A 67,500-nucleotide genomic window follows, 5' to 3' on the forward strand; every position below is an offset into this window, starting at 1 on the left:
TTTTAAGTAAGGAGCTTTCCATGTTTGCTCTGAGATTCATTCATGGTTCGTTTCGTATTAAAATAGTAGCGATAAGGTAGTGTCATTATTTTAAGGCGCTTCACTAACCTGCCTTATCTGCCATAACTATGGATGCATTCATTTTCTAATATCCCTGTTTTGCAATGTAACGATTCTAACATTTTCTTGTAATTTATTATCTATATATTTATACCGTAGTGCCTTTAACGGGCGTACGTACGTGTCACGGTTTCTAGATTATAAATTATCCGATCAGAAGATTCTATTTATTAGAAAGGAAGATAGAAAGTGATAACTGGGGCTGTGACAACAGCATATTCTTTTCATTCTTTTGACCCTCGAGTATATATCCGACACAGTAAGACACAGTCAATTAACCGATAACCACATAAGTCTATATAAAAACATATAGGATATTAACAGATATATGCCTAAGAGTCAAAACAAGGAAAAGAATATGCTGTTGTCCTAGCCCTAGCCCTAACATATTACAAACATTAGATTAGCATATAAATATGCTAATTTAATGTTCGTAGTATGTTATCACCGGGCTATGACAACAGCATATTCTTTTCCTTGTTTTGACTCTTATGTATATATCCCTTGATATCTTATGTTTTATATAGAGTGATGTGGTTCTCGGTTGATTAACTGTGTCTAACTGTGTCGGATATATATTTGAGAGCAAAAACAATGAAAAGAATATTCTTGGAGGTGTCTAAGTTTCTTATGACACCGTGGACATGTGGATTAGGTGATATTCAGATTATCAATTGTGGCTTCTATCCGCATAGGGGAATTTGGGAGGGAGTGGTTTGTTGGCTCTAGGGTGGAGTTGGAGGAGAATCACCGAGAAAGCAGTTCCACCTTTTCAGTTGCCGTGCATGCAACCTTCTGGTTGTGTGATATTGGGGGAATTACTGATTATACTTTATTCACTACACTATCATAAATTTCCCAGAAATCGCGAGTTCCTATCCTGCGATTATTTGCCTTCCCTGGTTATTTCAATATGCCTTCTTTTGGCTGTGGTTATTACTCTCTTACAATGATTTCTAGCATCTATAAATTTTTGCCTATTTGCACTTCACTTATGATGTATGAGCCGGCGGAGTGCATATAATTTATTATACCATACTTGTTCACACTGAAACACTTATCACAATATTCTGTGGATCTATATTAAAAAAAACCTTGTTAAACTTTGTGACATATTTCCATTCTATGGAGGTCAGGCGCGAACGGATACCCCCATAATTTTATTATACCATATTTTTTCAAACTGAAATATAATTATCAAAGTATACTTACGCAGATAGATATGAAAAGTCTTTATTAAAGTTTGTGCCTATTCCCATTCTATGGAGGCCAGGCGTGAACGCAGACCCCACAATTTTATCATACCATTCCTATTTAAGTTAAAACATACTTATCAAAGTATTCTTATGTACATCTATATCAAAAACATTTGTAAACGTTTTTTTTTAAATTTTTAAAATTTTTATTTCCATACTTTGTGAACCAGGTGCGAACGCAAACCCCACAATTTTAATGAACCACTGTTCTGCCAGATTAAACATACCCATTCCTGTGTCTCGATACATCTACTATCATTATATGTGATAAGTTTTCTATAATAGTCAACCATATAGGAGCCTATTCGTGACCAGGTATTTATTTGCTCCCCCACTGAGCAAATTAGGCACAAGGCCGATTCTTAATGTGAGAAGTGAAGGGGAAATGGGGACCAACTCCCTGGGGAGTAGGGGAGCTGGATAGTGACAATTGGTATGAAGGGTTGCCCCTATATTGACCAAGGTCTTATATGTAGGGTTTCCCCCCACATATGGTCTTTGCTTGCAGTATCTGCCAGAACAGATACTACACTTTGATCTTGTTTATATATTTTATTGAGAAAGAAAAAATTGAACATAAAAAACGAACAAAAAATTCAATTCAACAAAATTAGGCACAAGGCCCTACAAGAAATTGGGAGGGGGAGGGTACAGGGTCTTTTTGACTATGTAACAGATGAGACTTTGAAGTCTTACTCTTGACTGGCAACATTTACCAAAATACCTCAATCACTCTGTGGATCCTAATCTAACTAATAACCCCAGCGTTCAATGTAAAATTTAACTATTTACAATTTGTATATTCATTTCTGTATGTTGTGTGTGCATTTTTTTTTTTTTTTTTTTTTTTTTGTGTGTGTGTGTATGTGTGAGAAAATAAAGTTCGATTTCATTAGAAAGAGTTCTTGAATTAATTGGCGTAAAATGTTCGTGGAGTGGGAAAAAACTAATGAAAGTGTTCATTTCAAAAATAAAGAAAAAACTACTAATGTGTTGTTAGTAAGACCCCCCTGTACTATTCTATGTGGCTAGATCCCCCACTGTTTTCCGGGGAACCGAAAACAAGCAGAGCATCCCTAATGGGGTTTGGGGAAGTCGCCTTAATGGAGGTGGGAGAAAATAAAGCAACGGATGGAGGGGGTAGGAAGGTGACCTCTGAGTAGGGGGATGACCGGGGGCATCAGAAAATAAAGATGAGGAGCAGGGGGGTTGGGCAGACTCAGAGGTTCTCTAATACCAAAAAATAAAATCAGGAACAGGATCTCATTTGTACCACCAGTCAAGAGTTACTTTACTGAACTTATAATGCTAACCTAGGCGGGATGGGTTCCGTAGGACCCAGCACCGCCCATGCCATGCCTAAGGAGGGAACACGTATTGAAACTTGGCTCCTCGACGGATGCACAAACTAGTGCTGTGCACCCACCTCTTGTCAAATTCCACTCTAGGCAACCTCTTCCAATCGCATCTGATCTTTACTTTAAGCAAATGTTTAAAGTAAACGATCAGATCCCGATCAGGAACAGATGTCCCTTCGTGGACCAACTTGAGGCGCGCGATCCAAATGGTCATACGCGCTACTGCTAGGATCGCCAGGAAAACCAAACTTTCCTCCCTGGGGAACGGCGGCTCCATGTTGTACACAAAAGTTCCTACGTCGAGATCGAGCAGACACTCGGCATCGATGCGAGCTGTTACCCCCTCGACGTACCTTAATAGGGGCTGTATCCGGCTGCAACTAAAAAACGCGTGCTCGATTGTTTCGGGCTCGCGTTCGTCACAGCACAGACAGAAGCGGCTGGTATGTTCTTTATACCGGAAAAGTACGTCGAAGAGGGGCAGCGCATTTCGGACCAGTCGCCAAGTCAGGGAGAATTCCGAGTTATTCAGAATCTCCCGTCCCGGCGCCCAACGCCATTGAGAACGGACAACCTCCATCGACCATCCCATCCGCCTACAAAGTGGATCCTTCGCGGTCCCCTCCACTAAATCCCGATACAGTTTCTTCCTTGGCTGATCGAGGACATTGGTCCCCGGCAAAGCTCTAAGAGCGGTTCGGCATTCGGAGAAGAACTTGGACTCCCCCTTCGGTCTACGACGACCTTCTACCGAAGGGTTGGGTTTGAGATTGGGAAACGAGTTCTCAACCACAGGGACCCAAGGAGCGTCTCCTTCAAGCGAACGACCCAGGAAAGCCAATCTCTCGGCGTTTCTATGACACAAGAGACTGGGCTGACCCAGGCCTCCCTCGCTCGGATTTTGAACACAGACCTCTCTGCAGACATAATGCTTACCCTCGTTCCACAAAAGTGAATCGAGGCGCCCTTGTAAGCGGGTTAGTCGTTCTGCAGGGAGAGGAAGTACAGACAAACGGTAAAGGATGAGCGGAAAGACGTATGTAGCACACGCCTCCGCCCGACCCTTCAAGGACAATTTCCTTCCAATCCAAGTCTTTACTGACGATTTGACCTTAGACTGTACTTCCGACCAATTCTTTTCCAGCTGAAGTCCCGGTCTAAACCAGACACCGAGAATGCGGACCGGTCCATCGGTCCAGCTGAAAATACCTGGAAGCGAGTTTACCCCGGTCCAGGCCCCCAACCGCAGGCCAACAGACTTGCTACGGTTGAAGATGGCCCCTGTTACTTCTTCGTATCGAGCGAGCGCCTCGACCACCGCTTGAACGTCCGTGAGGCAAGACACGAACACGGTGACGTCATCGGCGAACGCGGAAACCCTGGCTCGTGTGCCTCCAGGGAGAGCTATTCCGCGCAGGACTGGTGTAGCCGCCTCGTCCCTTAACTTGCGAAGGAGGGGTTCCAACGCCAGGACATACAACAGAGGCGACAGCGGACAACCCTGTCGCACCGACCGAGAGACAGCGAATGACTCCGACAGCTTACCGTTGATCTGCACCGCTACCGTCGGCCTGTCATACAGAACAAAGATCCACTTGCGGAAGTCCGGATTAAATCCGGCGGCCTCTAGCACAGATCCTAGGAACCGATGGTCGACCCTATCGAATGCCTTGGACTGATCCAAACTGATCAGCGCGGCTTCGGCGTCGTCTTCTGTCCCCTCTATGATCGAGCGTATCAAGTGCAAATTGTCTTGAATCGATCTCCCCTTCACAGCATAAGTCTGGTCCGGTTCGATCAAGTCAGTGATGACAACCTGCAAGCGATTCGCAAGAATCTTTGCCAAAATCTTTAACTCTGTGTTTAGCAAAGTCAAGGGCCTAAAATCATCAAAGTTTTCCCTCCCACCATGCCGTTGACCTTTCCTCAGCAATGTGATCACGCCTTTGGTCACCTGTCCAGGGATGGAACCCTGGGCAAACCAATGGTTGAACATATCCTTCAGAATAGGGACCAACATGGGCGACAGCCTCAAGTAAAACTCGTAGGGTAGACCATCAAGCCCCGGGGATTTGTTATAGCCGACCTGCTTCAACGCAGTAATGACCTCATGTTCAGTTATAAGACCATCACAGCTAGCCGCCCGAGCCGCCGTGAGGCGGGGCGAGTCAGCCAAATAGCTGCCAAACTCATCAACCCTGAGTCCGGGTAGTTGGGTGAAGCGCACCGATAGATGCTCCCGAAACCCCTCGCAGATCTCCCGAGTCGATACTAAGGGGTGTCCTTCCAGGTTATGTACTTTACGAATGTACCCATCCGAACCGCGCCTTAAAGCAGCCTTACGCTCAACAGCGTCAACATTCACAGCCTCGTTAGAAACTTTGTTTAACCTAGCCCTAACTACTTGACCTTCATACCGCTCGCTAGCCAAGCGGTTGAGATCTTGTTTAGCTAGTGCTAACTCTAGGGGGTCTCCCCCCTCCACCGCCCGGGTCAGCTTATCCTCTAAACGCTTCTTTGCCTTAGCCTTATCTATCGCGAGGCGTTGGCTATACTGGACAGAGAAGCGCCTAATTTTGGCCTTGAGACTAACCCACCACTTACTCCCTGTAACCGCCCCCACTAAAGCCCGCTGAATTAGCTCAGTGACCTTCAACCGGTAGTCCTCCAGCTCCAACAAGGTGCTGTTGAACTTCCAGTATCCGGCCAGTTTAGGCCTAGCGCTTAAGCTCAAACGGGCCATAACAAGTTTATGGTCCGAGTGTCCTAGCAAGTGGAACGTGGGGCAAGATAGGAAGTCTACATCGCCTCTTCTAACTAACATCCGATCCAAGTAAGTGCTTGGATGGGAAGGCACTACAGGATGCCACGTCCACATCTCCCGCCCCGGATGATCCAGACGAAATCTGTCGACGAGATCGCACGAGGCCATCAGGTCAGACAGACTGCTGTCACACCACGCCGACCCGCTAGTCCCCCCGACCTTATCTATTTTGGGATCAAGGATTGCATTCCAATCCCCCATTAAAACTAACCGTTCCGGATCCACTAAGAAGCCCTCCAACCGTCGAAAAAAGGTTGCCCTCTCTACAGCAGCATTGGGAGCATAAACAGCAACAATCCGAAAAACACTACAATTAACAGCAACATCAACAACAAGCGCCCGCCCGTCCTCGCCTGCGTGAACAACATTCACCGACGCTGACAGGGTGCGACTCACTAGCAAGGAGATTCCACGACTATAGGTATTGCCATATGCTGAGTAGACATCGTAATCGTTTACCAGCACCTGACAATCCGCGTCACAAACAAAGTGGGTCTCCTGGATAGCGGCAATATCTACCTTGAGGGACACCAAGTCTCTCACAACGCGCGAGGCCTTGCTTCGACACCTGATGCCCCTCACATTCAATGTAGCCAAGTTCAAAGACATGATCACTTACCTCAAGCACTGTCACAGACGGGTCTGAAATCCTGGGCAGTGAGGACATGGCAGGCCTGGCCAAGGCTGCCGGTAAGTAAATCCGATGAAGGTGATCCATCCTTGGCCACGCCCCCCACGTCCAGGGGGAAGGTTAGTTTGAGTGCCCTGTATAGCGATGGGTGTACATACATGGGGATTCTACCCTCACATTTAAAGAAAATGTTGGTCAGCGAAGGATGGTCCCTATCCACCAGCTGCTGGCCTGGGATCGCATTCTTCGCTGCCTTAATCATTGCCCACATTCCTCCAGTCCTACCGTCCTTGTTGACCCTAACGAAAGTGGTCAACAAGGGAGCGTCCTTGAATTTAGTGGGGTCTGTTACTAGGTCTCCACCGACTTTTTCAAAGTTTTTGAGTTTATTGTACCGGACCTTCTGTTGTCCTTTAAGGTCCGGAGCCGGTTGGAGAGGGTCTGTTTCACAAATCCTGCTTCCTGGCAGAAAGGGGAGCTTTTTGGTCCGTTCAGTGCGGACTTTGGGAGTGGGGGAGGGGACCTCTTTTGGTTGATGGGGAGGCTGAGCGCTTGGGGAGGGGGTAGCCTGCTCGTTTTCTTCTTTTTGGCTCCTGTCACGGGATGAGGGGCGGGAAGAGTTTCTTGGGGCCTTTATAGGAGAGGGGGAAGGTTGTTCGGGTTGCTGGGGTGTTGGGATCACAGGGGGCTCATCCTGTGTTGTTGTTGCGAGGGAGTCCTTCTCAGTCTCAGTGGGGGTAGGAGGGTTTGCGCGTGTCTTGCGGCTTTTCCTCCTCCTGGCCCTCCTGATCTCTGTTGCGCTCAGGGCCATAGAGACTGTTGTTGTCTCTTCCTCTGCCTCTGACGCGGCCTCCTCCTCAGATTCTGGTAGTTTCCTCTTGTTTGAGGAGGAGGGTGTCTGTGTGTCCATTTTCTCCGTCTCGCTCTTCGGTTGTTCTTGGTCTTGGGTGACTGTCTGCAAGGATGGCTGTTTGTTGATCTTGCCTTTCTTTACGACCGTCACCCAGCCTGTCGGTGCCTCTGGAGGATTTGCGGCCGGCGCGGGAGCAGCGGCTTGATTTGTTGTCACGCTTGTTCCCGCCGCTTTTGTGGGCTTCTTCCCTCCATTCCTCTTTGGACAGTCCTTCGCCATATGCCCTTGTTGTGTGCACAGCCAGCAATGAGGCCTCCTCCCTTCCACTATAAGGGAGAGTGTCCACTCTCCGAACTTGAGTGTGGCTGGGATGGCGTAGAATCCAGCCTTGTCCAGGACCATCTGTACTTTGTAGTCCCCGGTCATGATGTTTCTTAATCCGCGGACCGGGGTGACTTCCTCTACGTCTCCATACTGGCTTAGGATAGCCCCCAGTTGTTTGGCCTCCATATAGCAGGGGACGTTTAGAGCAGAAACATTTGCTCTCCTCTTGTTCATATAGATGGGTTGGAGCTTTATGTTCCTGCTCTGATGGCAGGTCCTGGACAGCCTGACTGCGTCTTCGGAGGTGGGGAGCAGAACATCCCACTGTGCGTAACTCCTTCTACAGATGTAGTTGGCGGGAATGTTCTGCTCCAGCAACACGTTCATCATGGTGTCCTTGTTGACGCCCGTCAGACCCCTTGTCTTGGTGTCTGAAGTTATCAGCGAGAGCACTCTTTTCTCCAGAACTTCCACTTGACCCGGGAGGGGTTGGATGTTGTTCCCCTGGGTATACTCCTTGTAAGTGGAGTCGAAGAGTGCTCTGTAGTCTTCGGGCGTCAACTTCCCTTGCTGCTCTTTGGGGCCCCATGCCGGTCCTCCATCCTGGTGGGTGTCAGCTGGACTCGGGTTGGGGGGCGTAGCTGGTGTTGTGGGGCTCTCTCCTGTTATGGGCATTTTTGGCTTCGGAACTGGGCCGTTACCAGGCAAAGTAGGCCATTGTGTCCTTGGCGTTGTTTCGTCCTGGCTTGGTTTGCTCTCCGGGCCGCTGTCCTTTCTTATTTTCTTTCTTTGCTGGGTGGCTGTCCCCTTGGGGGATGGAGGTGTCTCCCCTTCTGGTGCCGTGTTCCCAGCTGGAGCCTTGGTGGGTACTGTCAAGGGTGTCTCTCCTTCCAGCTTGCTTTTGTTACCACTGGCCGGAGAGTCACCCCTTTTCCGTATTTGGTCCTCTTGGGGAGTGTTGGGGGGCCAATCACTGTCTTCCCCGCCGAATAGTGAGCTGATGGAGGCTATTACGTCTTCATCCAGCGCCTCGGTTTGGTCCGCGGTGCTGATTTCCTCCTTTTCTGTTGGGGAGTCGCCCTTTGGGGGAGCGGGGGATGGGTTCCCCGGTCTTCCTCCCTTGGTTCTGCCGTCCTGGGGTGCAGCTGGTTGGCTGGGTTCTGCACTTTCCCCAGCTAGTGACTTAACGGCAGCTTTTTCCGCTGGGTTGCCCTCGTGGGGAGCGGTTGCAGGTGCTTTTTGGGGGGTCGCCGCGGGCTGCGGCCCTACCCTCCCGCTTTCTTCCAAGGTCGCCGCGCGCCGGGGCCCTACCTTGTTTCCTGGCGCCGTCTCGCCGGGAGATGCATCAGCTCCCTCACATAGGGAGTCGTTCGCAGTTGAGATGCTGCGCATTTGGGGTGACGTACCCCTCCTGCCTGGCATCGTGGCGGTTGCACTGGCCGCTGGCGCGGACCAAAGTGTAGTGGGGGAAAAGAAAACCCAGGGGAATGGAGGGGGAGGAGCGGACTTTGAAGAAATTAGAGTTTTTGACTTCCCCTCACGGGGATGTCGGGTTAGCAGCTCAGATCCCCCCGTGAGGGGGGAGAGCAGAGAAGAAAGACGCAGTGGGTGCTAGCGGGTCAGAGTGCCGCGTCGCAATTAAGAGAGAGAGGGGATAGGCATCCCTGCCCACAGAGGGAGCAGAAACGAAGCACCCGCCCTACCCCACGTCACCCTACCCACTAACTTACCCCAACGGAAGCGAGAAAGAGAACCCTGTCTGCTCGATCCACTGGGAGAGCAGCGAAGATAGACAAAGTTTGGGCCTGGCAGGTCAGAGTGCTGCTCAGGCAATTAAGTGTGGAGAAATTAGACCATCCCCTGTCTCTAGAGGGAAGAGACCGGAACGAAGAAAAAATGCATGCAAAAAAAACAACAAAAGCAGGTCTCAACTACCAGCTAGTGGTGCTGGTCCCGAGATTCCAGTCTCCCAAAAGAGGGGATCGGTTTCCGGGTCCAAGCTCCCACAAATGTGGAGTCGGTCCTTTAGGTCCTGACTCCCCAAAGGAGGGGGTCGGTCCTTGCTAACGAAAGTTAGTATGAAAACACCTTAACCTAGCCCGAAAGCCCGGTGGCGGAAAGTTTAGTAACTGAGAGAACAGATACTACACTTTGATCTTGGCCCAAAGGCCACGTAGGTGGTATTTATTTGCTCTCCCACCGAGCAAATTAGGCACAAGGCCGATTTTTAATGTAAGGAGTGAAGGGGAAATGGGGACCAACTCCCCGGGGAGTAGGGGAGCTGGATAGTGACAATTGGTATAAAGGGTTGCCCCTACATTGACCAAGGTCTTATATGTGGGGTCGCCCCCACATAGGGTCTTTGCTTACAGTATCTGTTCCGACAGATACTACGCTTTGATCTTGGCCCTGGTAGCAAAGTTTTTTGTTTTGTTTTTTTTACACGGTGGTCACCACTTATCAAGGCCCGGAAGCCACTCAGGGATAAGGGTTATTGCAAGTACAGTATGTTAGTGTGAAGATTTGATGAAGTGTTTACTTAAGGGGGCGGTTCATTAGGAATTTGTTAATGTTGGACTTGAAGACATCCAAGTTGTAGTCAGGTGGGAAGCAGGCAGACGGAACAGAGTTCCACAGGCGTGCAGTTCTAAGAAAGAAGCTTTGTTCATGGAATCCACGTTCACTCCGACATCTGCAAAAGCAGTCTCTGACAATCCATTACTTCTGTACTTTCTGTAAAAGCGAACTCTTGTTAATTCTACCTCCTCGTTGTCTTGTTTTAATGCAACAACAGATACAAACCAACCATCCAACTAGAGAATTCTTTATAAGGAAGTCCGAGAGTCCAACATTCAAACTCCTTAGGTGTACATGCACAGCTAAAATGAATTTGAAGAAATACATAGAAGATACTGCCAAGGCTGCTGCAAGGAAAGTGGGACCCCTCTATTGAACTTGAAAACTTTACTTCATTGTTACCTTATTTCTTCTTTGCCCTTTAATCTACAACAGAAACCGAAATGCATTCTAGTGGATTTTATTTAATAAGTAAATTATTTATTGTACAGTTCTTCTAAATAGGATTTTTATTTAACGAAGTTAAAATGGCTGGTTGGTTTGCTAAGAAACTGAAATGCATTCTGATATAATATATTTATTTTTTGCAAATAAATTATTTTTTTCTTAATAGGACTTTAAAAAAATTCGATTTATTCCAATAAATAATATGTAAATTATGTAAGTGTTCTGTTTGATTAAGAAGAAGATAAATAAAATAATAAAAATTATCAACTTCAGATGGATTCAAACCAACAGGCAATTAACAATTAAACTTAATGCCCATTGTACTATGAACAAAATAGAAAAATCTCAATGAAAATAATTTTCTAACTGTTGTGGCCGTGTTTAGGGGGTCACAATATTAAGGTGAAAGAGTTCTGGTGTTCACTGCGAGCAGTTAAACTATGCATGTACTCTCTGTTGGCAGAAATGTCTGGCTTACATAGTGTCAGACGAGCCCATACTATACTGAAGATTTATTTCCCCGAAATATAGTTTTTCTTTCTCGGGTTGACCTCCAAGTTGTCCGTCAGTTTCATTTTCCTGTCAGAACGATGTATTTTGATACGTTTGAGGGGGTTCCAGGTCAAATACGTCATACAGTAGGTCCAACGTCTCTTCTTCTAGCAGAGTTTCACTTAACTCGTTTGAAGTGTGTTTGCGTATCTGGTTCAAGTATTCCTTATACATGGAATGTGTAGTCCTTCCACCATGTAGGTCGATCCTGTTTTTGATTGCTCCCTGCTCCCAGAAAGTATTATTATAATATTTTTATGTAATTCTTCTTGGAAACAGTTGTCTTTGCAGGTTTTACCTGTTCTGGCAATAATTTGTCAAAGACTGGCCGTATTTTTCTCGCGATCATCACTTCCGCCAAAGACGTCTGGGATTGTCTATTCTTGTTAGGCATTATATGGTGCACCTGAAGAAATTGTTGCAATGCTTTTTCGGATAGAGTGTCCTTTGCCTTCTTCAAAGGTCTCCTCAAATCTTTCGGCTTGTCCGTTTGATCTTGGCTAAGTCAGAGTTGTGATATGGTCCACTTGGAAGTCCTCCCTGAACTCTGTAAAGTCCCTGGATGTAAATTGAGTGCCGTTATCTGACACTAAACAGTCGACCACTCTGAACCGTGCAAATAACTCATGAAGTCAGTAGTTGGGCTTTTGCACCTAAAGACTTCAAGCCACTTAGAGAAACTGTCTACTACTATGAGGTAGTATTGCCCATCAAGTGGTCCTTCGTAGTCCACCTTCGTAGGCTCCAACCGAGATTGAATTCACTACACGAGTTTGTAGTGCAATTTCAATCTTGTCCGTAGCTGAATACTTGATGCTTAGCCGGGACTATCAACGGTATTTTTATCATGACTCTATTACTAGATAGGTTGCCTACCACGGCTTAAGAGAGCCCCATCTACCCTCGAGAGAAAGATAGACTGTGCCAGTTTCACAATATGGCATTTTACCTCACGGTATATACAGCACCTTGCCTTCCAAATGGTCACCCAACTGGCGCTGGCCAGGTTTGACGTTGCTTAACTTCAGTGATCTGATAAGAACTGGTGTGTCAACGTGATTGTGTCAGATCATGGATTGTGATGGTCACGGATACACATAGTCCATGTGTATCCGTAACCATGGGTAGTCAGCTTCGGGTCATGGGCTAAATTGAATTGGTGGCGCTTTAACAGCTAGTGCATGCTTTCACCTTTTCTTCAATATCCTCATGTTTTTCCAGTACACATTTGAACGCATTAAACTTTTCATTCTGGTGGCGCCAGTGTGTCCTGTATGAAAATCTTTTAAGATTTTCTTTTGGAGTGTCGCTGGAACAATTACTCTCCCCCGATATAATAATACCTGGTCGCATGTTGAGAAAACTTCTGCTACTTGTTTATCAGTTTGCAGTTTTTTCTTTGTTTCTCTTATAAAATCGTCACTTTCAGCTTCTTCTTTTTTATATCATCCAGAGTAATGGGAAGTTCTTTCACAGTGTTGTATAGGATCGAACTATAATCTCTCTCTGATCGTAGTGATGCAATCACCAAGTCTTCAAGTGGTTCATAATTCCTCGGTATTAACTGAGATAGCCCGTCTGCATGTCTTTGATGGAAGGAACTTCATATCAAACTTGTAATTTAGTAGGATCGTTCCCCATCTTTGGAGCATATTTGCCGTATGTTTAAGCAATCCTTTCTTTGGGCCAAAGATAGAGATCAGCGGCCTCTGCTGTTTGAAATGTCGTTCATGGATAAATCTGTGAAATCTTGTGACCGTGAAAATGATGCTTAAGAATTCTTTCTCTATCTGGGAATAATTATTTTCCACAGATAGTAGCGTTCTTGACGTGTGTGCTATCGGTTTCACAGAACCGTCAAGCATTTTATGCAGGATACATGCGCCGATTCCATATGTGCTCGCATCACTTGCGACAATAATGTCGAAATCTGGGGTGTAAGCACTTCTTTTAGCTTTTCGAACGCCATCTTGTATTCAAACCTTGTCCTTCCTCAGTAGTTCATTTAAAGGTGCGCGCAATTGGGAATGAAGGCTTGACAGTATTTCGCCTAAAAAACTTTGCAGTGTTGTTATGTCATGTGGCTCAGGCATATCTTTTATTGCTATGGACCTTTTTGGATCAGGCCGTATACCATTCCTATCTATTATCTACCCTAAGTATTTTATTTGGTCGAAAAAAAATTCACATTTGGTGTCTTTAAGTGTTTATCTTTTCGAATACCTGAAAAACGTGATTTCTATGTTGCTCTATAGATTCGCATTTCATTAGAATATCGTCTAGGTATCCGATGGAAAAATTAAGACCGCTCAACATTGTGTCCCTTATATGTTGAAAGATAGCTGGTGCGACTTTGATCTCGAAAGCTAATCTATTGAACTTAGTCCCTTGTAAGTGGAAATGCACAAAATTTTTAGCTTTTTTCAACAGGAATCTGGAGGCATACTTCGCTCAGATCTATTTTTGAGAATATTTTCCCTCCATTTAGGTTAGTAAAACTTCCTCAGGACTGGATAGCAGGTAATGATGATCCTTAAGTGCTGCATTCAACCCAGTCAGGAAGTCTACGCAGATTCTGATATCCTTTGATTTTTTCTTTACATACACGGTGGGGACAGCTCACTCGCTGTAGTCGACTGGGGTCAAAATTCCTGCTTTGACGAGTCTTTCCAGTTCTGCATCAATCTTTTGTATAGAGGCAGACGGTACGCTGCGTTTCTTTTTAAAGGCTGGTGTGTCATTGTCTTGTAACTTGAACTTCACCTCCGTTTTTGTACAGTGGCCTACTTTGTCCGAAAAAATATTGGGGAACGCCTCATTCAGGTTTTTCTTTAGTTTTTCAGCTTCGGCTGTAAAGTTGCACACTTTTTGACAAAAATCGCTAATGAGCGAGTCCCAGAGTCCAAATTCTTGAATCCAGTCTGTCCCAAAAAGGTTATTTGTGTTTTTTGATACAAACATCTTGAGATTCAGTATTTTTCCCTTCAACGTTACGTTAGTTGTAACCTCACCTTCAAATCTTATTCTTTCTCCAGTTATTGAACGAGCAACTTTCTTGGATCTCATACTTATCGACAATGTTGTGGTCCTGTTTAGGGGGTTATAATATTAATGTGAAAGAGTCCTGGTGTTAACTGCGAGCGGTTAAACTATGTATGTGCTCTCTGTTCGATGGAAGAAATGTCTGACTTACATAATGCCAAACAAATCCATACTATCATGATATAGGGGTGTTAACTACTCCAGAACACTGAGTTATTCATTTACAATAACAAGATTAAAATAGGAAATAATAATAACAGTGCTATGAAAGCATGCATCTTGCAAAATGTCTTCTTTGATGTACATGGGTGACAGTAGTAGTAGATCTGAGTAAAAGAGTGAAAATTACTCTGACATATTTTATCTATGATTATTAAAAGATATTGAGCAGAACTAAAAAATAAACTCAAAGAAATTGTGAAGGAGTAAAATTTTATTTTCTAACAACTAGTGTTGGAATAATTATTCGGAATCAGGAATCGGAAAAATCAGAACTTTTGGGAATATCAGAATCAGTGTAGAAAATGAGGAAAAGTGTGCCTATATTCCAATGCCAAAAACGTTTTTATTGCTTTTTTTTGTCTAAAATTTGATTTTTCATTGCTGATAAAATGAAGAGTATTCTTTTGTAACTACAAATAAAAATGCAATGCATAGAGCACCTTAACACCGAAAAATGTATTTTTATTAGTGATGGGACGATTCCAATATTTTTCCCGATCCTGATACAATTACTGATTCCGTACTAATTTCCCAATTTCGATACAATTACCGATTCTGATTCCGATTCTTTATAAATCTCTAAGCATTTAACTATAAAATAGTTATTTTGTCCCGATTACCATAAAAAACTTTTAATGGGCATATATTTTCTCAGACATAAAAACACAATTGTAAGGAAGCGATCTATGAATTTTGAACCAAAATCAAATAAAAAAAAGATAATTAAAGGAATCGTTTTTGGTATCTGAAAATAGGCACAAATTTTTCCAATTCCGATATGGATTCTGATACTCCAAAAAGTACCGACTTTGCCAATTCCTGATTTCAATTCTGATTAATCATCTCAAGACTAATTTTTATATTTGCAGAAATATTTACATATATCACATGAGGTTTTACACTGAAAATTTAAAAAATAGTAAACAACAACTCAATAGCTAGATATTTAAAGGTTTTTAAAGAATCGGAACCGGAATTGGTAATTGTATCAGAATCGGGAATTTAGAACAGAATCTATAATTGCATCGGAATCAGAAACAATATTGGCATCATCGCATCACTACTAACAACATGGACCAATATGTGCCCCAAATCATAAACTGTATCAACCTTTTGTTAGGAAAGCTATTGGTCACCCGGGAGGGAACTCGACTTTACTTTATATGCAAGATATATCAACAGTTAATGAAAATATGCACTTAGTATAAACGATCATTCCCCCATCCATCCCCAAGAACAATAATAATTTAGTGATTGTGGCGGACCTCATACATCGAGCATCAATCATCATGACATTATATATATATATATATATATATATATATATATATATATATATATATATAGTGTTGCCAAAATGAAAGTCTGCACTTGTCATTTTTTTTCAAAAACTGCAAATTTAAGCTAAATTGAGATTATAACTGTTTAAACAACCTATACCTCATTTAATTCACCTTCCATAATTTTACCTGTTCATATCTGACTTTTAATTGAAGTATTTTGATCTTCATGTCAATTTAAAAAATTAGCTTCAAATCGAGAAGGCAAAAAGAAACCCCGCAGCAACAAATAAGCTTAAAATCAGCTTAAAATATCTTTTAGCATCTCTAATCTAATAGTATCCACGTCTTAGCATCTCTAATCGTAATTGTTGTTGTTTCTTGGTTATACTATGCAACATTTAATCCATATACTTCGAGTCTCTCTTAGTGATCGTCAGGAGTTCATTAATCTCCACCTTTTTGGTTTGACTAATCGCAAAATTGGTTGCAGATTGAACTGAGATGGGAAAACGGTACAAATGACTGTGCAAAAGCACTAAGACATTAGCAGTGTCCGTGATGCACCTAAATCTGGTCGTCCTAGAGTTACTTCTTACAGGGAAGTCAATGCTTTCAAGATCCGCAGCCTCTTAAACAGATTTGAAACGGCTCCCCAAATCCAACAACAGTGTAATCTTGTTAAAAATGCTCTCTTTCTACAGTTAAGAACAGATTGAAGGAATTTAATTTGCAAAGCTGTGTTCCAAGATGCAAGTCAATGATTTCTGTAAAGAACAGAAAGCGCCATCTGGGCTTCGTCAGAGTGCAATGAAGGTTATAACTCTTCATATTAGTCGAAAAGTAACATTTATAGATGATCAATAAATAAAGAAATAACGTTCACTAACTTGAGTAACTTACAAATCGTGTGAATTTATTATGGGAAACATACTTATAAGAAAGTCAGGAAGAGTGTGTTCTTAACATGTCCATTCAGAACTGCACCCCAGGTGTGAGAGAGCGAGAGAAAGAAGAAAAAGGAAGTTGCTATCGCCACCTATGGGTTGAAACATGCAACTGCTAGAAATAAAGAGCGATAACCTATATGTCTCAAACTGAAAGTGTCGTGTATTGTGCCTGTGTGTGTGCTCAAAATAAGGCTGTATAGTAGTTTTACAGCATGTTTTTATAAATCTACAAACACCCAAAAAGAATAAAAAATAAACCAAACAAAATGCTAATGCGGCAAGTTAGTTAGGTCCTCCCATCGCTTTGCTAAGTGTCTGACCGTTTCTAAATGAGAGTGGAAGCTAAGTGGAGACATAAAAATAAACAAAAGAAATGGCATAATAGGATGGATGGTGTGCTCCAAGATAGAAACAACATTTGGAGGTGGCCAATGGCAAAATAAATATGGAGAATGGGCACGTTTGGAGGCTTTCTAATACAAAAATATCAAATTTGACTCGGACTCATTTATCTCACTAGCCAATAGTCTTTTATTCTAGCGGGTGGGTTCATGACTGCTTAGAGACAGAACATGTACTTGTACCTGGTTCCTCGACACATACAGAAGCTCCTACTTCCTATCGAACTTCATGCGAAACTAAAAAGGCCAAGTCAGTGCATGAGGAGAAACAAGGCGAAGAGAGTTTTAGTCTTATAGGGATTGCAAATTAGTTAACATGTGTAAGAAAAAAAAAATGCGAAACAAGACCTTTAATATGCAGACATATTAATTCCTTTGTAATATACGATGGCCTTTTTAATGTATTCGTTAGCATGAATTTGCTTGTCACATCGAATTAATTCAACAACGCCTGCAAAAGAAAAAAAGGAGAAAGCTTCCCACGCCATTATTTCAACGTTTTCACGTTTAACCCTTGTTTCTGGCTATAATATGTTTTTAAATCTTATCTTCTTAGACAATGTTCATCATGAATATTATAGTACCTATTTACTTGCCTCCCCACGAGGGTAAATAACTTAGGCATGAAGCCGTTTTTATAACATAGGGGAAATCCAGCTCTCGACAATAGGGCATTCTGGTTTGGAACATATAACATATATATATATATATATATATATATATATATATATATATATAATATAAAGCTGTGTGTGTGTGTGTGTCTGGTCACGAATAGGCTCTTATATGGTTGACTATTTTAAAAAACTGATTACATATAATCATAGAAGATGTATCGAGACACAGGAATGGGTATGTTTGATCTGGCAGAACAGTGGTTCATTAAAATTGTGGGGTCTGCATTCGCGCCTGGTCCACAAAGTATGGAAATAAAAAATTTTAAAATTAAAAAAAAAAACGTTTACAAGTGTTTTTGATATAGATGTACATAAGAATATTTTGATAAGTATGTTTCAACTTAAATAGGGATGGTATGATAAAATTGTGGGGTCTGCGTTCGCGCCTGGCCTCCATAGAATGGGAATAGGCACAAACTTTGATAAAGACTTTTCATATCTATCTGTGTAAGTATACTTTGATAATTATGTTTCAGTTTGAAGAAATATGGTATAATAAAATTATGGGGTGTTCGTTCGCACCTGACCTCCATAGAATGGAAATATGTCACAAAGTTTAACAAGGTTTGTTTAATATAGATCCACAGAATATTGTGATAAGTGTTTCAGTGTGAACAGGTATGGTATAATAAATTATGGAGTTTATCTATTTTATTTTTACTTTCATCATATTTTGCGTTGGTTTTGATACCCCCAAATTCAACCCAAATTTACAACCCTTCTTTTTCATAACCTATCATACTTTCATAAATCAGAGGCCATTTTCTGTATGCTGTTTTTGAACCCAGTCAACGACGAGTACTTTTGCTAGTATATATATATATATATATAAATGTAATTCTTGGTTCGTTCAAAATCGATAAAACCATATTTATACATTACCAATTTATTTGAAATTTTCAGACAATAAAGTCGAGGGATGTTGCTATGTTATTAAAATAAATTAATATCGCCAATTATAAAAATATTAAATAATAGAAAATATTTTTCGTAAGCCGATACTGAGGACCTGTTTTTTTGGTAGAACTGAATTTCCGTTTCAATTCATTTCATACACTAGAAGATTTCATTTTCTGTTTATTCGATAAGTAAAAAAAAAACATAATTCATTTGTTTATCTTCCAAATTTTTTAATTTAAAATTTTTTTCTTTATTATCTCGGGGGAAAAAAAAAGTTGCTCGCCTGAGTTGAAGCATAAAAGTCGAAGTCGTTTTTTGTTTTTGTTGTTTTTGTTGTTTTTGTTGTTTTTGTTTTATTTTTTTTATTTTTTAAACAGTTGTTTCGATATAAGAAAATATGAACTTTTTTATTATTAAAACTATAAATTGTTAGGTGAAAGTACAGGTCTTTTTTCGAAGAAAATTTACGGATTGGTAACGTGCTTAAATAATATTTGATGCAAATCCACGCTATTTTTTTAAATCGTATTTCCATGTTTAATTGAAGTTTTATTATATGATTTTTTTTTTCAGTTGTAAGGTAAAAGTACAGGTAAAGTACAAAACACCCTCCCCTCCCCATGTTAAGAATGGCTTTTTAAATAATAACGTTATTATTTCAGCATGGATCATTCTCTGCATGAGTACCGATTAACGTTTTGTTTTTTGCTTTTTTTACCGTAGTTTTTTTTTTTAAGAAAATCTTTTTTAACAAAATTTAAAGTACACTTTTTTCTTCTTTTTTTTACAGAAGTTATTTTTATATAAGAAAATATGAATGCTTTTTCTTTATTAAAGAAATTGGGTACTCATGCACTTATTGATCCGTGCTGAAATAATAACGTTATTATTTAAAAAGCCATTCTTAACATGGTGAGGGGAGGGTGTTTTGCACCTATTCTGTACTTTAACCTTACAATTGAATAAAAAAACGGTAAATTTTTAGATTAGGTTCATCTCCACAATTTTCTTTTAAATAACGACTTTTCTAGGGTTTCGACTATGCTGAATACGGAAATCGCATTGAAATTTTGCAGAAATAAGTATTTATCGAGATATAAAAAGTTGTATAATGCATTGTAATCACTGGCGGCCATCTTTTTTACGCGCGTCCGCGCGTCATAAACAAATCTACGCGCATAACAAAGATGGTCGCCAAAGAATACAATGCATAAAACAACTATTTATATCTCGATAACTACTTATTTCTGCAAAATATCTTTTTATTTCTTTATAATTTCACGATATCTTTTTTTAACAATAAATTGTTAGTTGAAAGCACAGAATAGTTACAAAACACCATTCCCTCTCTATGGTAAGAATGGCTGAAAAAAATAAAAATAAAAATATCAGGTACTCATGCAGAGAGTGATCCGTGCTGAAGTAATAACGTAATTATTTAAAAAGCCATTCTTAACATGGGGAGGGGAGGGTGTTTTGTACCTATTCTGTACTTTAATCTTACAACTGAATAAAAAAAAACATATCATAAAACTTTAATTAGACTTGGAAATACGATTTAAAAAATAGCACGGATCAGTAAGTGCATTTGCACCAGAAATTGTTAGGTGAAATACAGAAAAGTTTCTACCAAGAAGACCGTTATTTTTACAGCCATTCTTACCAAGGGGAGGGAATGGTGTTTTGTCACTATTCTGTGCTTTCAACTAACAATTTATTAAAAAAACAAAAGGTAAATTTTCACATTAGGTCCACCTCCACAATTTTTAACATGGGTAGGTTGGGGGTGTTTATTCCGAAAGCCGTTCTTAACATGGGGAAAATGGTGGTATTTATTCCAAAAGCCGTTTTTAACAGACGAAAGACAGGTTAAAGGTTAAAACATGTGGTTAGGCCTGGGTGTTGTTTATTCCGAAAGCCGTTCTTAATATGGGGAGGTTGGGAGTGTTTATTCGTGACCGCCAGTGAATTATAGTGCATAGTACAGGTCTTTATATCTCGAAAAATTACTTGCCTCTGCAAATTTTAAATGAGATTTTGTTATTCAGTATAGTCGAAAATTGTGGAGGTGGACCTAATGTAAAAAAAAATACCCCTCCCAAAAAAAAAGATATTGTGAAATTTAAATTTAAGCGCGGTACCAAAAATAAAATTAGACAGAAAAATACCCCCTTTTGGTTTGTACTTGCACAAAGACTTGAAAAATTTGTGAACAAAAACAAATATATAACAAGTAAATATTTTCAAAGGCAACATAAGTTACTTTTCTACCTAATTTGATAATTTTTAGTGTTTTTATTGGGTTTGTACTACTGTGCATATAGATTCGAAAAAGTTGTCAAATTATAGATGCATAACAAATATTATCAAAGGCAAGATATGTTACTTTATTACCAAAATGGATAATGTTTTAGTTTTTTTAATGTAAAATGTTTATTCGGCTCGAAAAACACAGCGTTTACTGCAGTATTTGAAAATTACAAATGGCGGCAGACTCTGTGTTAAACACATTAAGCTTGGGAAAATGAGTTAAAATTAAAAAGCTATACAAAATACTGTTAAAAACCACCGAATACATGTTTGCCTATGTCACGGTAACATATATTGAGTGAGTTCCTGACAGTATTTTGTATAATTTTTTAGTTTTAACTCATTTTCCCAAACTTAACGTGTTCAACACAGTCTGCTGCCATTTGTATTTTTCAAATATACCGATAAACACTACATGCTTTCGAATCGATTAAACATTTTACACTAAATAAAAACACTAAAATCTTATCCAATTAGGTAGAAAAGTAACTTATCTTGCCTTTGATAACATTTATTTGTTAATTTATTTTTCGACAACTTTTTCGTTTCTGTGTTTAGTAATACAACCCCGTTTTATTTACTGTAACGTTTAATCGGAAAAACATTGTTTATCAGCGTATTTGAAAAATACAAATGGTGGCAGACACTGTTGATGATGTTAAGTTTGGGAAAATGATTTAAAACTAAAAAACTATACAAATTACTGTCAGAAACTCACCGAATACGTCAGCCTATGTCACGATAACATATAATCAGTGGGTGTCTGACACTGTTTTGTACAGTTTTTTAGTTTTAACTGATTTTCCCAAACTTAACGTATTCAACAGAGTCCGTGACCATTCATCTTTTTCAAATACATCGATAAAAACTGAGTTTTTCGAGCCGATTAAACATTTTACATTAAATAAAAACACTAAAAAATTATCCAGTTAGGTAGAAACCTAATTTACCTTACCTTTGCTTTCATTTATTCGTTTTTGGACAACTTTTTCGAATCTGTGTATAGTAACCCCCCTCACCCAAATATTGATTAAAAACTCACATTTTTGAATACCATAAACAAAAAAACTCTATTTAGCGTTTCAATGGTTTAGCAACGTTCGGCTTAATCCACTGAATGTTGGTCGAGCCCAAGCCATGATTGACGGTAACTCCCGAGGATCCGGATCGAATTCTGCAAAAGTACAATTTTTTTTTTCATTTTCGCCTTTTTTTTTTTTTTTTTTTTTTACTTTTTTGAGTGGATTGCTGTACTAAGAATATAAGAAACATTCATTTTCTCCTTTTATTAGAATTTTCCATTACACCAAATTGAGCCACGGCAACGCGTGGCAGAGTATATATATATATATATATATATATATATATATAATTTTTTATTGAGCATTCTTTATTACCTCGTTAAATTCACGAGTTTTCTCTTTTGAATACGTTTAACTCGGTATGTACACACACACACACACACACACACACACACACACACACACACACACACATATATATATATACATATAAGAGAGAGAGAGAGAGAGAGAGAGAGAGAGAGAGAGAGAGAGAGAGAGAGAGAGAGGTCTACGCCTTTCGTCTAAAACGAGGGAAAAGTATCTTTTGCTAGTGTGACTAATAATATTCTTATAAAATAACAATCGAAAAAGAAAGGAGAAATAAAAAAAATCTTATTAATGGAAGAAGAAAGAAAAAAGAAAGGAGAAACTTATCAATGGAAGAAGAAAGAAAAAAGAAAGGAAACGTTTCAAAATGGACAGATTAAAAAAAAAAAGAAAGAAAAAACTTTTCAATCAAAGAAGAAAGAAAAAAATCTTAATCGAAGAAGAAAGAAGAAGGAAAAAGAAAGAAAACGTTTCAAACTGGAAAGATTAAAAAAGAAAGAAAAAAACTTTTCAATCGAAGAAGAAAGCAAGAAAGAAATAAAAAATCTTATTAATCGAAGAAGAAAAAAGAAAGAAAGAAAACGCAAAAAAACTTTCTTTTTTTTTTCATTTTATTCCAGTGTAAAATGCTCAGAACTAAAGGGACTCTTTCCAAGGACTAACACGCGATCTCTGCACAAGATATCAGAGAGTTCAACTAGAGTTCTCCACTTCCTCTCAAACGTTATTAGCAAAGAAATGAGAAACATTAATTTTCCTCGCCCCAATTAACAAGAGAACTATCTTATAGTATATCGTTCTTGGCTTGGTGGAGCGTCCAGCTAAGTGCTGTTACTAGAGGCCACATTAATTGGAGAAGGTACACTATTCTCCGTAGAAGCCAATGTAACACGGTCATAAGGAAGGGGGACTTATTTGAGCTTTGAATACTTTGTTATTTTAAATATTTCGTTAGGATTTATTTCTAGGGTGAAGTACCCTCGTGTCAGGTTGTCCTGACAAACCCATGTACAGAGAGACCAAAGATACTCGAGGAATGTATCCAGCAAGTAATTCTGAAATAGATTGCTTTCTCAATTTCCCAAATATTTAAAATGGATTCGTCTGGCAGTTTTTTTTATTCTCTAACTTTTTTCTGTGACTAGACAGAAAACCTTCATCGTCTCGTGGAAGCCGCCCACGCACATTGCTACAGCTGTAGGTCAAAATAAACAGGGTTCATCAACCAAATGGACAAGTTTATAAAAGACAGAGAAATCGCATGTACACAGATATACAAAAATCTAAGCCAATAGCAGAATCCTTAGAAAACGACCTCCAGGCTGTAGTAGAGTGGAGACCGTCGGGTTTTAATGTTACTATAACTGAGCTGCTCTCCTTTAACAATTACAAGAAACCTTTCCAACCGTCACTAGCCATGACAAATAACACCCTACCGGAGAGTTCTTTTTTTAAACTCTTCAGCTTAACATTCACAGGCAATATGAGCTGGAACAAGTACATTGAGGATATTGCTAAGGCTGCAGCAAAGAAGGTAGGGTTCCCTCCATCGTGTTAGAAGATTACTCACCCCTAAGAGTGTCCTGTACCTTTACAAAGCCACCATTCGCCCATGCACCTGGGCTGGTGCATCTACTGCTAGTCTCTCCCTCTTGGACGGAGTATAAAGAAGAGGCTCTAATCTAATAGGTCCAACACTGTCAACTAAGCTCCAAGCCCTATCCCATCACCGCAATGTTGCATCCATGTGCCTGTTTTACAAGTACTTTAATGGAATGTGCTCTGATGAACTCATTGTACTTGTGCTCCTTCGACCTACGTACACACAACAAACCCGTTTAGACACAAAATCACACGTCTTTACTGTAGAGATCCCCAAATGCCGGAAAGCTATCTACTCTAATAGTTTCTTCTTTTGGACAGCTAGACTTTGGAATTCCCTGCCCGCTACTTGTTTCCCTGACTGTACTAACATGCAGAAGTTTAAATGTAATGTAAACCAATATTTTACTTGTCTGCCCTAAACATAGCCCCTTTCGTCCAAGTAGCGATGTGCTTTGATTGGAGTGAACGTGATTAAAAAAAAACAAACAAAAAAAACAAAAAAACAGAAAACAAAAAAACATGACGCGACTTCTAATATATGGAGATAAAAAATAAAGTTTTTTCATAAAGGGAGACAACCATATTTTAATAACACAAGTTGACAATCATTCTTAGGGTTTTAATGCATCTGATTGCTACAAAGCACGTGTGAAAACTATCAGCCCCAAACATATTCTCACTGAATGCGAGCCTGCCCTGAGACTCTACACGGAAAGATACAATGATGTATTAAAGATTGTTACGGGAGTGGGGGATTCTCGTTTCTCTTATTTAATCGTTTTAGTCCTCACATTTCATGAGCGATGTTTCTGACACAGTGGGAAGAATTGCTTTTTTCTGGATATGAACTATGCCTATAATACTTATTGTTAGCAAGTCTTTTTACTTTGGTATTTTCATTTTTTTTTTAGCTCCTTATGACAAGTGGCATCATGCTGTGCGGGGTTTGAACCTACGGACCACATTATGCAAAAAAAGAAGAAAAAGACAAAAAACATGTAAATTTTCAAGTCTTATAAAATTCTTTGAAAAAAAATTAAGAAATTTATGTGCGGAGTTTGAACCTACAGACCACGTCATGCAAAAAAAACAAAACAAAAAACAAAACAAAAAAAACACGCCATCAGCTTACATACAGTAGAATTTTCACGGCCCGTTGTTCCAGCATTGTTGCTAAGTGACGACATCGAAAAAAATGGCTTTACTGATAATAGATAAATTAAAATAACGTTTTCGATTATTGATTATCGGTAATTATCGGGGGTATTCTGAGACAAAACTTAACTAAGATCATTCCCAGATTTATACATTAAAGTTCTGTAAATTTTAAGGTAAAATCTGTTCAGCCGTTTCGGAGTCTATAAGGAACGAACTCACACACAGACAAAGTTGCATTTAAATAATTGTAGAGATAATTTTATAAAAGAAACAGTAGGTTCTCTATAGTGCAATGAAGAATAACATATTTTGGACTAAGTTATTGCATGGAGGCATGTGAAGCTTCCTCCCGGGCGATTTCACGGATTTCGATAACTGAATGAAAATATAGGAGTGTGAAATATTCGTTCATCATCATTTAATCCTGGGCAACGTCAGGTTTCCCTGCTAGTATATATTATATTATACGTATCATATATATTACTGGCAAAAGTACCCGTCGTTGACTGGGTTCAAAAACAGCCTACAGACTGATTTATGAAAGTATGATAGGTTATGAAAAGGAAGGGTTGTAATGAGATAGCTCCGAATCTGGGGGTATCAAAACCAAAGCAAAATATGATGAAAGTAAAAATAAAATAGATAAACCCCTTAATTTATTATACCATACCTGTTCACACTGAAACACTTATCACAACATTCTGTGGATCTATATTTAAAAAACCTTGTTAAACTTTGTGACATATTTCCATTCTATGGAGGTCAGGCGCGAACGAACACCCCATAATTTTATTATACCATATTTCTTCAAACTGAAACATAATTATCAAAGTATACTTACGCAAATAGATATGAAAAGTCTTTATTAAAGTTTGTGCCTATTTCCATTCCATGGAGCGCCGCCCCCCCACACACACAATTTTATTATACCATCCCTATTTAAGTTAAAGTATTATTATGTACATCTATATTAAAAACACTTGTAAACGTTTTTTTTTAAATTTTTTATTTCCATACTTTGTGGATCAGGCGCGGACGCGTACCTCACAACTTTAATGAATCATCATTATGCCAGATCAAACATACCCATTCCTGTGTCTCGATACATCTTCTATCATTATATGTAATCAGTTTTCTATAATAGTCAACCATATAGGAGCCTATTCGTGACCAGACACACACACAGACGTTCAGCTTTATATTATAGATATTCTCTATATGGTATATATGTATAAGATATTTATTATATAAATTGTATATTATTTTATTCAATTTAGGTAAAAAAAAAAAAATTACCATAAGTCGCTACAATAAATCTATTGTTTCAGTCTTAAACGACATCATTAGGCGACAATACTTATAATGCTATAGATGTTGTCGCCTACCGATGTCTTTTAAGACTGAAACAATAGATATATTGTAGCGACTGATGGTAATTTTGTTTATAAAAATTGAATAAAATAATAACTTGATCTTTTAACTGAACACTATCAACAACCTTTACTTGAAATCCAATGTTTTTTTTTATTTATTTTATTTTACTTTTGGATATTTATAACTTGGAATGATGGACTCGTCCGTCGATTTCGACGTACGGGCCTCTGCCACAACAACTAAGTTGCTTGGAAATCCACACAGATGATCTGTTTACAGTGGTGAAGGCTTTGTGTAGAACCAGCCACACTTCTGGGTACAACTGCTAACCTCTGTTGGTGCAGATGACTGTCACAGAAAAGAGTATACAGTAGACTGTAGGTTTTTGTATCAGAGTTTCCTTCTCCTAGATGCACGTCTTAACAACGACTGGGGGTGCATCTCTCCTAGTGAATTAATGCTCCCCCAGATACCAACTTGGAAATTTCTACGACTCGGCGCGGTACATACAGCACCCAGCCTTCCCAAGTGGTCACCCATCTGGTACTGACCAGGCTCAACGTTGCTTAACTTCGGTGATCTGGCGAGAACCGGTGTGTCAACGTGATTGTGCCGTATATTTAATTGTGCTGTAACTTGGAATAAGTATATATATATATATATATATATATATATATATATATATATATATATATATATATATATATATATATATATATATATATATATATATATATATATATATATATATATATATATATATATATATATATATATATATATATAACTACTTAATTAACTCACATAAAATTAATATACGAAAGTATAGATTTATGCGTAAACTTTAAGTGTTTACTTCAAAAGTGCTCAATACGTAGGCAGGGCTAGTTAGTAATTTATAAAATATATATGGCGATTAAGCTACACTGAATAATAAGCCTGAGGAATCCTAGAATGGAAGAAACGCCGAATATTCAGTGTAGCTTAATCGCCATATATATTTTATAAATTACTATATATATATATATATATATATATATATATATATATATATATATATATATATATATATATATATATATATATAGTAATTTATAAAATATATATGGCGATTAAGCTACACTGAATATTCGGCGTTTCTTCCATTCTAGGATTCCTCAGGCTTATTATTCAGTGTAGCTTAATCGCCATATATATTTTATAAATTACTAACTAGCTCTGCCTACGTATTGAGCACTTTTGAAGTAAACACTTGAAGTTTACGCATAAATCTATACTTTCGTATATTAATTTTATGTGAGTTAATTAAGTAGTTATATATATATATATATATATATATATATATATATATATTCAACGAAACACGTGTACGACATATATGAATAAAATATTATGAGTGATAATTAAATACATCTTTTTGTTTTGGAATGTTGACTAACGATATATATATATATATATATATATATATATATATATATATATATATATATATATATATATTGCTCTTTATTATAGGGTGGGTATAGATATAGAGTTAGCCTCCCCTACTTTTTTATTTTGCGGTGGCGTCATGCCTATTGACGAGAAAATGTAAGGTTGATCATCTCTTCATAAATTAATGCAGACAATTTCAAAATGGTTCCACTCCCAAGAAAAATCACCAAAAATAGCAAAAAAAAAAAAAAAAAAAGAGGGGAAAAAGAGAGAGTGAAGGAATCTTTCTTAAGTCCATGTTTCTCTTTGAGTTTCTCTATGTTCTTGATGACCTATTTCATGTTGATAATGATGAAAACGTGGGAACGAAAAGCGTGCGATCTCACATGCCCTCGCATACACCCTTGCCGCACATTGGCACACACACACACACACACACACACACACACACACACACACACACACACACACACACACACACACACACACACACACATTCAGATTCTCCAAGATCACCAGTTCTTATTTTTGCAAGATTGTCATGGATGCATATATCTAAATAAAATCCAGAAAACTAGTCTTATATGAAACTAGCCTGGGTTCCCGGCGTTGCCCGGGTGTTTGGACAACAACAACAACAACAACAAAAGTGGTAGCAAGCAGACAGGCTCCCGTACTGCGTAAGAGTAAAAGAGTGTAAAAAAAAAAAATGTGACGTCTTTGCCGTTGCGCCCATTGGAAGTGACGAAAGTTTAAATTAAGACTAGTCAATCAAAAAAAGGGGATGACTTTCGAAAATATCAGCCAAAAAAAGCGACTCCTACCTGTAGAAAAGTGCCCAGTTGAGGGTGAAGAAATTAATGTTTTTAGTCAATTTTTCAATATTTGTTGTCCGAAGGGTCGAGCTTCAAAATGATATCGATGTCGTAAAAAACCGTCGCCTCTGTCGAAAGTTTTAGGTAGACATGATGATTGCAAAAAAAAAATGTAGACATACATACATACATAAAAAACAATGTAGATATACATACATACATACATACATACATACATACATTTAAACAGACAGGTAAGATTTATATTATAGACTAGCCTGGGTACCTGGCGTTGCCTGGGTGTTTGGAGGTTTGTGTTGAGCAGAAAAAAAGTGGTAGTAGGCAGACAGGCTCAAACCTGTACCGTAAAGGAGGAAATGAACGTGAAAAAAAAAAAAAAACGTGACACGTTTGCAGTTGCATCCATCGCAAAACCGGAAGTGACGTAGGTTTCCTCTGTCAAAAGTTTTAGGCATACAAACAAACATACATACATACATACATTTAAACAGACAGGTGAGGTTTTGTATTATAGATTAAAATGTTTTCAAAAAATCATCGATATAATACTCTGCTTGTTCCCTCCTTAGTCTGTACGTTACGCTTTTAAAACGGTCAACTACAATTTTTTCAAAAAAATTTAGTTTTAAAAAAGCCAATTTGACAACCCTGTATAAGAATAACAGTGACCACCCTTTGATGTAGCCTCGTTTTCTATTCAAGGTGTGAGAAAGGAACTAATAGTAACTTTGACATGCAGCAGTTCTTCACCGAAGAAAGAAGTCAGCGAAATGTTATATAAAGAAAAGAAAATTTGAAAGAAACAGGACAAAAAAAAAATTTAAAAAATATTGTCTGCCAACAGGTGCTGGACTGAAGGAATAAATTTAAGATTGTCTTTTACAATATGATTTTATTATTTCCATTGAACAATATTACTTTCTGAGTATTTATTAGTACTTATTAATTATTACTATACTAGCAGTTCAGCCCGGCTTTGTTCGGGCCCTATTTACTGTTCATGACTTTATGTGCATATGCATGTTTATATTAAAAAGTTTGACTGTCCAGGTAATCTACATCTAAAATTTCAAGTGTTTCAACCCAAAATTGGCTGAGGAGTGTGATAAAATCTGCAACTTTCAACTTTGACCTCTTGGCAACCAAAATTTCGCCCTAAAACTGATTAAAACGCTTGCTGCATGTCTGAATCCCCTTTATGTAAAACTAGCATGGGTGCTCGGCGTTGCCCAGGTGTTTGGAGGTGTGTGTTGAGCAAAAAAAAAAAAAAAAGTGGTAGTAGGAAGGAAGGCTCGAACCTGTACCGCGAAGGAGGAAAAGAACAGAGAAAAAAACGTGACGTCTTTGCTGTTACGACCACCCCCAAACCGGAAGTGACGTAGGTTTAAATTAAGGCTAGACTATTGAAAAGAGAGGATAACTTTCGAAAATATCGGTGAAAAAAGCGACCCCTCCCTGTAGAAAAGTACCCAGTTGAGAGTGAAGAAATTAATGTTTGTAGACAATTTTTCGGTATTTGTCGTCTGAAGGGTCGAGCTTCAAAACGATACTGAAAATCCGTCACCTCTGTCGAAAGTTTTAAGCAGACATGCAAACATAGATACATACATTTATATATTGGTAGCTGAAATTTTCGACCCAAATTGATTAAAAAGCTTACCCTATCTCTGAATACTTTTTATGTAAAATTTCAAATGTTTAGAACAGAAAATTTCTGAGTAATTTGGTATAGACCGCAGATGTCAAGTTTTTAAAAACTTTAACCCCTATTATGACCCCTTAACATTTATTGTTTTGAGCTCAAATCAAGTTAGATTCATGTACAAGGAACCTATATCTAAAATTTCAAGTGTTTAGACCCAAAATTGTCGGAGGAGTTTGGTAGAGTTCTCCAAGATCAAATCGTTGAACTTTGACCCCTTAATCGCCAAATTTCTGGCCGGAAACCGATCACATGGATTTTCCCAAATCTCAGTACCCTGTATATCAAATTTCGAGTCTGTAGACTAAAAATTGACAGAGTTATTGCGTAGGGAAATGTACACACACAGACACACAGACAGACACACAGACAGATGGATAAACAGAAACGTTCACTTTTATATATATATAGATAGATTTCAAATGTTTAAACCCAAAATTGGCTGAATAGTTTCTAGAGACCGTAAAGGTTAGATCTTTTTAACGTTGACTCCTTGGCAGCCAAATTTTCAGTCAAAAACAGATTAAAACCTTGCCCTATGTCTAACTACACTTTATGTAAAATTTCAAGACGTGAATTTTTTTAAAATTTTGACTCCAAATTTGACCTCTTAAAATTGATTGTTTTGGGCTCAAATCAAATTAAAATGTTTGATCCATGTCCATGTAACCTACATCTAAAATTTCAAGTGTTAAGACCCAAAATTGGCGGAGGAGTTTGCTAGAGTTTTCAAAGATCAAATAGTTGAACATTGACTCTTGGCAAACGAATTTCTGGCCGAAAACTGATTAAAAAGATTTTCTCAAATCTCAATACTCCTTATGTCAAATCTTGAGTCTGTAGACTGAAAATTGACAGAGTGGTTTGGTAGGGAAATGTACACACACACACACACACACACACACACACACACACACACACACACACACACACACACACACACACACAATTTCACTTTTATAGATATATAGATTAATTGATTAATTTGGGTTGGTTCTGTATTTAAAATACAATGGACACTATTTTCACAGAAATGTTAATTAATTAGTTTTTCTGTCGAAAAATATCCAGAGAAATATCTGCTTTACGAAGACATATTTGTTGATTAAATATATTCCTCATTCTGTGGAATTTCCACGGGTCTTGTTAGTTTATATTATTTGGATTATTCAGACAACTATTCTCCTCTTGGTTATTACGGTCACAACGTTTCGACTTTCTTCAGGTGCATCTTTTTTGAAGTTGAAAGCCTTCTAATCGATCCCTTCACAAAACTCAATCATGTCCCGCAAAGTTAAAAGCAGAAACAACAAATTGCTTCTACAATAAAACCAAGCGAAAAACTAGGAATAAATATTTAAAGCTATACACAACTTGAACCATAGAAAGTTTTGCCAAAATAGTTGGACCCGAACAGGGTTGGTATGCCGTAAACCAAAACAACCAAACTGAACCCTATGAATAAATATTTGAAGATAAAACTTGAAGCATAAAACCTTTTTCCAAAGTTATTGGATTCGACATTAAATAATCCGAAAAGGGTTGAGATGCCGTAAAACAAAGCAACCAAACCAAACTTTCTAATTGAAAAAAGCGATGCAGGATTTCGAACTGAAACTTTTATACCCTATAACCACAGCTGAGATTGAACTCACTACATGAGTTTGTAGTTTAATTCAAATCTTGTCGGTAGCTGAGTACTTTACGCTTCACCAGGGCTATCAAAGGTATTTTTTATCGTGACGCAATCACTAGACAGAGTGCCTACCATGGCTTAAGTGAGGCCCATCTACCCTCGAGAAAAGGATAGACCATGCCAGTTTCTCAACCTGACATTTTACCTCGTGGTATTATACCTAATAACAAGCAGTAATACTAAAAGCCTAGTTAAATGCATATTAGAATTACTTACATGAACCCCTGGCATAACGATTAAAAGCATTGATTAAAAATCAGTTCTGAGTGACTATCTTCTAGATGTTGAAGATTCAATCCTTACTTCTTCCAATATTAACTAAGGATAATAAAAAAAATAACACTTCTAATCAGTCATGGCTGACAGTACGAAAACAATCAACTTCTGAGAATTAAAAAGTTCAGTTTGTTATAGATTGTAAAGATTCCCAAGATGCATGCAAAGAAGGTCAGAGGTTACATTGTCATGAAAATAATAACCAAGATGAGAATAATAGTACAAATAACAGAAATTATGAATAGTCATCTAAAAAAAAATGTAAAAATCAAAAAAGTCATATTATCAACTTTATTAGATAAGAGGTTAATGTAGTTTGCTTGAAGCATATCTGAGGAAGGGAATTTTCCTGAAATATCATACCATACGGCATTTCTATCTGTCCATACTGATGCAAGTAAGAACTCAATGCAATGTTAAAAGTAAATATAAAAAATGCGTATATATTGTATTAATAACAGGTGAATCAACATAGCTTATTCTGCTTTGATATGTTTTAATTGGTTCAGTTTGTGTCGATCCCGTACACTTCTGTAATTGTATTTTCTTTTATAAATTACCTTTATAAATTTATTAGAATTAAATTTATCAAAGAGTTTGTTTTGGATCAATAGTTTTGTTAGCATCTAGTGGAAAAATATCTCATCATTAGACATAATATGTTTCTGAATTTTAAATATTGTATTTAAGTGTAACGTTACAATGTGTGATGAGTAATCAGCATATAGTGGTTCTACATATTGGCCGTTTAAATTTAGATATAATAACCACATGGAAGCAATTGACAAGTGAAGCATGTATAGTCCCCTGTGAGTGTACAGTGAATGAGGTATAAAAAAGTTCAGCATTTGCCCCCCCCCCCATTTAGCCCCAAAAGACTCCAGGGGACGTAAAATCCTGGTGAAAATTAACAATCGATGCTGTTTTAGGCCTTAACATATGTAAATTTGAGTTTTGCACCATGCAAAAAAAGAAATGACTAAGTCCATCATTTACGGCCCCCCCCTCCATCATTTAGCGCCAAAAGTCCCCAAGGCCTTAACATATTTAAATTTGAGTTCAGCACCATGCAAAACTGCTAAATAAGCATACACAGAAAATTTTGGACAAATATGGTAAAATAGTCCCAAAAAATAGACCCTGAGGCACACCCAAGAGTTATTGCAAAGTATAGACAAACAAAATTATATAGAAATCAGTTAACAGGCGATTTTGACCAAAGTTAACATCTTACACAGCCTAACATCACAAGTACATTTGAGAAATTTTATTACCACACAAACCGAAAGGCCAAATATATAAAATCAACAGTAGGTTCTTTGATATGACAGGAGCACCTTCGAAATGAATGTTTCAGTTTAATGCACAATTTCAGAATGATACTTGATTTTTTCATTTTAAACTTAAATTCAGACCATTATCACAGCACAACCAGTAATGCCAAGGATATAAAATTAACAGTAAGTTCTTTGATATGACAGGGGCGCGTTCAAAATTAATGTTTAGAGCACAATTGAAGCATGGTACTTGACTTTCGCATTTTAAACTTTAATGCAAGTCATTTATATAAAAATATTTTCATAAAATCCACACCAGGGTCTCTACCGTGCAAAGTAGACTACAATATATTGTCACTGCGAGAGGCATATGAAGCTTCCTCCGAGTGTATCGCGATGTGTCACCAATTAGAGTAGGCAATCAATCGATTTGATTGAAAAATAGGTTATTTCATCGATTTTGATGACAATAAATATAGGGGAATGTGAAATATTCATTTATCATCATTGAATCCCGGGCAACGTCGGGTCACCCTGCTAATATACTATAATTACAATTATGCTATAATCTAGAAACATATGAATAGTATACCACCTTGAAATAATAAATAATTTTACTATAGACACACAATAAGCACATTGTAATATGTGCCGATAGAATACATGATATAGTGTGATATAGACAATGAAAAAGTGTATGTAAGTATGTAGTACACATGATAACGAAATGCATACGTTGAAATCATGAGTTACAAAACCAAGTTTATCAGTAAATAAGTGTATAAGGAAAAAAGGTGATTAAAAAATGAATAGTAATTAATGTGGTAAAATGTGAGATTAGTATATCAAAAAATTATCCTTAAAGTTAAATAATAAGTGGAAATAGGATAGCAATTATTTCTACAAATATACTAGGTGATAAGATACAGGAGAGTATTAAGATATGAAAAAATACGACAGCATTAATATTAAAATTTTGTTACAAACGAAGAGTGATAAGCAGCTTAAAGAGAATATAAAACTTTGTATCTCTCTCTCTCTCTCTCTCTCTCTCTCTCTCTTTCTCTCTCTCTCTCTATCTATTATATAAAAGGATCTTTGTATGTGTGTGTCTTTGAGTTCGTTCCCTATGGACTCGAAAACGGCTGGGTCGATTTTTTTTATGAAATTTCACAGAAATGTACTTTGTTTACCTGGCAGTGTTCTTTGATAGGTTTTGCATCGGAATGTCTTCGATAAGTATCGTTAATCGACATAATCTGATGAAAGAAGGAACAGGCGATTTTAACCAAAGTTAACACCTTACGCTCGACATATAAAATTAACAGTAGGTTCTTTGATATGACAGGGGCGTGTTCGAAATGTATGTTTCTCTTTAAAGCACAATTTCACAATGATACTTGACTTTTTCATTTTAAACTTAAATTCAAACCATTATTACCGCACAACCAGTAAGGACAAACGTATAAAAGTAGGTTCTTTGATATGACAGGGGCGTGTTTGACATGAATGTTTCTGTTTAGGCCACAATTAAAGCATGATACTTGACTTTTGCATTTTAAACTTTAATGCAAGCCATTATATATAAAAATAATTATATAAAAACAGTAAATAATTATATAAAAAACAGTAAAATAATTATATAAAAACAGTGCAATGTTAACTACAATGTATTGTGAAGTAAGTCACTGTAAGAGGTATGTGAGCTTCCTCCTGGTGCACCGCGATTGTTCCCCAACTAGAACAAGCAATCAATCGATTTGATTGTAAAATGGCCGATTTCATCGGTTTCGATGGCAATGAAAATATGGGAGTGTGAAACATTATTCATTCCTAGGCAACGTCGGGTCGCCCTGCTAGTTTCAGCATAAAAAATATAATATACCTTTTGAAAGTAGTCGTGTGAGAGAAACAATTGCAAAATTGGAAGTGGAATAGTGTAATACAAAACTTTAGACCCTGTCGGTGGGGCATTAGAATACGCCGACTGCCCCCCTGCAGCGGGTAAAAGTCCCTCAATGGGGGTCCTGGATATGACCTTAAACTATATCCAGTGGTGAGACCCCAGCTTGTGGGCTTTGGGGAGTGTGGAGCCACCCTTTAATTACCATTGCTCCCAGGTCCACTCTGACCCGGAGTGGTAGTACTTGTTAGGGTCCCAACTATGGGTTGAATAGAAACCGACTTGAAAACAACAAATATATTCTATTAAAAAAATCTTTCTTCAAAATCTTTGGATTTAGCATTAAATAACCCCAAAAGGGTTGATATGCCGTAAAACAACCAACCAACAAAACTTTAATTATGCAACGCTCTAAGCATAACAAACGCACAAAATTGCATAATTAACATAATTAACATAATGAATTCGGGCAATAGAATATACTATTAGATTTTTTTTCTAGCAGAACTAATCCGATTAAAGTAAATACATTTTAATTTAACTAATAGCAACAATAGATGTTTTGAACGCGTATAACTAATGCAACGGTAAGTTTGTTTTTTTTTTTTTTTTTTTTTGCTCATATACAAATTAATTGCTGTAGCAGCAAACACGTCACACCTTAAGGCCTTAAGACCTAAGTAGACCTGTATAGTTTTTAAAATTTAAAGAAAAGAAAATTTAATTCACAATTAAAAAAAATATATGACTAGTAAGTCCTAACTTAATCCATATAGATAATTAAAAAAGTTAACAGAATTTATAATCTTAAATATATATATATAATTAGTTATAAGAAAAGGACGAAAATATAGAAAATTAAAGATTTTAGATAAACCATTGCAAGCAATAGGTGGAAACAGACCGGATGTCAATACAGAAAGTGTTCACAAACTTAACGATATAGAACGGGCATGTTTGAAAATTATTATTTTCTAAATTAGAAAATAATAATGCATATAAATTGGTTAGAGTTAATTAAAATAATAATAATACTTAAATTTAATTAACAGAAAATAATGTTGGTATTAAGTTCGTAATAGATTAATAAATAACTGCTAGTTAACTTACATTAACTCTTGGATTATTATTGAATACCGGAAGTGGACAAATACAACTGAAACAAGCAATTAAAAATAATTGTAACTCTGCAAGTGTCACAGATATATATAAAGGTAAGTGCATTTTACAAAGCCATAAAATATTGGTAATGGGGAGCCACCTGTGTAGAAACGTTGTTCGCTAGAAAAAGATGATTGAATATGATATTTTAATTCATGCAGATGTCGTATTTATTATTTCATATCAAATTCTCTATTGAATATTATATTGTACCTAATATATAGTACTGATTTCAAAAGTTAAAAAAATGACTTGTATGCCATCATCTGAAATCGGAACCGAAACATTTAGCGCTCCAACCGCATTTCATACCGATGTAGATATCGAAAGATAGACAAGAAAGGTTTAATATTAAACGACTTGAAGAAGCTAATTGAATTTGGGCATGCGCAGAGAGTAATAGAAGTATGTCGGCAAGTTGAAATGAACAGTTTGCATTTCAACTTGCCGACATACTCGTATTTCTGTACGCGTTATTCATCCATCCAAACAAAGATTTTACTCATTATAAACCGTCCTTTGTTTATAATTACTAGTTCCTGTTAATTTTAATAGTTTAAGAGTTTATCAATTAAATATTTACACACAGATAAACAGACAGACACACGCATACGTCTATTGTTTTTATATAGATATATAAACACACACACACACACACACACACGCACACACACACACACACATATATATATATATATATATATATATATATATATATATACCCTCTCTCTCTCTCTCTCTCTCTATATATATATATATATATATATATATATATATATATAATGTATTTAAAATATATGTGTGTATGTGTGTGTGGAGAGAGAGAGAGAGAGAGAGAGAGAGAGAGAGAGAGAGAGAGAGAGAGAGAGAAGTGACATTATCTGTCTGTCTGAGGAACGGTCTCTACTAAACTCCTCTGTCAATTTGTGGTCTACAAAGTCAAACTTGATGTATAGGGTATTTGGACATGTGGAACAAATTCTATTTTGTTTTTAGCCGGTAAAATATAGCTGCTTCAACAATTACAAGATACCTTCTCAATCGCTGGCGCATGAAATACTACCTGAAAGCCCTTCGTTCAAACTCTTCGACTTAATATTCCGAGATAACTAGTTGACATTATTATCAATAATTATTTTTGTACCTACAAGTGTTTCATCTTTTTGCAATCATCAGTGCAGGAAGTCACGGTTGCTGATGGTCGAGGGATACGAACCCAGCTGCGAAGCCATCTCGGACTCCATTAGCACGAAAGTAATCATCCAAAGACAAGTTGTTTATATGGGGAATCGATTTATGGAAACGTAGATAAACAATGCAACATGCTAATAGAAATAAAGACACAAGCACATCATTAAAGTTAGAGCAAGATATTCAGATCGATATCTTCGACCACATTCGTTTAGTATAATGAGCTTTATTTCACAGAACTCTACATTTTATAAATTGAAAGAAGAAAAATGTAAAGGGAGAAAAAAACGACAGTAAAAGGGAAGGCGGCAATAAATGCCGTCTGTAATCGGTTGAGTACGCGATTAGAGACGTTGAGTGAGTAAAACAAGGTTGGTTGGTTTTGTTTTACGGCATATCAACCCTTTTCAGGTTATTTAATGCCAAATCCAAAGATTTTGAAGAAATTTTTTTTAATAGAATATATTTGTTGTTTTCAAGTCGGTTTCTATTTAACCCATAGTTGGGACCTTAACAAGTACTACCACTCCGGGTCAGAGTGGACATGGGAGCAATGGCAATTAAAGGGTGGCTCCACACTCCCCAAAGCCCGCAAGCTAGGGCCTCACCACTGGATATAGTTTAAGGTCATATCCAGGACCGCAGAACAAGGGAAGAGTAGGAGGAGACTAATGAGAAAGATGCGAGAGGTAGGAAAAAAAAAAAAAAAAAGAAATCAAAATAGCAATTTGGAATTTGAGGTTAAGTAATAATAATCTGTAGACGCGGTGGCGTTTTTTTTTTTCTTAGAAAAAAAAAACTATTTATGGCGTCATGATTTTAAATAATCGAAACGAATTCGTTATTATTTAATTATTTTAAATTTGTATAAATATTACTAAAATCCTTATTTAAATGCTAAAACCTATTTAAATACACTCTTCACCAAAATATTATTTGTTTAACGTCATTTTTTGTTTTATGAAACGAAAAAACATATTTAAAATATGAACTTCGTTTCTTTACGTTCTAATATATATATCAGTTATTTTATCGATCTAACTGATAATTGCGTTTGGTGAAACCAGATAGAATCAAGTAATTTTTTAATGGTGTCTTTAGATACAGTGAAACATTTAACGAAGATTGTAATCGATGGCTTTGAATTTGACAAATCGAAATTTGATTCTAACTAGCCAATTTGTCATTTTTTTCTCTATCACCATAGCCTTTACAACAAAATAATGTATTTCCCTTTAGTTTATTTAAAAAGTATATATTAATTCCAGTTAGGAAGATTATTAAAATAGATACTTTTCATGATTGATTTAAAAAAATGCACTTGATTCTGACGTTAATAAATAAAAACTTCCGACACTAATAAATATTATTTTTCCGTATTATTACTTGTGTATCACATTAGTAAGTAAGTTCATTTTCCTTCAAACTAATAGTTATAATGCTGAGACAAACCATCGATCATTAATTCTGTATAATAAATACAAGTGGTCGCTTCTTAATTGTGAACGATGGATTTTTGCAGATAAGTTTATTATCACCCATTTCGCCCATTAGTTAGAAAAATCATTTATTAAAATAAATACAAAAATATTGTGTCTTTGTAAAAAAAACAACACAGGTCTCACTCTCATTCTTCGAACTTACATTTTAAAACACTCATTCTTCGAACTTACATTTTAAAACAAAAATCGCTTAAACGACATAGTTAACAAATAAATAAAAATGAAAATAAACACTTACAGGTGACATTATTATTTATTTATTATTTATTTATTATTTATTTATTATTTATACGTCCGCACTTTGTAATCGAGACTTTTTTGTCAGAGTCGTAATGTTTTCATCTTGATGAATGACAAAAATGTTGATTACCGAGACAAAATTTCTCCTATCTTATCACAGCATATGTTAGATCGTAAAAAATATAAAACCAGCATAGTACTGTAATAGAGCACAGACGCGCGTATGGCGGCTGTATGCAAATGCCGAGCCGTGTGCGAAGTGACGTCACGGTAAGGAAGAAAAGGAAAAATATAGCTAAAAAAAAAAAAAAAAAAAAAACGTGTGCGCAGACCGAAGATCACATTTTATTCGGAAAAGTACTCGAAAATAAATGTCACTGTTTCAACGGGGAAAAATGAGTCGAGTTATTCCTTATCTTAGTTTCCTTTGCGATAGAGTCTACAACGTGTTGGGTCCCTACACGCTAAAATACGTGTAACGTTACAGTACTAAATCATGTTCATGTAAAAATAATTGAAATAAAATTAAAGAGGGAAATTACTTTGATTTTTTTTCAATTCACTTCAAAAAATGAACTTATCAGAGACACTACGTTAAAGGCAATTGAGCTATATTTTCTTATTTTCACTGCAAACGTGTTTTATTTTAACTTGAAAATAGTTTCTCTTATTCTTCTTCAATAAATTTGTGTGTTATCATCTCCGTTAACGATTTGTTTTTTGTTTTTTTGATCGGGTTTCTTTATTAATTTGTCAACATGTTCATTTGTGTACAACCTATGATCAACATCGCTTGACCAATCGTCACCAAAGTTGATCAAACTATCGGCCATGGTGTAACTGATTTAATTTTGAGATATCAAGGTCAAAGTTCAAGGTCATAGAAAAAAAAAAGAAAGTCACACTCTGGGCAATAGTTTCCGTTCTGTTCACCATAGACACGCATGACTTGAACCATGGTGTAGCCAATAAGATCTCGCATCTCATATAATCTTTAATCTTTAAAAGTTTGATCATGGTCGAAATTTTGACGAAAAATTCTGATTTGATTAAATAGTTTTTTGAATAATCAACATTTGCATGGTTTAATGTCAGATATATTTCATAAAATACCCTCACATTGCTTTTAATGTTGCACGATTGCTTTCCCTGCTGTTTCGATTGCTTTCCCTGCTGTTTCGATTGCTTGGAAATCTGGGAAGAAAGTACCAGTCAAGAATCTGTTCTTGACAATCAACCCGAAAGTATTTCTTATGATATTAAGACCTTCAATAGCTAATGTATTCCGTATTGTTTTTACTAGTCGCCATTCTTAACATGAGGAGTGGGTGTTTTGTATTGCTCGGGGCTTGCGTCAGGTATCTTATATAACAAGAAACAATACTCGAGGCCCAAAATTACTTATTCATTCATACTGTACCGGAATACACCTAAAGTTTTAAAAAGTCATTCCTCGTTTGGTCCTGTATGTCACATTTTTTAAATACGTGTATTCACATTTATACATTAACGCAACTTACATTACAAATTAAACAGTCAATAGTTTTACTTAACTGCGCTAAAATACCCACCTTATTGAATAAACGTAAGGAATGGCCTCATTTTAAAACGAGATCTCAATTAGACAATACTTCATCGTTCGTTTCTTAAAATGGTTTCTTCAACAAAAATACCCAGAAAACAGCGCACCTTCACATCAAAATCGCAGTCACCGCCTAAAACAACAACAATCAATTCGAAACAGCAATGCCCGCCACTTCTAGTCATTGCCAGCTACTGCCTACCATTGACCGCCACTGCCCAATGGTGATACGATTTCAATCCGCAGAAGTCAAATGGAGGTTGATACTGATCATGGCTGCCAATTTTAAGATAAATATTACCTTTGTCATTCTAATTTTATTAAACTAGTGAATTTCTCCCAAAATGACATGACCAAATATGGCTGAAGAGAGCCAGTGAGCGATTTATAAATAAAAATAAATTTAAAGAACACCGGTTTTAAATCTGGGTCATCTCTCCTGGATGGATCTGTAGTGAACTACTACTATGATGCTGCTACAGTATGCTTCCCTTATTTCTCTCTTTCTCCCTATTCTTCTACTTTTCCCTTCCTTTCTTCTCTCAACGTCACCAGAGGTTTCGGCCAATCGGAATAGAGGACTGTCCTGGAGGGAGATACAAAGAAGAAATCTCCCTCAGACATGCGGAAACGATAGAAGCATCAACACGCGACGGACCAGTTTTCCTGGGTAAAGACTTTTATTGAAGAAATGTACCATCCTCTTTGTACCCCTAAATCTGAGAAACTTTTATAAAACATCATCAATCCTAAAGTCTCGTCGCACTTAATTATAATCCGATGTTTTCTTTTCCCCAACCGTTATTTTTCAGCACTCTTGTTCTCTCTCTAATGTCGGAGGTGCCCCAAAAGGGGACCGACCGAAATGGTGACCCTTTTTCAAACGTCGTTAAAATCTATGGTAATCGCTATAATTTGGTGAACGCCCGACGTGCGTATATACACGCAATCTTCAAAGAACAAAAAAAACAAAAACGAAAACGATGAGAAAGTGACAGAGTAAAAGAAAAAGAAGAAAAGGCCTTTCTAAAGCCTTACAAAAAAGTATATATGAATCCGCTTTCCCAGAAATGCCGATACTATATATATTTTTGCTATTTTTGTGAAACGGTTTACGCTAAATAAGGCAAAAACAAACAAACAAGAAAAATAAGCAGTAAAAAAAAAAAAGAAAAACAAAACTTTTTTCCGTGATTCTCACCAGATAAATGACTAAAATAAAATCTGGTCTAAAAACTATTCTGTAACAACAAAAAAGTGACTTTAAGAATCAATACAGAATCCCAAATTTCATTCTGAAACACACACACACACCCGCGCACAGAAAAAGGAACCTTCCAGACGCACGCGTGTGAAGCCAATTTTGGAACACGTGTGGTCACACACCTACACACAAAAAAAAGGAACCTTCCAGATGCATGCGTGTGAAGCCAATTTTGGAATACGTGTGTGCATCGCCGAACTCAGTTTTTTTTCTTTAAGAACATTGACTATATATTCACACACACACACACACACACACACACACACACACACACACACACACACACACACACACACGCGCACACACACACACACACACACACACACACACACACACACACACACACACACACACACACACACATATATATATATATTAAATCCCCGAAACAGTGTTTCATGGTAAACAACTGATGATCCCTTGAAAAATAAATTATTGGTATTATAGTAAATTCGAGAGCGAGTTGATGCAGTGATTGCAGGTGATTAAATGACTTACTGACTGGATGGTTTTCTAACGAATGATAAAAAATATTTTTTTTGGCATAGATTTAAAGGTTAAAAACTTCAAAGACTATATATATATATATATATATATATATATATATATATATATATATATATATATATATATATATATATATATATAAAAATTTAATTGACGCTATTTCTCCAAGCACCTGCTGAAATTAACCTCTGGTGAGTACTTGCTTTTTTCTCTTCTTGCTTATCACACCCCAGCCATTTCCTTTAATCGCAGCTACAAATAAATAATAATAATAAAAAAATAATAATAGTAACTAATAATAATCATAGGAATAATAATAATTAATAATAATAATAATAATAATAATAATAATAATAATTAATAGTAGTAATAATAATAATAATAATAATTAATAATGATAATTAGTAATAATAATAATGGACGCACAACAGGTTAGCATAAAACCCTCACAATTCATGGAGACGAGTGTCGAGGGATGGCTTTCAATAATACAAGTTCAATTCTATCTCAGGCACATTACGAGTGATAATACGAAGTTCTATACGGTTATCAGCGCATTGCTGCCTGACGTGGTAACAAATATACCTCCAGCAATTCTGCAGTCGCTAAACTATGTGAAGTTAAAGGAGTCCATGTTGTCTGCATATGAAATGACCAGACCTGAACTCCTGGAGAAGTTGATGAGGACCACTACGTTAGCTGGTCATTCATCATTATACCTCCAGGAGATGGTAACGGTCGCACATAGAATAGGGGCAAGCGACGAGATAGTGCGCCATAAATTCATGCACACACTTCCAAGGCAAATCGCCCCAGTAATAGCAGCCCACACTGAAATGCCGTTAATGGAGTTGGGTCGACTATCCGACAACTTGATGCCGTTAATAGAAAATACATCAGTATTTCAGGCGGTTGAGAGTCGAGCTCGGAAAAACGACCATATTACCACCAGACAGCCTAGTGAAACCATTCCAGCCGGCCTATGTCCATATAGAAGGGAACAGCGGCTGAAGATATGTAGAGACCATGTATATTTCGCGGAGGAGGCTCGTACATGTAAGCCATGGTGTAAGTGGCCAAAGAAAAAGAGTAGCTTACAGACTCTGCCTAACTCGCTCCCTTCCTCTCCCGCCCCTAATGATTCGGAAAACTAGAAACGCGGACTGAGTTTGCTCCAGTAGTGCCGCCGTTATTAGAAGTTTCTGCTAAAATAGGAGCGTCAAAAGTCAATTTTATCATAGATACAGGAGCCAGTGTTTCCATTTTACCACATTCCGTAGTAAATGGAATTACTCTGGAGCCAACTTCTGTTCATATCTCTACCGCTAACGGTGAAAGCATAAAATGCTATGATCAGACAAACCTCGAAGTAAAGATACCCCGTTTGAGAAGATCTTTTCAATGGAGTTTCGTGATCGCAGACGTCACTAACCCTTTGTTAGGATTTGACTTCTCAAAAAAATTTAACATTATAGTGGATTGTAAAAATAGATCCATCCGTGATAACGTAACAAAGCATGAAATTACAGTTAATGCAGTAACGGGAACCGATGCTGTAATGATTAACAAAATAGACCTAGCGGATTATGTTACCGAAGTAATAGGTAAATATAATAATGTGCTTTCACCACATAGCGACACAAACAAAGACTATGGTGGAGTGTATCACAGGATTGATACAGGCAGCCACGTACCAGTCTTTGCTAAAGCCAGACAACTTTCCGGCCCTAAGTTAGACGCAGCACAGGCAGAATTTAAAAAGTTACTAAATACGGGAGTTATCCAGCCTTCCAGTAGCGAGTGGGCAACCCCTTTGCACTTGATAAAGAAGCCGGATGGGTCATATCGAGCGTGCGGCGATTTCCGTGCATTAAATAGCATTACCAAAACAGACCGCTACCCGGTACCAAATATAAATTCCTTCTGTACACAGTTAGCTAATAAACAATATTTTTCGAAAATAGATTTAACTGCAGCATATCATCAGATTAAGGTACACGCTGAAGATGTGCCTAAGACAGCAGCAGTGACACCTTTTGGTTTGTTTGAGTTTAATTACATGCCATTTGGTTTAAAGAATGCTGCGGCTACATTTCAGCGTTTTATGGATAAAATATTTTAAAAATTAAATTGCATATTTATATATTTAGACGACATACTAGTTTTTAGCGAAAGTGAGCAATAGCACAAGGAAGATTTAGATAGAGGATTTAGGATCCTTAGTGATAACAATTTAAAGATTTCCTTAGATAAGTGTGTATTTGGAGTACCAGAGTTAGATTTCTTATGTTGTCATCTAAGCAAAGAAGGCTTGTTGCCTACTTTAAAGAAAATCAAAGAGTTTGAAAATTTTCCGATACCTAAGGACTCAAAAAGCTTACGTAGATTTCTGGGGATAACAGGTTTTTACCGCAAATTAGTCCCTAATTAAGCATCCATAATTTTACCACTATCCGAACGGATGAGGTTGGATCTGGAAGCAAAGACCGAGCTTAATGAGGAAGAAACTAACGCCTTCAAAACAATAATAAGCAAATTATCGGAAATTACGGCGTTAGCTCATCGACAGTCTTCAGCTACAGAATACTACTTAGTTACAGATGCTAGTCAATACGCCACTGGTGCTGCATTACACCAGTTGATAGATAAGAAACCAGTACCTATAGGCTTCTTTTCCAAGAAATTTTCTCAAACCCAAGCCAAGTATTCCACGTTTGACAGAGAGCTACTAGCAGCTTATTTTTCAGTGATATTCCCGCCACCTCATAGAAGGTCGTCACGTGACATTATTCACTGATCATAAGCCATTATGCGGAGCCTTTTATAGTTTGACACCAGCAAAGTCAGATCGACAACAGCGACACTTATCAGTGCTCGCCGAATATATTGCTAACGTGGAGTACATTAAAGGAGCTGAGAATATAGTTGCAGACTGTATGTCTCGGCCTGTATTAGCTGTGCAAATAGATGCATGCGACTTGGCTGACATAGCCCAGGCACAAAAAGGTGATGACGAAATAAAGTCATACACTAATTTGAAAGAATACTGTGTGTCAAGCGAAGTCAGCTCAGTCCTATGCGATACTTCAACTAAATGGAATAGATACATTGAGAGCATTGCCAAGGCTGCTGCAAGGAAAGTTGGCTCCCTCTACCGTGCTAGAAAACTACTTACGCCTGCTAGTATCCTACACCTCTATAAGGCAACCATTCGCCCATGTATGGAGTACTGTTGTCACATCTGGGCTGGTGTATCTGCTGCTTGTCTCTCGCTCCTGGACAGGGTTCAAAAAAGAGTCGCCAACCTGATAGGTCTTGAACTGTCATCTAGGCTTCAACCTCTGTCCCATCGACGAGATGTTGCATCCCTCTGCCTGTTCTACAAATACTTTAATGGTGAATGCTCTGACGAACTGCAAACACTTGTACCTCCCCGACGTAACTACCCCCGACAAACCCGACAAGCTACTAAGTCTCATCCCTTTACAGTAGAGATCCCTAGGTGCAAGAAAGCCTTTTACTCCAATAGTTTCTTCCCCAGAACTGCGGGTCTTTGGAACTCCCTTCCGGGATTCTGCTTTCCCAACTGCAATGATATGCAGAAGTTCAAGTGTAATGTTAACAAACATCTTTCTACTCTTCTCCCTTCATAATGACCCTGCTAATTAATTCCCTAATAGTAGCCCCCTGCTTCAAAGTGGCACTGTGCCTTGTTTGGGGTGAAAATTGAATAATAAAAAAAAAAAGTACCCCAGACCGTTTTGAAAAAAAAAATTTTTTTATTATTACATTTTCACCCATACAAGGCACATTGCCACTTTGGTGTAGGGGGCTACTAACAAGGGCAATAACTACTGGGGTACTATGTAGGGAGTTGGGCAGCAAGATGTTGGTTCACGTTGCACTTGAACTTCTGCACGTCAGTACAGTTGGGGAAGCAGGGACCTGGAATGCAATTCCAAAGTCTAGCGGTTCTGGGGAAGAAACAACTGGAGTAGAAAGATCTTTTACATCTAAGGATTTCTACAGTGTGGGGGTGGGATTTTGCTGTCTGTCGGGTCTGTCGAAGGTGTTCACGTTGTGGGGGCACAAGTGCTTGCAATTCATCAGAGCATTCACCATTATAATACTTGTAGAACAAGCAGAGGGATGCAACGTTTCGTCGATGGAACAGAGGCTGAAGCTTAGATGCCAGTTCAGGGCCTATCAGATTTGCGACTCTCTTTTGAACCTTGTCAAGGAGCGAGAGACTAGTAGCCGATGCACCAGCCCAAATATGACAGTAATACTCTATACATGGGTGAATGGTTGCCTTATAGAGGTACAGGATACTTTCGGGTGTTCGTAGTTTTCTAGCACAGTAGTGAGAGCCCACCTTCCTTGCAGCGGCTCTGGCAATGCCCTCGATGTAATTGTTCCAACTCATGTTTCCTGTGAATGTTAGGCCAAGGAGCTTGAAAGACGTACTCTCAGATAAAGAGTCGTTGGCCATTGCTATAGGTGGTAGAAAAGGTTTCTTGTAATTATTGAATGAAACTAGTTTAGTCTTAGCGGCATTGAACGTTACCATCCATTTTTGTCCCCATTCCACTACAGATTGGAGGTCATCTTCAAATGTTTCTGCCATTTCTTTAGATATGTGTTCATTTTTTTTCCTGTCGTGTCTGTTATAGAGTGTGGTGTCATCAGCATATACACCCATCTCAGAGGAAATTTTGTCGGTGAGGTCATTTATGAATATCAGGAACAGAACAGTAGAGGTCCAAGGATAGACCCCTGGGGCACTCCCGCATTTATATCATATTGTTTAGATGTATGGCCATCGAGGACAACCTGGATTTTTCTTTTATCTAAGAAGGATTTAATTATGTTAAGTATTCTACCAGTGATATCGTATGATCTCATCTTCCTGAGGAGACCCTCATGCCATACCCTGTCAAAAGCCTTAGATATATCTAGAGCTACCGCTCTGCCCTCCCCCGCTTTGTCCAGTGAATCGTATATAGGTTCAAAGATTACAGTTAGGATGTCTGCTGTGGAACGGGCTTGTCTAAATCCATATTGTTTGTCAGTCAGAAGCTTAGCATCTGTAAGGTGACGGACTAGAGCATGGTTAATCAAGGTCTCAAATATTTTGGCAAAATGTGGGAGGAGGCTAATGGGGCGATAATTTAATGGGTCAGTTCTTTCGCCAGAATTCTTGAATACTGGTACCACAGAAGCAGTTTTCCAACAGCCCGGAAAGCAAGATTCATTAAAGCATTTGTTGTAGAGGTTGGAGAGAACTGGAGCTACTTCAGCTGAGCACTTTTTTAATAGCACAGCTGGGATGAGATCGTGTCCACATGCTTTTGAAGTGTCAAGGTTTTTTATGATAGCATGTACTTGAGCAGGGGTGATTTGTAGATCGTCTAACGTGGCGTCTGTCCACATAGGAAATTCAGGTAGGGGGTGGTTGGAAGGGTCCAGTGTGGAGTTTGAGGCAAATCGACTGGCAAGCATGTTAGTCTTTTCGGTTGCTGAGCAAACAATCTCGTGATTGTTGGTTAGTGGGGGAATTGTTGATTGCCCATTATTTACTACACTGTTGTAGATTTTCCAGAAGTCACGAGTTCCTAGTTTTTGTGCTTCGATGCGTTTTTTAGTGGTTTCAGTAAATTCTCTCTTAGCTGTCACTATTTCTTTCTTAACGTTACTTCTAGCTTCTATGTACTTATATGTTTATCCCAAAAGAGCTTCGTCAAGCTATTTTCAACAGTTTCCATAGCTTGACGCATCCTGGTACGGAAGCATCTATAAAACTGGTCAAGTCCAGATACTTTTGGCCTAGTTTAGATAAAACGATTAAACAATTCTGTGCAGAATGTGTAGTGTGTCAACAATCAAAAATTCACAGACACACAAAGTCTGCAGTCCAAGAATTTGACTTACCATCTGCACGTTTCCAGACGGTACATATCGATATCGTTGGACCCCTGCCCTTAACGCGCAATGGGTCTGACCCTTACCTGAGCCCTTACAAATATTTGCTTACTTGCATCGATCGTGCAACTCGTTGGATTGAAGTACAGCCTATGACTGAGATAACTGCACAGTCGGTAGCAGAAGCGTTTATCAATGCATGGATATCTCGATTTGGAATCCCACTGCATGTTGTAACTGACAGAGGTAGTCAGTTTGAGAGCGAATTGTTCCAGGAATTAGCCAAGGTAGTAGGTTTTATCACCCGCAAAGTAACGGGATGATCAAAAGAGCACACCGTACCTTTAAAGCGGCAATAATGGCTCAAAAAGAATCATGGATGAAAGCGATATCGGTGATTCTGCTGGGTATACGTAGCACCCTTAATGAATCAGGCTTTTCCCCTTTTATGTCTGTTATTGGAGATCCGATATTGATTCCTCAGCAGTTGATACACAAGCAGAGAGTAGGAGAAACTCCAGTTAATAACCAGTACATACGTAATTTGTGTGAATGGATGCTCAACAACGGAAAAGTATATATCCATGACAGTCCCAAAACATTTATACCAAAAGGTTTATCTTCCTGTGAAAAAGTATGGCTCAGAGTTGATCGAGTTAGGAAACCATTAGAAGCACCATACTTAGGTCCTTATAAAGTTTTGACTCGATCAGATAAGCATTATCAGATCGATATGAACAACGGTACTCATACACACGTATCAATAGATAGATTAAAGCCGTACATAGAACCAGCTGGTACTAATAAAATTAGACCGACTGAGAAGGCACAGACAAGTGACGGTACTACCAATGATAAACTTATTAAGACAGACGATACCGACAAAGTTGGAGATAAAATTGCTGACACATATAAGTCTAGATCTGGTAGGAAAGTAACATGGAAAAAGAAAAATGAGTACTTTTACTTTTAAACAAATTTAGGCAATATACATATTTAATAATTCTGTGGAGGGTACTTAACTCCGTTATTTGGACGGGGACTCGTGTAGTGAACTACTACTATGATGCTGCTACGGTATGCTTCCCTTATTTCTCTCTCTCTCTCTCCCTACTCTTCTACTTTTCCCTTCCTTTCTTCTCTCAACGTCACCAGAGGTTTCAGCCAATTGGAATAGAGGACTGTCTTGGAGGGAGATACAAAGAAGAAATCTCCCTCAGACGTGCGGAAACGATAGAAGCATCAACACGTGACGGACCTGTTTCCCTGGGTAAAGACTTTTATTGAAGAAAATGTACCATCCTCTTTGTACCCCTAAATCTTGGGAACTTTTATAAAACATCATCAATCCTAAAGTCTCGTCGCACTTAAATATAACCAATGTTTTCTTTTTCTCCAACCGTTATTTTTCAGCACTCTTGTTCTCTCTCTAATGTCGGAGGTGCCCCAAAAAGGGGACCGACCGAAATGGTGACCCTTTTTCAAATGTCGATAAAATCTATGGTGACTGTCATAGATCTGATTTTCTGTAATAATGTTAATGAATATTACACTCTTGCTATTAGATAATTGGGCACTGTGGGATTATTTTATGCCAAATGAAACCAAGAATTTATATATCTTGGTAAAATTCAATGGGGGATTAAAGAAAGGGCTCAGTGAATCTCTATCTATCTATCTATCTATCTATCTATCTATCTATCTATCTATCTATCTATCTATCTATAAAAGTGAACGTGTTTGTGTGTGTGTCTGTGTACATTTCCAATAACTCTCAATTTTCTTTCTACGGACTCGAAATTTGATGTACAGGGTATGGAGATTTGGGAAAATCTTTGTAATCCATTTTCGGCCAGAAATTTGGCTGTTAAGAGGTCAAAGTTCAACGATTTGACATTTGAGAACTCTACCAAACTCCTTCGACAATTTTGGGTATAAAAAGTTGAAATTTTAGATATAGGTTCCTTGGACATTGATCTAACTTAATAACTTGATTTGAGCCCAAAACAATAAATGTTCAGGGGTCAGAATAGGGGTCAAATTTTAAAAAAATTGACCTCTGCGGTATCTACCAAATTACTCAGAAAATTTCTGGTCTAAATATTTGAAATTTTACATAAAGGGTATTCGGAGATAAGGCAAGCTTTTTAATCGGTTTGGGTCGAAAATTTGAGCAATCAACATATAAATGTACGTATGTTTGCATGTCTGCCTAAAACTTTCGACAGAGGCGACAGATTTTCACAAGATCAGTATCGTTTTGAAGCTCGACCCTTCAGATGAAAAATACCGAAAAATTGGCTAAAAACATTATTTTCTTCACCTTCAACTGGGCACTTTTCTACAGGGAGGGGTCGCTTTTTTCGCCGATATTTTCGAAAGTCGATTGTCTAGCCTTAATTAAAACCTGTGTCACTAACGGTTTGACGGTGGTCGTAACAGCAAAGACGTCACGTTTTTTCCTGTTCTTTTCCTCCTTCACCGTACGGGTTCGAGCCTGCTTTCTTACTGCGACTTTTTTTTTCCTCAACATACACCTCCAAACACCCAGGCAACGCCGGGCTGAAATGCCAGTCTTCTTCTATCTATTTATGAATTCGTTTTTCAAGCGCATATTCATATTAAAATCCCTTTCTCTATTTATTTAAAAAGAAAATACAATTTTGTTATGTATGGGGCGTGAAATTGCATTCACTAGCAGAAGATCTATCTAATTTGCGTATCCTTTTAAACATTCGTTTTAATTAATTCCCTATTAGTTGCTTCGGTTTTCTTATGGGATGATCATCTTTAGTTAACTATTACGTGTAATTATATTCATGCAGATATTCTACATGATTTATACTTGCACAATATTTGCGTAAAAAGTTTATAGTAAACACAAAATTGTTTCCATATTTATGTATACGTATATATTTTTGTTTAAAAAATGTTGCCTACCAAACTCCTCCTAGAGTTTTTGGTCTACAAACATGAAACTTCATATATAAGGTATTTGAATCCATGCGAAACTTTATATTTGGGTTTTAGCCCGGAAAAATTGATGCAAAAGTGTGAAAATTAAAAAAAATGAAATTTGCCAGGTGAAGGTCGAACGCCGCCATTAAGAACACATAACGTAGTAGTTATTGGTTCATGTTTTAATTTTTAGCCTTGTAGTAAATATGTCTTCATGGCCCATTCATTGACGGCAGAGGCAAAAGTAAATCGCAAGCTGAAGGTTTTGGTTTCGATTATCGGTGGTGGCGCATGAGTCTATATCTTTTAACTTTTTAAATCATTACTATATATTGCATCCAATATAATCTATAATATAAATCTCACCTGTTTTCTTAAATGTATGTATATATGTGTGTATATTTGTCCGCCTAAAACTTTCGACAGGCGACGGATTTTCATGAGATCGGTATCGTTGTGAAGTCGATCCTTCGGACGACAAATACGGAAAAATTGGCTAAAAAACATTAATCACTTCACACTCAACTGGGCGCTTTTTCGCCGATGTTTTCGAAAGCCATCCTCTCTTTTCGATTGACTAGCCTTAATTTTAACCTACATCACTTCTCGTTTGGCGATGGGCGAAACAGCAAAGACGGCACGTTTTTTTATGTTCCTTTCCTCCTTCGCGGTACGGGTTCGAGTCTGCCTGCCAACAACCACTTCTTTTTTTTTTTTTTTTTTGCTCAACAAACACATACAAACACCTGGGCAACGCCGGGCACATAGGCTAGTCTATATATATATATATATATATATATATATATATATATATATATATATATATATATATATATATATATGAAAGTGAACGTGTCTGTGTGTCTGTCTGTGTATCTGTGTGTCTGTGTATATTTTCCTACGCAATAACTCTGTCAATTTTTAGTCTACAGACTCGAAATTTGATATACAGGGTACTGAGATTTGGGAAAATCTTTGTAATCCGTTTTCGGCCAGAATTTTGACCTTTGAGAAATCTACCAAACTCCTTCGACAATTTTGGGTCTAAACACTTGAAATTTTAGATATAGGTTCCTTGGACATGGATCTAACTTAATAACTTGATTTGAGCCCAAAACAAATGTTAAGGGGTCATAATATGGGTCAAAGTTAAAAAAATTGACCCTTTTTTTTTATTATTTTTGCTCAACATACACCTAAAAACACCCGGGCAACGCTCGGCTGAAATCCTAGTATATCTATAAAAGTGAACATGTCTGTCTGTCTGTCTGTATGTCTGTGTACATTTCCCAACGCAATAACTCTGTCAATTTTCAGTCTACAGACTCCAAACTTGATATACAAGGTATTCAGACTTGGGAAAATCTTTGTAATCCGTTTTCGGCCAGAAATTTGGCTGTTAGGAGGTCAAAGTTCAACGATTTGACCTTTGAGAACTCTACAACTCCTCCACCAATTTTAGGTATAAACACTTGAAATTTTAGATATAGGTTCCTTGGACATGGATCTAATTTAATAACTAAATTTAAGCCCTAAACAATAAATGTTAAGGGGTCATAATAGAGGTAAAAATTTTAACAAATCTTTACCTCTGCGGTTTCTACCAAATTACTCAGCAATTTCTGGTCTAAACATTTGAAATTTTACATAAGGGGTATTCAGAGATAGGGCAAGCTTTTTAATCGGTTTGGGTCGAAAATTTGAGCTACCAATATATAAATCTATGTATGTATGTTTGCATGTCTGCCTAACACTTTCGACAAAGTCGACGGATTTTCACAAGATCAGTATCGTTTTAAAGTTCGACCTTTCAGACGACAAATATGAAAAAATTGGCTAAAGACATTAATTTCTTCACCTTCAACTAGGCACTTTTCCACAGGGAGGGGTCGCTTTTTTTCGCCAATATTGTCGAAAGTCATCCCCTCTTTTCGATTGTCTAGCCCTAATTGAAACATACGTCACTTCCGGTTTGGCGGTGGTCGTAACAGCAAATACGTCACATTTTTTACCATTCTTTTCCGCCTTTGCGGTACGGGTTCGAGCCTTCCTTCCTACTACCACATTTTTTTTTTTTTTTTGCTCAACACATCTCCAGACATCCGGGCAACGCCGAGCACCCATGCTAGTATAAAAGAAACACAAAAAAATAGCAATTCCCTGAATGCATTATCTCATTCATGTTAACATGGGCATTCTTTTAACTTTAAAACAGGTTAAACTGATTGAATTCATTTTAAATAAATCTCATTAAGAACTTTTTTTTATCAGCACTCATTACAAACCCAAACACAATTAAACAATGGAATCGCAACTACAATTTATCTCCATTAATTAGTTAACTTATATTGAAAGACCAGAACTTGAATTTAGATACAGGTTAATCAACACCACAGAAAATAATTCCAACTAACATCATGCTGCAATCAACAGGGAAAAAGTCATTGTAAGAATGATGTAAACTCTGTTGATTTGGATGTCAAAGTAAAAATTCCGACTGAATCTATATATGACAACTGAAGCATTTTTTTTTTCTTGCTAAATTAATGTAATTGAATTTTAATCAGTTTTTTCATCTGGGACATTTTAACATGAAATTTGAAATCATTTGCACGCTACTTTTTTTCGTTTTTTTTTTTTTTTTTTTTAATTTTTTTTTTGACTCTTTTAGATTTTTTCCCAACCATTGTTGAATTTTCTATTTTGAATGATGGACGAATAATCTTTTTATTTTTCTCATTTCGCCATCTGCCAAACTTTTTGTGCTTACATCACAAGTCTGGAGATAAGAATTTGTTCTTTATTGCAAACGACATGAACTTTTTTATTTTCTATGCAGATTTTTTTATTTTTATTTTAAACAGTTGGTTTGGGTATAAATTATTATATAATTTGTTAAATAAAAACATATACACCTAAGATCTATTTATAATTAAACTCAATCCCTTTGGAAATCATGTTTAGCCAATCACTTTTTATATATATATGTTGTTGTTGTTGTTGTTGTTGTTGTCACAGGGAGCTTTCACACAGGTTACCAAAGATCTCTCCTTGAAAACAGCCTGAGGTGTTCCCTGGAAGCTGAGTGACAACACGTCTCCCCAGATTTCCAGTACTTTCCACCTCTTTTGATAGTATTTACAAATAAATTTGCATTATCGGAACAGCTGTTTGCCATTGATTTCTCATTGGCAGCAGCTATTGGTCTTCACTGGAATTTGAGTGGCAGTAAGCCTCCCCAAAGGTTTCTAATTCTCTTCGCACTTATCCAGAGAAAATCTGGTCAGTGCTCTCTCCTTGGTCTTTCCTTCCTCCTTGACTCGACTTGCCTGTTTGTTCTCACTATTTTTTTTTGAAGAGGGGGGGGGGTCAATTATGTGATAATGGGGGTGGGGTTAGAGAACTTATAGATATGCGGCTTTAATGTTCTTGGTTCCATATGGCGTTTCATATTTTGCCTCTGCAGCAGTTTGTCTGTCCCGCGCTTGTTGCTTCTGTGTGTTAGTCTCCATATTCAAGGCGTTTCCTTAATATTTCAGCTGTTTCGTTATTGTTGGTTGTTGTATTTTCTCAGTCATTCCCTTGATTCCAATTTCTCCCATTCTTTTTTCAAAGTTTTTCGGGATTGTTTCTAGTGCTCCTACTATTATAGGATATTATCTTTATTTTCTTCATTTTCCAAATCCCTTTCAGCGCTCTGGCTAGCTCTGTGTATTTGCTCCATTTTTCATTTTCTTTGATATTCACCCTGTGATCGGCTGGAACAGCAAAGTCTATGATTTGACAGGATTTTTCTTTCTTGTTAATTATTATGATATCCGGTCTTCTTGCCTGTATGGGTTTATCAGTTTGTATGTCCATGTCCCATAGGATTTTGTGATTCTTGTTTCCAAATACTATTGCCGACTTATGTTTGTATTTGTACCACTTGTCTGTGTGCTCGAGATGCAATTATTTGCATAATTCCCAGTGTACTGCCCTTCTCACTTGGTCATGTCTGTTCTTGTATTCCTTTTGGGCCAGTTTGCTGCATTCACTTACTATATGGTTTATCGTTTTGTCTCTTTGTCCACAGAGTCTGCATTTGCTGTTTTCTTGTGTTTTGTTCTTATCGAGTTATCTTGTGTTGCGGTTATTAGGGATTCAGTTTCTCGACTTATCTGTCGTTTGCGCATCCATGTCCAAGTGTTTTCACTATTCTCATCTTTTGCCATCCTTATGAATCTTCTGTGTAGTTGTTTCTTTTCCCATTTTTTCTTGTTTTATCCTTTGTCTCTTTGTTTTCTTTATTATTATTATTATTATTATTGGCTCACAAGGAGTTTTCACACACGTCTTCAGAGATCTTTACCTGAACACAGCCTGTGGTTTTCCCTGGAAGCTGAGTGACAACAAGTCTCCTTAGGTTTCCAGAACTCTCCACCTCTTTCGATAACATTTGCAAATAAATTTGCATTATCGCAACAACTGCTTGCCATTGATTTCTCGTTGGCAGCAGCTATTGATCTTTGCTGGGATTTGAGCAGCAATAAGCCTCCCCTAGGTCTCAGTTCTCTTTGCACTTATTCGTCTGAGAAGTTGCTGTTGAACTTGAGGTCGACCACTCAACAGTCGTTTGCCATTTAAAGCAAATAGGGAAGTCAAAAAAGTTATATAAATGGGTGCCGCATGAATTGAATGATAATAAAAAAAATCGTTGTTTTGAGGTGTTTTCTTCTGTGCAACAAAACGACCCATTTCTCGAGCGGATTGTGACGTGTGATGAAAAGTGAATCCTCTACAACAACTGGCGATGTTCGGTACAGTGGTTGGATGCTGAAGAAGCCGAAATTGCACTGAAAAAGGTTAAGGTGACTGTTTGGTGGTCTGCAGCCAGTCTAATCCATCACAACTTCTTGAATACGCGGGAAACAATTGTGGAGAAGTACAGTCAAGAAATTGACGAAATGCACCAGAAGCCCGAGATTAGTCAATAGGAAAGGACCAATTCTCCTCCAGGATCACGCTCATCCGCATATTGCTCAACTGATCCTGCAGAAGTTGAACGAATTGGGCTACGAAACTCTGCCTCATCCGCCATATTCACTGGACCTCTCACCCACTGATTATCACTTATTCCTGTCCAAAAATTGATTCAATAGCTAAGATGATGCCGAATCGGTATTCAAAGACTTCATCGCTTCCAGAACTCCGGATTTCTATGCTAATGGGATAAATAAAATGTGTCGATTCTAATGGTTCTTATTTCGATTAATAAAGTTTATTATGAAAGGAGTTAAGTTTTTTTGAAGTTGAGCATCCAAAAACGACATTATTTTGCACCAACCTAATACAATGTCAAGAGCGACTCTGTGATGTGATTTAAATCTCCCGACCAGCAGTAATTATCACTTTCTACACCAATGATTGCGTAAGCATGAAACAGCAGTGTCTGTACGTATAAAAATAATTGTTAGTATTCATTTGAAAAATATTGCAGTACACAACAGCACAAAGAAGATAAAACATATTCAAATATTGTTGGCATCATATTTGATTCATTGGTTTCCATGTTTATTATTTTTCATCCTGCTCCTTTTTTTTTTTTTTTTTTTCTAAAAAGCCAGTAAGCAACACGCAAAATAAATACAAACATGTCCAACAAATGCGCATTAAATCAACTTCTCCTCCCGCGTCGTTAGCAGAGAACGAGCATCTAATCCCGGTCCCACCCCAGCAGTGCTCCCTCAGCCAAACACGACTTTTTCCACATGTAATTCAGCAGGCGCTGTAGTCGCTGCTTTTGAAAATAGTCTTTTTTTTTTTTTTTTTTTTTTTTTTTTTTAATTTAAAAAAAAAATCTTTTTTTATTTACAGTTTTTTAGTCGAGTTCACTGGAGTCATTTTAACACCTCTTTCAAATATTTCTTCTCGTTTATTTTATTTATTTTTCACGTTTTTATTAGCCATTTTTCAGATTAACGCCGCCATCTTTAATCTTGTCACGAGGAATAGAGGATGCGAAATACCCCTTGCGTCAAATTTTAAAATTATTTACAATCTACTAATACGTTTTTAAACTTAATTTTTGGTTCTTATTTAGAATTCAATCTAATTTAAAAAAAAAAAGGGGGGGGATGTAAATGAGGAAAATACAAAAAAAAATCTTTATGATGTACGAACCCTTCACGGACAAAGATGTCATATTCCAAAAAATGAAGTAAAATTTATACAGTAGTTGTATTATTAAATAAGAAAAAAAAACTTGGTTAATTTTTACGACGTGCCCCAGCGTATTATAAACAACCCAACCACCCCATGTTAAGATCGGCTTTCGGAATAACCCCCCCTCCCATGTTAAGAACGGCTTTCGAGGTTGGAGGATGTTTATCCCAAAATCCGTTCTTAACATAGGGAGGTTAGGTGTTTATAATACGCTGGGGCACGTTGTAAAAATTAACCAAATCTTTATGAGTAAGCAAAAAGGGGCTATCTCACGTTGCCATTTTGAAAAAAAGATAAAAGTAGATCAGTCCATAATTATTCAAACTTGCGAGATCAGTCTAGTAAACCTACCGATTTCACATTAATCACTTTAAATAGTTTTAAAATGTATTTCTTTATAAAAATAAAATTACTTGATCAATTTACGTAATTTTTGGAACAAAAATGCAAAAAATAGTGCATAAAAATCTTTATGTCCGTAAGGGAACGGAAATGTCATATTCTTGAAGACGACAATATTCTAGTCTGCTGGAAAGCAGACCAGCGTAACAGAGTTCCACAGGCGGGCAGTTCTAGGAATCAACGTTTAGATTTAGGCATCGATAGAGAGTAGAGAAAATTATTGATAGTGATTTGCGCTAGACGAGTGCTTTTTTGTGAAAGATTGGCGAGGTGGGGGGCATAGATTGAAGCTCAATCGAACACTTTCTATAAAAATAAGGATTTTCTGAGGGAAAGAGGTTGCAGAGAAGAGAAAAGGACATCACCCACTAGATTACGAAGTTGGTTTTGAACTCTGTCAAGGCAGGATAAGCTACTCACAGCAGCCAGATGTGGTAACAGTACTCCATCCTAGGCAGTACTTGGCTCTTATACAGGTAGAGAATTGCATCGGCAGTGAGATATCTACTGGAGCAGTAAAATGATCCAACCATTTATCCAGCGACCTTGGCAACGGATTTGATCTTTGTGCTCTATTTCAGATCAGGAGTGAAGGCCAGACCAAGAAGCTTGTCCAAACATGGAGCGTCTTCAAGGCGAGAGATGCTCATTTTAATAGATGCCAGATGTGGTTCAGAGCGTTGGTGATAGAAAGAGAGACGCATGATTTTAGATACATTAAAATTAACCAGCCACTTTTTCCCCATTGCACCACGTGCTCAAGGCCAGAGAAGAGTAAATCAGCGAGATCTTGGCCATTCCTGGCTTTTGAAGTGTTGCTATATATGGTAGTGTCGTCTTCATAAATGTCTACGAATGATCTAAGAATTATATTTAGGAGATCATTGATGAAGATCAGGAAGAGAGTTTGGCCCAGGATGGAACCCTTACAGATGCCAGCATTAATACTGTGAGCTTCTGCCCATCAACTACTAGTCTTATAAACCTATCAGAGATGAATGATTTAATAATTGAGAAGGCATTTCCAACTATTCCGTAGCTGGAGATCTGGCTTAGTAGACTTTTATGCCACACCCTATCAAAAGCCTTTGATATATCAAGAGCAATTGCCTAGAAATGAAGCCCGCGTTGAGAGATTCACTAATCCTGTGAGATATTACTATTAGCATATCAGCTGTAGATCTAGCAGAACATTGAAGTCACCACAGACGTGAATGTTAGCCAAAGGATGAATGATCAGAATATGGTCAATTTTCTCAGAGATGCGCTTAAAAAGAGTAATTCCACTGTTGTGGGGGCGATATAGGGCAAATATGCACGTGTTTCAGTTTTTATATGAATTAACATATAATATTTATGCATATTTTATGACCGGATAACGCCGAGTGGCTTGCTAGTATGACCATATTTCTGAAAAATAAAATTTCAAACCAATTAAGTAGAATGAGCCTAAAGGAAATGTGGTATTGTGGTTATTGAGAAGATTCCAGTTAAAAGAAGAATAGACACTTTTTATCACGCCCAATGGTGACCAACGACACCTATTTCCCCATACTTTTGATGGTCTTGTGCCTTATTTGTTCCAAATGTAACATTTTCATATTTTGTGAAAATAAATATTTCAAAGTCAGTATATTCATATTAGTAGGACATCGTCCATTCTCCTCCACACACTCTTTTATCTTCTTTCTCACTTGGATCCCACTTCTAGTTAGAAACTGACTTAGTTGTTTTCAGTTGTAAACAAAGAAGAAAACATTGGACGGTCTATTATTTAGAAAGGGTCTTACTAACTTTTTTTTTCTCGTCCTCTATTTTTATCCAATGAATTCCTGTAAATAAATGTATTTATAAAAAATAAAAATTTCAAACAGATTTTGGGATGTCTTCTAGATTAAATGTGATATTGTGGAGACTGAAAGTATTCTAGTTAAAAATAGGATAGACATTTTTTTCAATTTTGACCAGGGATAAACAACGACCCTTATTCTTCCCAGAATTTTGATGACCATGTACTTAATTTGTTTTAAATGTAAAATTTTTATATTTTGTGAAAATAAATTTTTGCAAAGTCAATCATTTTAGAGAGTTTTTTTTTTTTTTTTTGTTAAATTGATTCAGCTTTTATGTGTTTCAATTGACTCTAACTTAGGAGTTTGGTTCAATAAAGCTGACTCTTTCCAACCAACCCTATCCCCTCATATACCGTCTCTTTGATATAGTTGGGAGACTCTAATAACTTTTGCTAGAGTCAATGTTTTTTTAGTGCCAGGAATCACCAATTTTTACAAAAGTCATAGATTAAAAACTGATTTTAGTAGACTCTTCTGTGCTAAGAAAGCGCGGCCGAGAGTCAGTATTTTGGGTAAGAGTCTGAGTCTATTTCTTTTGAAACCTACTTCGATTTTCCACCTTTTTGTTAGAAAGTTCGAGTTGGGTCGAGGGTAGTTATCAATTTTTTGCAGAAATCAGTGTCGGTCTTTTTTAAAAATTGAGTCTAGTTTCAGTATTCATTTTATTCCTATCTAAGACAAGAGGTGGGAAGTCGAGGTCAAAGTTAATGAGAGTCAATCATTTTTTACAGGAGTCAATAAAAAAAAAATGACTCTAATTTTGTTTTTAGTTGACTCTAATTTAATGTTTGGGGTCAGCAAAAATGACTTTATTTTTCAACTTACCTACTCTCGTCAAGGTCGATAGTTGGAAGTCAGTTATAATTTTTACAAAAGTCATTTTTTAAAGTAACTCCAAATTCCGTTTTTACAAGCATTTTGTGCAGTAATTTTTGCAAAAGTTGGAGGCGTTTATCGGCGCTTCTACACTATTAGGACGAAATTTCGGAAATCGTAAAACTTGATTTCACATGGAAACAATGGTATCTACGTATTCCTCGTATTTGTAAGATGATTATATCCAAAGATTACGAAAATCGATAAGGTAGAAAATTATTTATTAAAGAAAAATAAAAAATAGAATTTGATGAAAACAATCGTAAGACACTGGAGAGTTCAAAAGGGAGGTAATTTTCTGTTTCGATTTAAACAAGATGACCGCAATTTTCCCCTGCTAACGCGATTAAAGTTTTTTTTTTCTAATTTAGTAATATTCAGGTAATTTCGACTGCATAATTTGGAAACTAACATTGTAATTTATTAGAATTGACACAAAAAAAAAATCAGTAGAAACCATTGTTTTTTTTAATCTGAAAACTCGATTTATCGACTACAAAATTTCATCCTACTAGTGTAGAAGCGCCCGTTATTCTTTTAACCTACACCAGAAAACGCTTCTTTCTTTTTTCATCCAATTTTCCACGTTTGAAGTAGGAAGCCAGAGTTGGGGCTCATTAATATTTGCAGAAGTCCGATTCGGTTTCTTTTGAGTTAATTTTTTTTCCTTCAGTTGACTCCCCACTACCACAAAGCATAATCTAGAAACTTCAGTAGGAAGGCCATATATATCCTTAATGGGAATCAAATTGTAAACCAATAGTAAGCGAGTGCAGCCAGTGAGTACATAAATAAAAATTACATGTTGATTTCCAACTAAGTTTAACGGCACTCGTGCATTACTCTCAATGGTGCTACCACACTATAATAGCGAAATTCGGAAAACAAAAAAATCAATTAAAAAAACAAACAATAATGGGATCTACTGACTTTTTGTGTCAATTTCAACTAAAAGCATTGATATCTACTTAATTAGCATGTCAGAAGTACTTAAATATTAACGCTTTATTAAAGAATAAAAAACAAACGTTGTTATATTTCTTAGAGAAGACGTGACATAACAACAAAGGAAGTACATAAGCTATTCACCTCCCTTTGGAACTCTCCGGTGTTTATTTGGCCAAACATTTTATTTTTTGCTAATTTTCATAAAAAAATGTTTTCTTTAATACTTTTTCTATATTATTGTTTTTCAATATTTTTGGATATATTCATTACTGTAACATCGCAATTAAGTAAAGACCATTGGTTTGCATTGAAATTCAATATTAAAAATTGCGAACTATTATAGTGTAGTTGCACGCTGTCATCGAACAACTTTTTTGTTTTCATTTTGAGGATCGCAAAACAGGGGAGATAATTCAATTTGTTACGAAATATTAAATTTTGTAAAAAAAAAAAAAAACGTTTTCTCAAAACAAAACGAAAGGCGCATTCCAATAATGACGGTTCAAAACTGTAAATTTTAAGTCATACATTTTGAAAACTTCCATTTATTTCAAAATTTTAAATTTTGTAAAAAAAAAAGGGTTCTTCTATATTATAATAACGAAAATATATTGAATTTCAAGTAAAACAAATGGTACCTACGTAATTGTCAGGTCTCAAATAGTGGCATATCAAAAAATTACGGAAAAGGATAAAGTAGAAAATTAATTATGTAGTACTTACCAACAAAACAAATGCCCACGTGTTTGTGCCTTGTGTAGGCATGCGCGACAACAAAACTTGGGTTTTTATAAGCGGAAGTCTCGAGGTTGTCAGGAATCTACAGGCGCATGTGCAAGAGAAGGGATTGAGATAGTGGTATAAAAGGCAGGTCGAGTGAGAAGGTTGTTGTTGTTGTCATTGGACGTTACAATGACGCGTGCATTAGCAGGTGATTAAGAGGCTGTTTTTTTTGTGTGTCAAGTCGCGCACCTCGGTGAAGATCATATAAGTCGTGCACCTCGGTGAAGATGAAGGTCATAAGCTATTTCGGCTATTTCGTTTTGTCTCTTTTCCTGGACAACTATGGCTGGGGCAAAGTTTGATTTAAAACTGATACCCGAATTCGACGGATCCACTTCTGTTGTCGACTGGGTTGAAAGGGTTGAGCTGACCTGCAACCTCTGTGAAGTAAAGGGGGTGCATACCGTGATTCCCCTGAGATTGGCTGGAGGCGCCCTAAGTGTATATCAGCAACTAAGTGCCGTGGAGAAGGCCGATGTTACCTGTATAAAAATGCTTTGTACAAGGCATTTGCCATGGATCCCTGCATGGCCTATGAAACATTTGCCTCTAGGAAGCTCATGCCAGGAGAAATCGTGGACGTCTTCTTCGCGGAGCTGAAGAAACTTGCAGTTCTATTTGGCAATGGAGTATCAGAGCAAACACTGGCGTATGCGTTTGTGGCCGGCCTTCCCACCCATGTTAAGCGACTATTGAGGGCTTCCACCAGCGTATCTGTAACGCCCATGGAACATTTGTTAGAACGCGCTCGAGCTATTATCAGAGATGAGGAGGACCTGAGGGAACCGGTTGTAATGATGGCGCAGGCAGCCAAGACTAATGCTGAAAAGAGTCCCAGTTTAGGACCCACGACCAATGGGAGATGTTTCTGCTGCGGCCAGCGAGGCCATTTCGCAAGAAATTGTACTAACAAGGGGCGGGGGCGCCTGCGCTGTTTCCAATGTGGTAGTTATGGACATTTATCCCAAAATTGTGCGGGAAATGCATCAGGGGGCAGGACGTCAGCGCCGCCCGGTTCCCCGGACAAGATTTAATTGAGGCGCAACCGACAATAAATGTGTACGTGGACCAAGTGCCTTGTTCAGCTCTTCTCGACTCCGGGTGCTCACACACCATCATGAGTGCCAAGTTGTGTCGAAACTGGACAAAGCAGAACATCAAAGTAACCACAATAGGTGGCAATACGCAAGCTTGCTGTGGAGCCGGAACTGTCAAAGTCCACACAGACTCTGGTGTGGCCGCAGACATTAATGTGCTGGTGATGCGAGGGGATTTGCTGGGATTCGATGTACTGTTGGGATATGATGCTATTAAGGCACTGGGGAGAGTGGTTATCATAAGAGATGGGACTGTGCGATTTTTGGAAACCCCAGTGTGTGCTGCAGTTCACATTGATCGGCCTGATTTTAAGGTGGATTATGACCCTCACCAAAAAGCATGGACTGCATCGTGGAAGTGGACAGAAGGAAGGGCGCCAACCGAACTCAAGAATAGCATTGCAGAGTACTCGATACCCGACAAGGCCCGTAATGAATACGAGAAGGAACTTGAGGCATGGATCCAGGATGGATGGCTGATCCCTACCCCAACAAGCTGGGACCACCCAAGGATCTGATTCCCTTAATGGCGGTAGTCCAGCATAACAAATCAAAAGTTCGTCCGGTGCTGGACTATCATGAACTCAATAGATACATTGAGACGTACACTGCCGATGCTGACGTGTGCGCCAGCAAGCTGAAAGAATGGCGCCAGAAGGGTTCCAATGTGTCTATAGTAGACTTGCGGAAGGCTTATTTGCAGGTGCGAGTGGATGAGACATTGTGGCCGTTCCAGACAGTGTGGTTCCGGGGTCAGAGATACTGCCTTACTCGACTTGGCTTTGGGCTGAATGTGGCACCGCAAATCATGAAGACCATCGTAAATGCAGTGTTGTCCCAGGAAAAGACCACTGAGGACACAACATCGGCCTATATTGACGATGTGTACGTCAATTAAGACGTACAATCTGCGTCGCACGTCAGAGAAAAGTTAGCTCAATTCGGGTTGGAGTGCAAGGATCCCGAACGTCTGAGGGATGGAGCACGGGTATTAGGATTGGACGTTTGCGGGAAAGATGGTACCTTACGATGGAGGCGTGGCAGTGAGATTCCAAACATCCCTGATGTTATTACGCGGCGGACTATTTTTTCCTTGTGTGGGAAACTTATTGGTCACTTACCAGCGTGTGGCTGGCTCCGAGCAGCTGTGGGCGTCATCAAATGCAGGGCAAGTTTAGTAACTACAGGTTGGGATGATGTATCTGATGATGCTCTTCTAACTCTGATGACAACAGAAACCTTAGAGAGAGTTAACAAGGAGAACCCTGCCCGTGGAGAATGGTGTGTCGATGGGGACACTGTGAATGTGTGGGTTGACGTTAGTTCTTTGGCATTGGGAGTGTTATTGGAGCAACGTGGAAATGTAATTGAAGACGCGTGCTGGCTGCGACCTGTGAATGATGCTCAACACATCAACCTGGCGGAACCGGATGCTGTTGTGAAGGGTTTAAATCTGGCACTGCAATGGCAGTCAAAGAAGTTACACTTGTACACGGATTCTGTCTGCGTCTACCACTGGGTGTCCGACACTCTTTCGGGACGAACGAGAGTCCGCACTAAGGCAGCCAGTGAGATGTTAATCCAGCGAAGGCTAAACACCCTGAAGAGTCTGGTATCAGAGTATGACCTGTCGGTGAGTGTAACACTCGTGGCATGACACTGTAATCGTGCAGACCAACTAACTCGTGTACCTCACAAATGGTATGAAGCTGTGAAGACAGGTGTGGAGTTCACTGCTCGATCTTGCGCAGTTGGCGCGATTAGCTCATGCCAAATACAAAGAATCCATGTGCAGAGTGGACATCCAGGTATTAAAAGAACTTTGTATTTTGCGAGGCGTGTGAACCCGGCAGTGACAAGGGCAGATGTCAGGCAGATCATCAAGCACTGTGAGGCATGCCAGTCTATCGATCCTACACCTGAGCAATGGCAGAAGGGGCGATTGGAAGTTGAGCATGTGTGGCAACGATTAGCGATGGATATTACCCATTACAGTGGTAAGCCCTTTCTAACCCTTATCGACTGTGGACCCACTCGTTTTGCGGTGTGGCGGCAAATTACCAGGCAGGACTCAGCGAATGTTGTCCGCCAACTGTCATCTATCTTTTCTGAGCGAGGTGCGCCGGAAGAGATATTGACGATACTGCCTTTTGTAGCCACCAAGTTCGGCAGTTGTTGAATGAGTGGGGTGTCCGACTACGACTGTGATGTGCTCATGTGCCATCAAGATCATATAAGTCGTGCACCTCGGTGAAGGTGAAGGTCATAAATTATTCATGAAAAATAGTTCTGATAAGAGTAAAAATAGTTCGATAAGAGTAAAAATAGTTCGATAAGAGTAAAAATAGTTCCGATAAGAGTAAAAATAGTTTGATAAGTTACACGCTCAGGCGAACATATTGCGTCACGTAACATAGCAAAAGGGAAGTAACTCAGTTTAAATACCATCTTTGGCAGACAGGCTTTGTGCAGAAAACAAAAATAACGTAACATATATATCATTTGGGAATTTAAAAAAACTTTTCTTACTGTTTGAATTAAAAAAAAAAATTAACAAAAAATAATTGATTGAATTTTTTGCGTGAGATTTCTGAGAAATTGAAATCTTAATTACCTCCCCTGTTAACTTTCTAATTCAGATCGGAAGATTTTGGAACCAAATCGCTAGATTTTACAAATGTCTTGTTCCTTGATAATTAATTTTACATAATGTTTTGATATGTTACTATTTGCGACATGACAATCACGTAGGTGCCACTTGTTTGATTTGAAATTCAATATTTTTTTCAATATTGAAATACAGAAACACCAAATTTTCTAAAAAGAAAAATATTTTCTCAGAACAAACAAACAAAAAATAGTCACATGCATTCATTTTAAATTTTGTGTAAAAACTTTTCTGTTTTATGTTATTATGATTTTCGTAATTTTATTTTAAATGTTCAAATAATTACTGTTTTATTTCGTGTTATTGTATTGTTGTTGTTGACATTTTCGGATATGATACACTTGAATTGTTTCGGTTCTGAAATTAAATTGTCTGCCCCTGTTTTGCGATCTTCAAAATGAAAACAAAAAAGTGGTTCTGTGACAGTAATGCACAAGTGCCGGTTTAACTTGTATTCAAATATGCACAGGCGGATGCACACCCATCGCAAAACATTACGGAAAAAATTACGCTTCGCCAGTGTTTGCACTAATATTCACATTCAAAATAACGTTTAAATCGGTGAAGTTAAAAAAAAGAGAGAAAAAAAAAATGAAGAAAACGTTTCGAACTGGAATTTTTTATGAAAAAGAAAGCGCTTATCAATCACTATTATAAAATAACAAACGAAAGAAAAAGTCTCATTACAGAAATAAAGTGAAAGATTTCTAGCCAAATTCATTTAAGCGAGCGGGATGTGTCTGAAGTGCTAATTGCTTTCCCCTGGTTTCGTCCAGCATTAGGCAGAGTAGCTGCGACTAATATTCTTCCCAAACTTGATACCGGTCAACACTTCAGAATTCAGTTTCTAAGTTGTCAGCGTCAACTGCTGCTGCTTCTATTAATATTCATACAAAATAACGTTTAAATTGAAGTTACTGAAAATAAACAAGAAAGAAAAAACGTATAAAACTAGAAAAGTTTTCA

The 67,500-nt window shown here is 37.7% G+C and overlaps 1 pseudogene; it reads right to left on the bottom strand.

Moving 5' to 3' along the window:
* Positions 1-26,755: 26,755 nt before the first annotated feature.
* On the bottom strand, positions 26,756-26,872 carry LOC145278410 (5S ribosomal RNA; annotated as a pseudogene).
* Positions 26,873-67,500: the final 40,628 nt, after the last annotated feature.

Source organism: Euprymna scolopes, chromosome 6 (genome assembly GCF_053919585.1).
Source record: "Euprymna scolopes isolate OS-2025 chromosome 6, ASM5391958v1, whole genome shotgun sequence".
Taxonomy (NCBI): domain Eukaryota; kingdom Metazoa; phylum Mollusca; class Cephalopoda; order Sepiida; family Sepiolidae; genus Euprymna; species Euprymna scolopes.